Raw genomic sequence first — 66,814 nt, forward strand, 5'->3', positions numbered from 1 at the left:
TTAACCAGCAAAATAAAATTCCTCATTGCTAGTTGATACAGTCCTATTAAAGTTTGGATATATTCCACCAACATGTAATAAACAATGGCATCTGGACTTTTTGCAATCTCCTATAAGTTATTAAACAGATTTTACTGCACAGAGGGTACAGAAATGTATTCCTTCTTTTTGATATAAGCAGAAAATAAAACAGATCCAAATGCCTTGTAAATTTTGATAGAATTCAAACTAACATCTTTAGACCCAACTCCCTCTATAAAATCACAATATACTAAATCTAAAAATAATATTTTCAAATAAATGAACTGTTGTAAGTCGAGACTACCTATATACCTACATTGTACCTATTCAGCCTTGGATGGCCTTCCATAGTCTGCCAATTATAGATGCATTAAATCACAGTTCTTATCAGCTCTGGACAATATAGCCATTGGGAAAAGGAACAAGGGGAGAAGAGAAGAAAGGAGATCAAGTGCCAACATCTGATGCAATATAAGGGGCTGTATAATTTTTTTTCAGTCTGAGTGCTAACTACTGTTTTTCTGTGAGGTTTTTGGGGCTGTACTTTGAATCATGTAAAGGAATAATCAAGGCCAAGGGAAAGAAAATGAAATTCAATGTAGAGAAAAGTAAGGTTTTACATTTAGGCAAGAAAACCAAATGCACAAGTATAGAACTGGGTATGGCTAGTCTAAGAAAGAGAAGGATTAGGGGTGACATGATAGCAGTGTTCCAATGTTTAGAATAGAATAGAATAGAATAGAATAGAATAGAATAGAATAGAATAGAATAGAATAGAATAGAATAGAATAGAATAGAACAGAACAGAACCTTGGAGGTCTTCTAGTCCAGCCCCCTGCTCAAGCAGGAGAATCTATACTATCTCAGACAAGTGACTGTCTAGCCCAGGGGTAAGCAACCTTGGCTCTTTTATGATTCGTGGACTTCAACTCCCAGAATTCCTGAGCCAGCCATGTTGGCTCAGGAATTCTGGGAGTTGAAGTCCACGAGTCATAAAAGAGCCAAGGTTGCCTACCTCTCGTCTAGCCTCCTCTTAAAAATCTCCAGTGATGGAGCACCCATGATTTCTGAGGGCAAACTATTCCACTGGTTAATTGTCCTCACTGTCAGGAACTTTCTCCTTAATTCCAGGTTGCTTCTCTCTTTGATCAGTTTCCAACCACTGTTTCTTGTCCTGCCGTCTGGTGCTTTGGTAAATAACATGACCCCCTTTACTTTGTGGCAGCCCCTCAAATACTGCTATCATGCCTCCCCTATTTCTTATTTTCTTTAGACTAGCCAAACCCAAGTCCTGCAGCCATTCTTCATATGTTTTAATCTCCAGGCCTTTGATCATCTTAATTGCTCTTCTCTGAACTTTTTCCAAACTCTTAACATCTTTTTTGTGATATGGTGACCAAAATTGGCTGCAGTATTCCAGGTTGGTTTTACTAGGGTTTTATAAAGTGGTACCAATACTTCGTGTGATCTTGATTCTTATTCAACCCAGGATTGTATTAGCTTTTTTGGCTGCTGCTGCACATTGCTGGCTCATGGTTAAGTGACCATCCACTAGGACTCTAAGGTCCCTCTCACAGTTCCTATTTTTAAGCCAGATCTTACCCAATCTGTACTTGTACCTTTGATTTTTTCCTGCCTAAATGTAAAACTTTGCTTTTCTCCATACTGAAACTCATTTTGTTGGATAGGGCCCATTGTTCAAGTTTGTCAAGATCTTTTTGGATCCTGAGTTTATCTTTTGGGGTGTTGTCTATTCCTGCTAGTTTGGTGTCATCTGCAAATTTGATGAGTGTCCCTTCAATTCCCTCATCTAAGTCATTGATGAAGATATTGAAGAATACTGGGCCTAAGACGGAACCTTGTGATACTCCACTGCTTACTTCTCTCCATGTGGATGTAGTGCCATTGAGGACTACTTGTTGAGTACATTTTGCCAGCCAGCTATAGATCCATCTGGTGGTGATGTTGTCTATTCCATCTTGTTCTAACTTACCAAGGTTGTGGTCTACTTTATCAAATGCCTTACTGAAATCTAAGTATACTAAGTCCACAGTATTTCACTGGTCTATTAGTTTAGTCACTTTGTTGAAGAATGAAATAAGATTGGTTTGGCATGATTTGTTTTTAACAAACCTGTGCTGGCTACTAATTATAATTTTGTTTGCTTCTAGTTGTTCGCAGATCGGTTTTTTGATTATCTTTTCTAGGATCTTCCCAGATATTGATGTTAAACTGATTGGTCTGTAGTTTCCTGGGTCCATTTTTCCCCCTTTCTTGAAGACTGGAACCACATCAGCCCTTTTCCAATCCTCAGGTACTTCCCCAGTGCTCCAGGATTTTTGAAAGATGTGGTGCAATGGTTCTGAGATAACATCTGCCAGCTCCTTCAGAACTCTGGGATGTAATCTGTCAGGCCCCGGTGATTTATATTCATCCAGGTCAGATAGGTGTTCTCTTACCATTTTCTTGCTTATTTTAATTTTTGTTTCTAATTTGTCTTTTGCAGTGGTTTTTTTTGGTATGTTGGGCTATAGCAGTCGTTCTCAACCTTTTTATACCGGCGACCCCGGTCGTAAGCACACGCCGCGCATGCGCAGTGCCGCCCCCTGCGCCGGCTGAGGCATAGCCGGCAAGGGGCGGCGGCAGGCAGGCCCGGACGCTCCCGGGTGGCCACGGCAGGCAGGGCGACCACCGGCTGGGCCACCAGCTGGCCCAGCCCAAGGCAGGTAAGGCACCCCCATGTGTGCCAGCAACCCTCCCTGCGCCCACCGCTGCCCCAATAGGCTTATCTTGGCCACCGGCCATTCAGGGCGGCGGCAGGTGCTCCCGGGCAGCCGCGGCAGTGGCGGCGCAGAGCGACCACCAGCTGGGCCACCAGCTGGCCCAGCCCAAGGCAGGTAAGGCACCTGCCGGGCCCCACGCGCGCCAGCAACCCTCCCTGCGCCCACCGGCCTCCCACCTCCCACCCCCAGCCCTCTTTTAGTTACTTTTTAGTTGCTCAGCAGGGAGGGAAGCTCTGCAGACTGTTCCCCTTGCAGCACTGTTTGCAGACTGGGGCTTTTGGCGGGCTCAGCAGGGCAGAGACACCCCTGGACAATTCCTATTGGCTTTTGAAAGCCAATAGAATTAGACTCTATTCAAGAGAGTCTATTCTATTGGCTTTTGAAAGCCAATAGAATAAGAGGGAGTACAGAGCTAAGGAAAAGGGGGAAAAAATTGCGGAAAAAATGACGGATCGCGTTGTTTGGTGACCCCCGTGAAATGGTCGTTCGACCCCAAATGGGGTCGCGACCCACAGGTTGAGAACCACTGAGCTATAGTTTCTTTTTCTGTGAAGACTGATGCAAAGTATGAGTTAAGCAGCTCTGCTTTCTCCCTGTTGCCTGTTATTTTCTTGCCATCTTCTCTCTTTAGTGGACCTGCAGTTTCCTTGACTTTTTTCTTGTTGTTAATATGTTGGAAGAAACTTTTTTTATTATCCATCATTTCTGTTGCAAGTCTTTGTTCGTTCTGAGCCTTTGCTTTTCTGACTTCATCTTTGCATGTTCTGGCTGTCTGCTGATAATCAGCCTTAGTTATGTGCCCCTCTTTCCATTTTTTGTATTTGACTTTTTTGTATTTCAGTTTGTCAGAGATCTTTGTGCAGCCATCCTGGTTTCTTCTTGAATTTCTTGGGGTTTTTTTTCAGTGATATTGTGCTGATAATAGTGATTGGGCTTTTATGATTACATTTTTGGGGGTTGCCACATAGAAGAGGAGGTCAACCTATTTTCCAAAGCACTTCAAGGCAGGACTAGAAGCAATGGGTGGAAACTAGTCAGGGAGAGAACCAACCTAGAACTAGAATAAATTTCCTGACAGTTATAACAATTAATCATTGAAACAACTTGCCTCCATAAGTTATGGGTGCTCCAACACTGGGGGTTTTTAAGAAGAAATTGGACAACCATTTGTATGAAATGGTATGGGGTTTCTTGCTTGAGCAAGTGGTTGGACTAGAAGACCTCCAAGGTTCCTTCCAACTCTGTTATTCTGTTAACTCTAAGCAAATTTATTTTATTTAAATTTAAAATGCTAAATTGCTTAATTCTCATGTGCTTAATAGCTGTCATTTATGTTTGGTGCTATTTTTAGTAGGACATTGCCTGCTCTCAAAGCTAAAAGGATCCATTTGTGCTCTGGGACCTTAGATTGTGCACTTCTGCTCTATTATCTCAGGAATATCATTTGATCTGAGCAGTGAGGCCTTCCTTCAATGTATATTCTTGGCATCTGAACTCCCAAGATAAGAAAAAACTGGATTGAAATGTTCTTTCTGGGAAGAAACTGCAACTCTTCCTTAACTAATGAATGATAATAGATTGGTCTTCTGCTGGAAGCCTTCCTCTCAGCAGCTTTGAAGTCATGGAATATGTTATCTCGTAGCACTTCCAGAAAATCCCCTTCCACCACCAAAACTTAAGTGGGCTGTATCTTGACAGTATTTTGAGGGAAGTTAAGCTTTCAAGATGGGGTGACTATATTTAGTTATGTACCTTGAAATCTGCCAATGAGGGCAATGAAACTCGTGACTCTTCTTCACTGGGAGGAGAAGAACCACTTCCCATAAAATATCACATGAAACAGTGGCTTTTTCTAGGAAGCCCAATGAACTCATAGTTCAACAGTTCTGCTGACAGAGCCCTATGCATGCTTCTGCGGTCTCTTCTGTTAAAAGATATAGGAACTTGTGATCATGTAGGATGTACCTTGCTTTGACTCCTAACCCTTTTCTTACATCTCTTACTCTTCTGTTAGAGTCTTTACTTCTTTGTTACAGTTTATGTTAGGGCAAAATAAACACATAAAATTATAATGGTCACCATGAATGTAAATTCCCACCTGCCTGTTCTTGCTATACATCAAAACAGCATTTTAGGACTGTTGCCAGCACAGGGGAAAATATTCTCTGCTTTGAATACTCTGCTGCATTTCATTGTAGGGAAACATGTTTGCTACAATGGGTTCTTGTGTGCTATAGCAGGAATTTGATCTCCTATGATCACTGGTGGGTACCCTCTATAAACCTTTTGTGCCTGGCTGGCTGGCTGCCTGCTTCTGAAGGGACCTCAGCTAACTGATGAACTTCTAAACATTTCTAAACACCATTTTACTGGTGGATAGAAGATTTTTTTGTTTGCTTACCAGTTCACTAGTGGAAGGATGAATGGTAGATTTTTGTTTTAATCAAGTGAAATTAATAAATATTCTGTTTCCCCTTGTATTTCAAATTACTGGATTAATAATAAAACTGTGGTCTGTTTGTTTTTAAACCAATCCACTGTTAGACACATTAGATGTCTAGTACAAGGAGGTGACACCACAGGGGGTTCATGCACAAATTATATCAATGGAAACCACACATCCTCAAGGATCTGCCCACAGGAAGGAAAGCAATTGGTGCTTGCTTTCTCAGCTTGTGTGGGAAGGGCAAAATGCAGGGAATGCACCAATTGGGACCATGGATAATCCCTCCTGTCATACCATGACTAATGCAGAGAAAGGGGTTGAAATTCACAAAGGGCTTCATTGCCAACCAGCCTACACATGGGAATCAGGAAGTTGAAAATGGCAATATTAAAAAAAATACCAAGCTGCAGATTTTTTGAAATGTTCTGAGATTTAAAAAAAAATATTTAGTTATTATCTTGATGTAAAGGGCTGACAATAAAACATTCTCAATATGTGTAGCATTTTAAAGATTTGAGAGGGGAAGATCCCTCACAAGGGAGCACCAAAAAGCTTGCACTCTAAAATTTGAATCTGTAACTGAGTTCTTACATTATGCCAAACCTAAAGTATTTTGATTTTTTTTTATTATCAGGTTGTGCACACAAGTCACTACAAATGAGCAACTATGGATTAAAGCTTAGCATATTGTACACATTCAGCAATTGCGCTTTATTCAATTAATCAATGATTAAGTTATGCTTTGGTGTTATTTGTGAACCCATTCAATGACAGGGACTGAATAGAAAATGGAAGAATATGTAAACAGTGGTATAAAGATTTAATCATAAATTCTGTGAAAGGTTACTATTTTAAAAATATAGCAAGAGTAGCTCTGCATTTCCTAGAATGGCTTGGTTTAGGTGGCACAAGCAATGCCTACATATAACTATAGCTGTCTACTGGTTTGGATGTAACATTTTGCAGTTGATCTGAGTAGGGATAGAAATCCAACGAAATCATTTAACTTTATTCCAAGCATGTGCTTGTAAACTTTCACCTCAAGCCCTCTTGGATACAAGTCCCATCCTACCTCCATTTCCTGCTTTTGTATAGATTGAAGATTTTGTTATTTGGGACAAACATGACTTCTCCTATCTCTGCAGTAAGATAATATGAGAATTTGTTTCTGTGGAAATTCTCCAAATCCCAGAAAGTCTTGTAACCAGGATGAAATTTGGCACTTAAAATCAGAACTCATAAATGTGACTGAAGAGTCAGAATACAGAAAAAAGAACAACAGAGTTGGAAGAACCTTGGAGATCTTCTAGTCCAAACTCCTGCTCAACAAGAGACCCTATACAATTCTAGACAAATAGTTGCCCAATCTCTTCTTAGAAACCTCAGTGATGGAGCACCTGCAACTTCTGGAGGCAAACTTTTTCCACTGATTAATTGCTCTCACTGGATCTCTAGACAATAATCCTATTTTCTTTCTAGTCACCTTTTCCAGAAGTGTGAGCCTTTTACTAGAAAAGTTGAGTAAATGATCATTTCAATCAAAGGGATATTGCCAGAAAGCTTAACCTAATCCATCTTAAATCAGTACATTTATAGGGAAATTATTTTTGCCATAATGTATTTTGCAACCTTGTTCCAATTCAAAACACTTTATAGTTTTTTAATGACATTTTTTAATTCTAAAATATTATAGGACCATCCTCCCAAGTGTACCATCTTCCCTTTTTTGTACAAAGTTTTATTAGTTTATAATATATGATACAGTCAAAATACAAAATAAATAGTGGAAAAGATGGGGAAGGGAAAAGAGAGTAGAGAAGTGAGGTAAGGGAGAAAAAAAAGAAAAAAAGGCATTGACTTCCGACTTCCTTTGGTGCAATAGATCAGGGCTTTTCAACCTTTTCACCCACTGTACCACTTTTAGGATATGGCAACATCCGAGTACCACCAGTCGCCTAGCAAGGTGTCAAAAACTTGATGACCAAAAAAAAAAAAAAAAGGAAAAAAGTGATGAAGTACAGGTAGTCCTTGACTTACAACAGTTCATTTAGTGACTGTTCGAAGTTACAATGGCACTGAAAAAAGTGCCCCCCAAGCCATAGTTGAGCAAGACAGCATCCGACGGTGCTCTTCCTCCTGTCCGAGGTTTCCATTGTTGTGAGCATTTCTGTTGAGGATTGGCAGCAGGGATGGGGTGGGAGGTGTTTGGTTTTTATTCCCCCCATTTGCTGGATGGTTGCAGAAGGTTTTGGTCACTTCACATGACCCTGGGACACTGTGATCGTCATACATATGAATCAATTGCCAAGAATCTGAATGTAAATCACAAGACCTTGGAGATGCTGCAACATTCCAGCTGATCGACGCTTCTTCTGGGCTCAGCAGAAGCACCAGGATCAGTGCCGAGCTCCAGCTGGAGCCTGGTGCTGATCCTGGTGCTTCCAATGAGCCCTGACAGCCCTGAAGAAGTGCCGATCAGCTGGAAAGCAGCACTGATCCTGGTGTTTCCACTGAGCCCTGACAGCCCTGCAGCTCCAGTCATCTCTCGCTCAGGCTTGTGCAGTGCTGCCACCAGTTCAGCTCATTCTCCTCCCCCGCTACTTTTCTAGGATGGTTGCATACCACCTGCCAGGTGCCAATGTACCACAGGTAGTACCCGTACCACTGATTGAAAAGCCCTGCAATAGAGTATCAACTTCAAACCTCAACTTTTTACAAAATAATATAAACTAGCCATTTCAATAACATCAAATCTATCTAATTCAGCGGTGTTGAACCTATGGCACAGGTGCCAGAGGTGGCAGTCAGAGGCCTCTCTGTGGGCACGCGTGCCGTCGCCCAGTCCTAAGTCCTAGGCCTTCAGCTGGGTTTTATAAAACCTTTTCGCTTTAGGCCTCTGCTGTGTGCAAAAAAAAAAAAAAAAGGTTCAATCAATCAGTCAATTTCAATGTCTCACAGAGAAAAAAAAGATCTTGCAAAGTTGGAATTGATTGATTGAACTTTTTAGTCCCACCCAGTCTGCCGTTATCATCACAGCCACACCCAGCCAATGGGCCATACCCACCCAATGGACTACATTCATCTGGCACCCGACGATGCATAAGTGGGTTTTGGGTTGCAGTTGGGCACTCGGTCTCTAAAAGGTTTGCCATCACTGATCTAATTGGTAAAGCCCACAATCAAAATTTCATTTTTTTTCCATCTCAAGCACAAAATCTAGAAGCAATTTCCACGTGGCAATAAAAATATTCATATTTTTTTCTTTAATCAGTACAGTCAGCCATCTCTGCTGGCTCCATCAATTTTTGTAACCATTCCTCTGTTGTAGGAATTAACGTAGTCTTCCATTCTGAGCGTAAAGTAATCTTGCTGTTGTCAAGATATATAACATCAAAGTTCCATACTTTTTTCCAGGTCTTTGTCCATTAGCCCCAAGAGAAAAGTCTCTGGTTTCCTTTCTATATTTGCAGTAGTTTAAGAATTTTCTGTATTAACATATGAATCCTACTCCAATATTTTCTTTCTTTATCACACATCTACTATAAATGATAAAACATCCCCGCTTTGCCTTTACATTTCCAACATTCATTTGAAATACCTTTATACATTTTTGATAACTTGTCTGATGGTAAGTACCAACAATACATCATCTTGTAAAAGTTTTCTTTTAGATTATAATTTAATATAAATTTTAATCCTTTATTCCACATATTTTCCCATTGTTCAAGCATTATATTATATCCAAAATTCCTCGTCCACTGAATCATACAGTGTTTTAGTTATTCATTTTCCAGATATAAATTCAATAATATTTTGTAAACTTTAGCAATATGTTCATCACTACCGCACAGCAGGCTTTCCAATACATTTTTCCCTTTTGTTGGGATAAGCTTGAGGGGGTGACACATACTGGAAACAAAGATTTTGACCGAACTCCATAGATAAAGCCAAGGAGATTTTGAGCAGATATAAATTAATTTCAGAACTAGGTGATAAGATGGTGATGGATAAGTCTTCAAAAGCAAACCAGTTCTGAAAAACAGACATTGAAGAAGAGATGACTGAGGTGTCCATACAAGAATCTGTTTTTTCATTTAAAGATGGAAAGTAAACTTATTACATGGAATATCAACAGGGCTAATGCCCCAACTAAACGTAAAAAAGTATTTCATTATTTGAGAAAACTTAATGCTGATATCATCAGTCTTCAAGAAACACATACTAAAAAACAAGACAACAAATACCTAGCAAATGTACCATCTTCCAAATGGGTAGGAGTATTGGGCATCTGTGCTCCCCAACCGACTTCAACCAAGCCAAGAAATGAGTTTTGTGAGTGCCATGGAAAAAGGAGCCCCAGGCAAGAGTGGTAGCTGAAAGTTGAATATATGGGACTCTTTCCCAAGAAATTTGCTCTTTTCACCAATTTACATAGGCTTAATATAGTGAGATAGATATAGAGAATTGATAGAAGATAGATAGTACATATATGCCTATGTATATACATACATATATACGGTACATACATACATACAATATACATACACAAACATTTATTTTATTACTCCATGAATTATTTTCTTTGCCATTCCTTTGCCACTCCAGATTAGATGTTCCTGAATCGCTGTTGCTTAGGATCTACATTGTAGGAGAATCAACAGCTCCATTTTCTTATGTACACATACAGTATTTCATTTAAAATAAAAATAGAAACAGAAGTAGAGAAGTACACCATTTTCACTTCTCAACATTTTTTTTTCCTTCTCAGCATTTTTTCAGTACTATTTAGTAAGAAATCTAATGAATCTTTCTCAGTGTTCATTTAATGGGAAAACAGACACAATAATAAAAAAAGGTAATGAGCAAGAAAGATAAGGAGAGGCCTCTGTCCCATGCACAGGGACAGGAGAAAAAGCATGAGAATTTTTTAACTTTACTGCAAACTGGTTGTGAAAGACAGAACGTGCAAACCTTGAACAAATCATTCAAGTATGTTATGATATAAAACAGGATCATAATGCCTCTTTTATCCCTACTATTCAGAGATTTTTTTAAAAAATCACATTATTACAATTTTATGGTGACTCATCTGAGGCCTCCAACTGCTGCTGTCATAAACCAATAAATAACAGTTAAACTGACTGGGATGCAGCAATATGAAACTTGCCTGAATCACAAATCAAACCAAGCTTCCATTTAAAGAAGAAGAAAAAGAAACAATTTGAAATGTACACTTTCAGGTTCAATCTCCAGCACCAAAACGGCAAAAACTAGAGAATGGAGACAGGAATAATAAAATGCATTTTAAGAGATATGGAATTGAAGCTCTGACGCATAGACCTGCAGGATAAAGACAACACCTTCATCCCTACTGGGCATATTAATATGCTACTTTCTCATGTTAAGCATACTTGAAGCGCCCCATTTGTCAGCATGATCAAAGGAAGAGGCCCACTTCTGTATAGAAGTGTCAGGTGGGTCACTTGTGAAGCTAATTGTGTGCATAGAGAATGTCAAAACCCAACCTCCTTCAACGCTCCAGGCAGCTCTGAACATTACTAACTGTTCCATAACTGCATTCCAGCTTAAATCTGAAAGCTAACAATAAGCAAATTGGGAACACAAGGTTTCTTAGGAAGATCTATTATTATAATGCTTACTGGGAAATACCATTGCATCAGAATTTTAGGGTCAGGGCCAGGATCCCACTCAGCAGAATGACCAAGAAAGCATCCAACACAACAGGATGACAAATACTGCATTTTGAAGTGAATGAAATAATGTACATCAGCTGAAAATGAACCATTTCTATGTTTACATTAATTCATTTTAGAGCCTAAATTTACCTAGTAGCTCTGCAGGTGAAGTAGAATAGAAAGTTTTACCTGTCCTCTGATTTTTTAAAAATACTATATAACTCTCTCTAGAGCTACAGAGGAGCCAATCTGTCTGCTTTGGTTTTTCTCCAGGTTTCATTATTGTGAAGAGAAAAGACAAGAGACTGCTATGCTGTCTCATCAAGACGAGGGTGGGGTGGGGATGGGGTCCTGGGAGGGATGAGTGAAGAACACCAGAAGTATATGCCAAGAATATATAATCTCAGCATGAAGGCCACTCCTGCTACCCTGTTAAAACAAGCCAGCACCTATATTGGTCAACAGCAATGTAGAAGGATGCTGGAGGCAGAAGATCACTTCACTAAAAATAGCAAAGGCTTCACTTGTACTGTGTGGGAGAAGGCAATGGCAAACCATTCCTGTATTTTTTTATCAAAAAATATTCAGTTTCCCAAACAATTAGCTGTTTGAAAATCCTATAAGAATCAAAAGTACTGAAAGCATTTTCCTTTCCCAGTTTAACTGGGAGGAGGTCTACCAAAGGTCCTTCAACTATCTGTAAAGGACATATATTATCCAGTCTTACATACAATTTCTAGAAAGTAGCTCTACTGTTAATGATCTATAGGTTGTTTTTAAGCTATCCTTACCAAGGACTGTAAAAGGAAGTACAGGCATCTCTGCTTGTTCAGGACATGTCACACGGGTGCAGCAGAGATTCCTGCTTATATATCTCCAGTGCTTTTTTTCTTAAAAAAAAAAAAGGTGCTGGAACTCATACATGTCATACAACCAACCTTGCCTACCCTATAAGGTTTCATCCAAAAAAGGTGCTGGAACTCCGTTCTGGGAGTTCTATGAGAAAAAAAGTCCTGCATATATCCATTGGAGCTTTTCACAAGTGGATTTAATTAACGTAATATCTTCACATTAGTCAAATTAACAGGATATGTGATTGTGGCCTCATTCACCTGGAAATTTAACTTTAAAGGCTTTGCTTTTATTCATTTATCACATTTTTTAACCGCCCCTTCCTTCACAGAGAATGGCTTCTTCTGAATATGCTATTTCCAACATGTATATATGTAATATGATTTGCATGTCACACTAAACTTGGTTGTTTTACTCACTCACAGTAGAATCAACAGTGTGTTCACCCTTAAGCTAACTTTATGGCTTAACATAACATGTGAACTAATTATCATTACTATGGCCCTGCAAACATTTTTTAAAATACTGTTTTCTCAAAAAATAAAGATAATCACTGGGGTTCTTATGTGAGGTTGTTAAAAAGACAGGATCAACTTGGACATATCAATACATCCTGGAAAATTACAGAAGTGGTTTAGTCTGTGTCTCCCAAACTTTTTGAAAAACTCTCTAGGTTTATAGCCTGAGATGTTCTTGTGTTCTCTCACTAACTAGGTTTCTGAGATCAGCCTAGGATGGTTAAATGCTGCCTCCTGCTGCAAATACAACTATTCCCAATCTGGCAACTCCAGATCAGTGATTTGGCAATTTTAAGATGTATGGATTTCAGCATGCTCTCTGAGAATTAGGAGAGTTGAAGTCCACACAGCTTCAAGTTGTCATGTTTGAAAAACTGCTCTGGATGAACTGGGACTGCACCTTCCATAGTTTCAAAAGTCAGGTGGAAAAGATTGATATTCTGTCATGTACGAAGCATACCAGGGTGGAGCTGCATCCCTCAACCAACTTTGGAAAGCTGTGGTAAGAAAAATGAAGAGACCCTGCTCCCATCAAGATTTTTTTGAGGAAAACTGGCTGCAGACACAATGTAAAGAAAGAGCAGATGAAGCAGCTCTTGTTTCTGAATAAATATGTAATATAGGCAAAGCCACCAATCATGCAATTTGACCTTCAAATGCTATCCTTTTTTTTCTTACTCAAAAACATTCATACCATAGAAGTATACAAATAAAAGAATTCTATATAAAGGTGAAGTCTAAAAGTACTGCATATTTTAAAATGTGCCTTCTGTTTCCTTTGTCTAAAATTCTGATCTCAGATATTTTGAAAGAAGTCATTTTTGCTGACAGCCAAGCCTTTTCCAGATTGAACCCATGGCAAAGGCTGGCTCTGTGACATCACTCAACTGTTACTGGTTGCTCTGGAAATGGTGTCCTAAACACAGGATGCAGCCTTCATTTCTGCAGCAATAGAAAGGCAAAGATATCATTCCATAGATCTAAGAGAGCAAAGAGAGATCACCACCTACTGGTCCTCTCACTCAGCAACAGTACTGGTGTCTTCAAGGACATCTTCTGCAAGTACACTGCTAAGTCAACTTTCTCAGCCAATTGATCCTGCCAAATATGCTGGACATGTTTCTCTTAAACTAGCCAGCTTTGCTTTTGGGCTTCAGTTGCAGTTTCTATTTTGCAAATTCTGCAGAAAAGCTAAAACCAGAAACCTATTGAATGTGCAAGGACAAATTTAATGTATTCAGTGGCAATTCAGATCTTAAGCTGGTTAGTTATGTATACATTTCAGATATTCATATGCTTTTGTCAAAGATTTCAAGAGAGTGCATTCTACCTTGTGCACTGATTTTGCAGTTTGTTGTCCTGAAGGTCATCCCTCCAATTCATCCTGTGGCTAGATTAAGACACTGACCTAGATGCACTGTACATTTAAGAAACAAAGTTCCCTCTTGAGGTGAGAAGAAAGCTTATGATGTTTGCTCAATCTCATTTTTGAACTAATGTCATAGACTGAACATTAGGTTATAAAATTAGGCTCAGAGTGCCACATAAACAGAAGCAGTGACTATAATGGTTGAGGAACTGGGCTGGTACAGTGGAGATCCCAGTTCAAGTCCACCATAGTCATGGAAATTCACTGGATGATTCTGAGCCAGTCACATAATTCCAAGAAGTTGGCGTGGGGTAAAATGAGAGGAAAGAGCATTATGTATTCCACCTCTAACTTCTGAAGGAAAAGCAGAATATACACCTAATAAATGATATGGCTTGCAAGGCTCCCTGTTAGTGGGTCAGCTTTTTCATATGTCAATTGCTGGGGATGGGGAGACAGTGCAAAGAGGAAGATACCACAGACACCCCCCCCCAAATTAGCTAGCTGCCCTAAGTTAAGGTGAAAGATTGCACTAATCCTAACAAATGCTTGTTTAAAAAGTTGCTTTATCAAGTATAATTGGAATAAGTCTACCAATGTAGTTTTTTTTTAGGTTTTAAAGATTTAAATACTTAAATTTTATTCATGATTTCCACGTCAAACTGCTTTGTTTCATTTTTCCAACACATCAAGCAATTTTAATTCAAAAGCTCCATTAAATTATTGCTTAGGACTATATCACCCCCAAAACATTCTGACCATGCTACTTCCTTACAGTAGCTTAGCAAATGCAAAACTTCCCTCCCGCAGAAATAAAGTATATTGACTAATTTTAAATGATGATTATGAAATTAATAGATGGGAAATACATTTTAGCATCCACTGTATTTTGTACAGATTGGAGGTGATGCCTATACTGCAAATTCATAATAGTGCTACCCATATTTCAGGGACTTTATGAACACGAATGGATGGATGGATGGATGGATTTTCAATATGATAGTCTGTAGTTTAAGACAGGGGTCCCCAACCCCCGGTCTATGGACCAGCACCAGGCTGCGGTATGCTAGAAACTGGGTCATGCATCAAGCAAAGCCCCATCAGCGGGATGCAGGCAGTACGCAAAACCACACCCACTCCAGTTCACGGAAAAACCTCTCTCCGTGGAACTGGTCCCTGGTGCCCCAAAGGTTGGGGGCCACTGGTTTAAGATATCTTACTCCAGTGCTTTAAAACTGCCATGGAAATCCTGGAAGGTCTCTGGCAGTATATGGCTTAAGATTATTGATGCAATTGTGAGATTTGCATTCACTTCTGCCATCTAAAAACAATGTGATGGATGGTTTTCCAGTGATCAACCTATCTCAATTGTAAACTCGTAGTATAATAAATATTTTTATGAACCTCAATCCCTCCTATATTCCTCTTTTAAGCTGAGGATAGGACTATTAAGATCTGGTCAATAATTGGCAATATAACTATTGAATTTAAGCTGAGGATGATAGGACTATTAAGATCTGGTCAATAATTGGCAATATAACTATTGAATTAAGAGCAGATACTTTTTTTGGCATTTATACATTCACTTGCATATATTCAACCAACTTGTTCTTCTGCATCCCTTCTATAGAAAGGGATGTTTATATCACACCTTTTCAGAATCACTGCATCATGCTGGTGGGAAGTTCCTTTGGTTTATTCATATTTCCCATCCACTGTATATTCCATTATTCCAGCCCTTCAGCATCAGTCTTTCCAATCATAATGAGTACAGTAATCATCATTCAGTGGTGAATGCTTGCTATTTCTTTTAGAATTATCCATGATCCCAGAGAACTGTGATATATATTGTCATCTGAGCAACATCTAAGTCCTGTTAACAGAATAATAGATATAATAATAGATATGAAGATTCTGATTAAACTAAGTGTAGTCTTATATCTACACAGAACATGAGCCAACATTCACTCTCTTTGCTGGAAAAACTATCTGATGCTTTTGACTAATTGATGGTATCTCCTTTAGCAATAAATGACCTAAAACGTACCTGTATCTGTTGATCAATCCTCTATATTGGCCTGAAGGTATTTTGACTTATTTATCTTTACTATTTCACCTTGTTGTTGGACTACCTTGCATGATCTTCAGACATACCATAAAGATTAAATTGGTATGAGGTCAGGGCTTTAATTTAACCAGAGCAAATTTATGGATTACTGTTGTGTTGCAGCTGCACAATTTATTTTAACTTCAGCTCACAAGACACTTTGGCATCCTCCAGTAGAATTTTGCTGGTAGAATCTAGAATTCTTCTCTCAATGATTTATGATCTGAGACTACAAAGCTGCTTTCAAATCACGGTAACAGTATTCTCATCCTCATGCTTCATGGTTGTTGGAACGGATTTCATTTCCTCCAATTTACAAATGCCATAAAGTTTTATTTTAATCTGTCCACAGAATGCTATCTTGAAAGGCTACTGAACCTTTAGGATGGCCGTTAGCAAACATGAGACAGGCAGGACTAATGACAAGCATGTTTTTCGCCTTATTCCTCCCCACCACCCCATTTCATTCTTGTTGACTGTAGAAAATGCAAATATGCCTTGCAGATTCTTTGCTGTTATTCTGGAATACTTTGTGACATCCCATTTTTTGGGGGGTGGGGGGGAATGATTTTTGTTGGACAACCACTCCTGGGAAGAATGTGTAGACTGAGTGACAGCCATTTTTAGTAATTGCTTTATCTCTTTCCAGTGTCATACTGACCTTTTCTGACATCCCTCGAGAACCTAATGCCACATTAATATGCCTGTTAAGGGCAGGCTTGGCAAGTAAGAAAAGACATCTTTGTCATGTCATCTCAATGATTTGGAACACCTACATCCAACCCTAGAGAAAACTGGCTTATCCAACCGCTTCAGTATTATTTTTCTAAACAATGATTTATTGAGCTCAACAAGACAGGACACTGTTTTATGTGCTGTAAGAATTAATAGTTCTCATGGTATAAAGAGGGAGCTCCAATTATCCTATTTTGGACACATTACTCGAAGACCTAGCTCTCTGGAGGCTGTAACACTGGGAAAGATAGGACAATCATTATCAAAGTGGAGGAGTTCCATTACAACAGGGATAAATGCACCCTTGAAAGACCAGAAATACTAAGTTAGAGGCATCTAGTTGCTAAGATGGCACATAATAAATCAAGATAAATAGTAGTCTGGTTATTTTCTCTAAAATGCATATTTTCTACATCTATACTATGCTAGGGATGTGCTGAATGGAAATCGTTTGGTTTCAAGCATAAAACATGCTTTAAGAAATCCATTAGAAACACAAAGTCATGTTTTTCTGAACTTTGGCTTAAAGAAAATCCAGAAGGGTATTGTAGGTATCGAGCATAAAGTGGTCCACTTCATTTTTTCTCCAACTGTACTCCCAGCAGCCTCCCTTTTCCTAATGTGCCCCCTAAAGTGTTCAAATTCCAAGTACAGCCTATTTATTTGTTCATTTGTATCCTGTCTTTATTTTTACGAATGGCTCAAGACAGCAAACCTGTCCAACACATTCTTCCTTCTTTTTTCCCACAACCATCCTGGGCAGAGAATGACTAGCCCAGTCATCCAGCTGGCTTTCATAGCTAAGGTAGGACTTGAACTCATAGTTGTCTGCTTTCTAGCCTGGTGCCTTAACCACTTGACCAAACTGGCTCTCAATTGGCAACCTGTCCCTTCTCACCCAGATCTTCCTATTTTCTTCCTTTGAACTGCCACTCACCCCAAAACAGGTGACCAATATATGCATATTTTGATCTCTTTCATTTCAAATACAGATCCCAATCTACAATCCTGCTGAAGCTAATGATCTCATTGTTTTATTTACTAGTTTATATGTGGAAAATTTCACATTTCCAAGTTGCAGAACTTTTAAGGCTGGAAGGAAAAACCCTCCTTCAACTACAGCCACATTTTAATTTGGCAAGAATGCAATAATTCCTTTTTTTTTTTTTTAACCTTTTCCTGACATGCCATTACTATCCACCCTACAACCTTTGATTTCCTGGTGATCTCCTTTCAAAGCGTCAAGAGCTTTTAGAAATCAAGGCTGCAAAGTGATTTCTAAGTTATCAACTCTAGTTACAGATTCATATCAATCTTTGTAGTTGCTGGATTGTTTTTAAAACTTAAGTTGCCACATGCAAAAATAAGTCATTTCAGGTTTTGGCATCTTTTCAAGGAATCACCAATATTTTGGAACACAAAATGGAGATCAGTACACCTCACTCTAATTTGGGCACTGCTGAAGTATAATGCGTCACCATGAGAATGTCTTGGTTCAATGAGTCACAGCTTCTGCAATCACATTAAGAACAAAATATGCCAGGGGGATTGTCTTTGCTTCCACTGATTCTTTCTGGAGAACTTTACAATATCATACATTAAATATCTGCTTCATATATCTTCCTTAATGAAATGCAATAGATTGTTTCAGGTATAAAAGCTGTCAAAATCAATTGCAAATATTTCCACTCACTTTTCTAAACACTGGAAAGCCAAATAAATTTTAATTAATTTATATCAATGGCTTTCAGAATCAGGTATCAACTACTCTATTATTTTTTATTTAACAGTACAACTATTGAACATATAGATCAATACTCGATATTAAGCAATCTGCTATGAAAGCCTAATTAAACACTGATAAATAGCAACAATTCTATAAGCACAAGGCAAAACAAAGGCTTTGATTTGTAGCTTTATTATAAACTACAGATGAAAATCACAATATGCCAGATATTAAGCAGTCTCCTCTTTGGCAATACGGTCTTTCTTGAGTGGTCCCTGAAAAGAGGAGGAAAAAAAATCTCAATTTACATAGTAAGAACAATACTAGTTAAGGATACTTTAGGTGGGGTTTTTCCTTTTTGGAAGAGACAGAAAATACTCCATTGAACAGCAATTAGTGAGAAACTGTTGCCACCTACTGGACACCTGATGTAGCAATGTTTGAAGTTTAGTCATGTGGCTAAGTGAACTACATTGGGGTCCCCAACCTATGGTCTGCGGCCTGGGAACAGGCTCTTGGCCAGCAGGCCACAAAAATGGCTGGCCGGTGCATACATGTATGGGCCTGCATTCCCGCCCTCCCATGCCTGCAGCCCAGTTTGCACATGCAAACGAGAATGCTAGTTGCGGCAGGTGTCTACAGCCTGTTTGCGCATGCGCCACTAGCCCGGGTGGTTTGCACGGCCTGTTTGCGCATGCATGAACCGGCCACTGTCATGGGGGTGCGCAGCTGTTTGTGCATGCGCACAGTGCCAGCGCATGCACAAATGGGGCTGTGTATGGCCCCTTGCACCAATTTTGAAGCTGCTCTCCTTCCCTCCGGTCCATGAGCCCAGAAAGGTTGGAGACCTCTGAACTACATCTAATGTATTTTGGTTTTGGAGATTTTTAAATATGCTGGATGGAGTCCTGTAAAAACAACTTCAGCAATTATATTTACAAAGCAAAGTTTAATATATTTACACCTCCAATAATTAAAATATTGGAGGTGTAAATGTGTTAAACTTGTCAAGGATGGGAAAGAGAATAAATTTGCTTTGGGAATTGGACCAAATCAATTCCCATTTAAGATCTCAAACTTGTGTAGGTTCCTTTAAATAAATCTGTGGTAAGAGTTTTAAAGACAAACTCTTAAAAATGTAATTAATTTTTAATTTTGCACATAGCCCAGAGAACCTTAATATGAAATGGGCATGCAAAGTATACATACAGCTCTCAATTCTTAAAATTATGAAAACTATGGAAAAAGTTCAAAGAAAAAGTAGCCAACAAATAGGCTTTGTCTCCCCCATAAAGCCTTTGCAAATCCAAAAATGAAAAACCTAAATCAAGTATAACTGTACAGAGTTGAGTTTTCAGGTATGGAACCATTTCCGTCCTCCTGTCAAAATTTAAGTTATGCACTATCATACAGAAATGGTAAGAAATCCATATGGGCATCTATTCCAGATAATCTTCATTAGAGTAACAATATAGCTTCCAATTTATATTAAATCCTTATCAATGATGAAAGCAGAATTTAAGTCACAACTCATCTAGGTAACAAATTTTATACAAGCCTTGATTATTGTCTCAACAGTTACTCTATTGCTTCTGTACACTATGGAATGAATAATGCTGTAGATACAGTAAGAAAAAGGCACAAAAAAGGACAAAGTAAAACTATTATTTAAGGCAACACATTGAAAGGAAATAATTCTTACCATGAAAGCTTTCTTCTCTTCTGCTGTCTGGAAACGGCCATGGCCAAATTTGGAAGTAGTATCAATAAACTTCAGGACAATCTTCTCCAGGGCCCGACGTTTGGTCTGCACAAGCAAGGACTACATAGGAAAGTGGAAAGGATTAGGAAAAAAAACGATTTAACAGTCAATTTGGAAATCTCATTAGCCCTATTCAAAACTTTTACAACAAACCTACAGCTTCCAGCAAACCTACAGATCTTAAAGAGCTCTCCAATTCTTGGCTACAACTTCCAGAATTCTAGATAGCATAGCTCCTGGATGTACATTACAGGAAACACAGGAATCCAGATTAGAAAGAACTGGATAATATGCTACATATGCAAACTGTTTAGAAACTGCTTGATGCTATTTGAGTGCTCCACTGAATCCTAGTTGAAGAGAAATGAATTCAGACAGAAACTTACAAGAAGTGAGCAACCTGACTGCTTTCATACTTAAATCAGGTTTTTTTTTTTGGTTGCAGACATGATTAGAATTAAACTATGTAAGTCGGTTACTATCTGACTAGGTTGTTTCTGCAGATGGTAAATACTTGTTGGAAAAATCTGACTTTCTGGACAGGGAAGCAGAGGAACTTCAGCATCAACCACCAATGTCTTTGAAACACTCACCTTGCGCAGAGTGAGAACTCTCTTCTTGGTCCCAACAACACATCCTTTCAACATAATGAAATCATTGGTAACTTCACCATAATGGACAAATCCACCCTGTGTGGTAAGGAAGCAATATTTTAAGTTAAGCCAGTTTCCCTTATTTTAGAATCTATTCTGTGATTCTAACAAAAACTCAACTGATTAGGTTTTTTTTTTCAAGGCAAAGGTTCCTCCAGAGTAAGCAATGATCAAACAAAAACTACCAAAACACATTCTAAGGAAAAGGAATAAAAACTATTATAGTACAGATCCAACAGTACTGAACACCATTCTGCTTCATTAAAACATGGTTACCCTATCATTACTACTCAAGTTTGCTTAATTTCCAACTTTTAAACACAACTCACCAGAGGGTTAATGCTCTTGTCAGATTGATCATATTCTGTTGAAGCATTGTTTTTTATTAGCTTGCCATCTTTGATCTGGTAACCTTGTCCAATCTTGTAGATCTAAAAGAATACACAGCAAAGAAGGTTCATCAATACTGAAACAGTTTCTGAAAAACAGTACATACTCATTATTTGTTACCCTGCCATGTAGGTAAAAGACTATACTTTTTGTTCCAAGTATTCTGTGTGCCTGTCAGCAAATGCTGAGTGATAACCGCAAACTAAAATGCAGCTGAAAGTTGTACTATCATTTGTGGACTGCTGATAAACATCCATTGGATTTTTTTTCTGCCAATTGCCAGACAAGATTTGACACTAACCAAACATTTTACACACATTCTACAATATGTAGAATTAAATTTCTTCTACAGCAATTTAACAGTGACACTGCACTGCAACTCTTCAATTAACGTCAGCTGTCTTATGCTTTTCAAAATTATGAATCCAAACCCACTCAATAGGCCAGTATTCTCCCCAAACCAAACAGAAGCTTTTAAAGTAGAAGTAATGGTATTTCAAATATTTCAACTCATATTAACAGTGAGTACAGCCAATGCCAAGGGACTGTGGGAATAATGCTTCAACCTGGGGGTGGGTACCAACTGTTAAAGCACACCCACCTTTTTATTGATTTCTGTACGATGATGGTACCCTTTCTGACCAGCACGAGCCACAGAGAAAGCCACACGAGCAGGATGCCATGCACCAATGCAAGCTACTTTACGTAGACCCCTATGAGTTTTGCGGGGCAATTTTTTTGTATGCCATCGGCTAGTGACTCCTAAAAAGAACACAGAACTTGTCAAGTTATTCTGTTATTAGTTCTTTGAAGAGAAATACTAAAAACAAAAGTAAACTACCCAGGAAGCCTCTGCAGTTATCTTCTACTGACCACCCTGTTTCCCTTTTATCCTTCATTATGATGATGCTCTCAGAAGGAAGGCAGCATGGAATAACTCCTCATGGGTCTCAGGCACTGTGCCCAGTGCACATTCCATGTCCTCATCACTGAGCGGTAGTTTATTGCAGATCAATTTGCTCTCCTTGTCACAAAGTCAAAAGTTACCCCCAAACCTACATAATTTGAAAAAACCATCCTTACTATAGTTTTACCTAAACTAAGAGTTACCTTTATATCCCTTGCCCTTAGTGACTCCAATGACATCTATCATTTCATCCTGGCCAAAGACGGTGGACACAGGCACCTGCTGTTCCAGCTTTCCTCGGGCCCATTCCACCTTCTCAGCTACGGTGCCACCATTCACCTGGATCTCCATCAGGTGAGATTTCTTTTGTCGGAGTGGAAGCATGCGCATCTGAGGGACCAACAGAAGTAAATATGATTCAGTTTGTACTAGATGCTTCATTTTATTCATCTGTGAATTTTTCCTGCCATCAGATTAACATCTTCAATGAAATCATCCAAAAATGAACAATGTTTGTTCTAATAAAGCTGTGTGCTAAAAAGCAAAAATAAAAAAGCACCAGCATTACCAACTACTTTTTGTTTCTAAAATTGATGAACAGTTTGATTATAAGCAAAACCCAGATGATTAACAGGCAGAAGAACAAGTAACAAATACACCATGTGAATGAAATACTCAATAAAATTGAAACCCTTCAGGGAAGTCAAATAAAATTTAACAATGAAGTGTCCATTAGGACAATTTAGTTCCTATAGAACAGATGGCAACTCTACTTTACAAAGTGTTTAGTAATATTAGAAGTTAAGCAGTTTATAATTTAAAAATAGCAATAACAGCAGCAATTCCTTGGATAAGACTTCAGTGTCTGTAAATCTATGTGTGGAAGGAACACAGGTTAAGTACTCACCTGAGTATGGGCAATAACCCTGATGACCTGGCAATACTTCTTCATGCTGTTGAAGTCTTTCTCCAGCTGTTTCTTGCCTTCTTCATCCTGCCACTTCTTGCAGTACTTGGTAAAGGCCTTCTTCTTGGACTTATGCCTTCAAGGAGCAGAGCACAGAGGGGGATTGGCACAGTCCTTCATCAGCCCACCCAGGGAGGTGGCCGAGTGGAAGAAACCGCCAGGGGGTTGAATAGGCTCATTGCCATTGCTTCTAAGGAGTCTTCCACTGGCAAGCGGAGCCTGGAGCTCATCAGACAGTGGCCAAACTGCCAATGCTGAGCGGAGCTGCCACAAATGCCAAAGAACATTAGTATGTACAGAAATAATCTTGCCTTACATGCCAGGTTCACTTTAACATGAACTTCTTGTATGTATAAGTGGGAACTGCACTTCATACGCAAGACTCCAAATGTGCTAGTGAAAATAATTTCCTGAATTATCACTCATTTACCAATTATATGTCAGAAATTCTTGAATTACACCACCCCGATGATAGAAACTACACTCAGTACACTCGACAATCAGCAACAAACGCCAAAGGCGATTCCTTATGTCCGCCCGTCGAGAAAATCATCATGTGTAGCGCAGATACTGAATGTTTCATTTCTAAATCTTAAAGGGAACAAATCCTCCAGTATAGCTTTCAGTGCTCTAGTTCCAGACTGAGATTGTGTAATCCCTGCCAGAAGTACCATATAGCCAAATCTAATAAACTTTGTACTTTCCCACATAAGAAAATTCAGTTATCATACCAGTTCTTGTAGAAACGACGCTTGCACTCATCACTGATGTGCTCCGCAAACACAGTCTTGAAGGTGCGAAGGCCACGGGGAGTTTGCACATAGCCAACAATCCCAACGATGACCATAGGTGGGGTTTCCACCACAGTAACTGCTTCCACAACTTCTTTCTTGTTCACCTCTGTGAATCAGATGTTACTTAAGTTTTCCTTAAAGCACCAAGTTTTGTTTTCTTATAATTAATGGAAAATGCAAAAGGTACACCTAGAAATAATCTAATCCTTCAGTTCTGCAAGTTATTTTTTTTATTTATAAAATTTATAGGCTGCCCATTTTAACTCAAATTAAACTCCTTAATGCAAACTACCATGGGGAACCCAGTGGGGATTAAAAGATGTTTTCTTATATCTATACAAAAGCCAAACCATTACACAATCAGAAAGAGAAGATAGAACACATCAGACTTCCCAACTGTACTCCAACTGCAGTCTGACTGGCTAAGCAACTTAACTACAGTCTCCATTAGAAATATGAGTCATTTTGATGCTATGTCTTAATGATATACATCTTAAGCACTAGTGGCAAACACCAGTTTCACTCCCCTCTCCCCAATTTCCCATCCACAGAGTAAAGGAATACTTACTGGACCCAACTCTATCAACTTCTCGGACAATGTGGGTCATGCCTGCCTTGTATCCAAGAAATGCAGTGAGATGGATAGGCTGGCTAGGATTATCTTTAGGAAAGCTCTTCACTTTTCCTCGATGGCGAGAACTACGTTTGCGTGGCAGAAAGCCCAAAGAGCCATGCCTAGGAGCTGAAAATTTGCGATGTGACTAGGAAAAAAAAAATATCTTGAAACAAACCTCCACTGAACAAGAAAGGTTGTATTACACTCATTAAAATCCTTCCCCTAAAATAATTTAAGGTTTAAGATATAAATACAAGCATTATACTCCCAGGACTGTTACTACCCCATACGTTTATACATATTACTTCAAAAGAATCACTTCTATTATTTTTATTAGGTATAATAGTTTACTTTTGGTGGGCAAGAATTGCATAGATCTGTTTTTCTCATCCCTATGAAGAGAGTATGTGGATAGCTTTAGAAAGAATCGTAATCACATTCAAAATCGAGATCCCCCCCATGTGTTACAATTCTATTGTAAGAAAAACAGATAACCCTACAGGGTTTTACATATTTAATCATTCTAAAGGACAGTGAGTTAACTCTTGGGCAAGTAACTGGGGCTTTAGTCAGGCAAACAATATCCCATCACGGTACAGCATTGCCAATAATATTCATACAACTGAAAGAAAACCTTATTCTCCACTAATCCCATCCATTAATGGACGGATTCAGTAAACACAGAAATAACCTTATTTAAAGGCTTTAAGTCCTGCGACTTACTTTCCACGTGGCCCTGGGAAATAAGCTAGGCCCTAATTCGAATAGCTGCATTATATCCTGAATAACTAGGCCAGGTTCTTCATACAACCCAGCCAGCCTCCATAAAGGAATGTCGTAATTTAAATCCTCAAGTCTGTGTGTTTAAAGGGAGAAAGAACTAGTTATTTGACAGTAGGCCAATTCTTAGAACCTTAATAGGCCCGGGTCTGTCATCCAATGATGACATAGGAATTCCCAAAATACTTATCGGGGTACCTTTGATCAAATATGAGTAAGAAAACCCTGGCTTTTTACACTTAAGAGACACCCTCGAAGCGATGGCAGTAGATTACACATCGCAGACCCCACTCAACCACCTACCATTTTCTCTCCGAACCGATGCAGAAGGAAAGACAAAGGACGCGCATGCGCTATTTATCTCCTTTTCGCGGGGAGTTACGCCGCAACGCCTTTCTGGTCTTTTGCGCATGCGCCTTTTAAATCATTCGTAGAAATATCGCGAGGAAGGAAGTGATACCGTTGATTGTGGGGCGGAACTACCGGTGCTGAAAGAGGTTCAATAACGTCAGGAGACGGGCTTGCAAAGCGAAGGACCAATTAGGAATGTAATTCGTATCAAAGCTGACGGAATCAATCTCTTAGAAAATTATGTCTTGGTCTTAATCGTGCGGTGGGGGCCCTCCAAGACAGTCTCAGCTTCTCATGTGGTCCCTTGGGAAAATTAATTGTCCACCCCGATCTAGCTCAACAAAAAGTTCCAAGACCCAGCCCAAACCTGCAAGCTCAGACTTATTTGGAAGGCCCTCTTTGATGGCCTTCTACGTTACTAGCATTTTAGTACTCAAAGATATAGAACTTCTGGACTTGCTTTCATTAGCTATCTAGAAGCAGAGTACAGCCCTCTAAACGTACACAATTTTAAAAATCTAAACATCTAAGCTTGTGTAAGCTCCTGATTATTTCAAAGTCTCCCTCTTATACTAAAGAGCACTCACCAAAATCTGTGTGAAGCGTGCTTTTTAAAAATAAAATGTAGGCAGTTTTATAGCAAGTGTTCTACAGAGATATGGAATCTAATGCATAGGAAAGCTACATGGATTGTATGTGCTCTGTAATATGTTAAAAAAGAATAGCAATGAAAATTAGCATTAACTTTTCTTGGTAACTTCTATAACCAAATAAACTAGAGGTCAAGGTTATTTAAGGCAGTTCCATATGGGTACGCGCGCGCGCGCGCGCACACACACTGGGACATGGAATGTAATTTGTTATGCTTGTTTTTTAAAGTAGTAAATTTTAAAAAATTGGAAACAATCCAAGATTTCTTGAAGGACTGATCACAAATGTTCACAGAGAACAAGACAGGAGAGTGAAAATACTGTTAAGATGAAGAAGGCTGAATAAGAAAAACTGAGGAATCGCCTCTTTCTGATTATGTCTACCTGTCACATTATGTCTGACAAAAGAGGAATGTTCCGGATTCTGCCTGCTAAACAATGTCATCTGGTGCAACCCAGGAAGAGAGCTTTTTCTGTTGTGGTGCCTGCCCTTTGGAATATCGTTCCCCCTGAGTCTAGATTTGCCCTGATCCTGTCTGCCTTTCATAAGACCTTAAAGACTTGGTTTTATCATCAGGCCTGGAGAGTCAGGAGATGGGGTTGAGCCTTTATATTGGGTTATGTTGATCTGTGATTAATGGATCTGTTTCCTAAAGGGGGGGATTTTTCTCCGTTTTTTTATGCTTTTATATTTTCTTTTATATTATTAGTTTCCTAGGATCATGACTTTGAAATGGGTAGCGACTTAACTTGAAATAATACATTTATAAAAAATCAAAATTAAATACTTCCTGTCAATATTCTAGCTGACTATCATATAAGCTAGAGTTCATTTTAACTTTTTATTAGAATAAAATTTCTGAAGTCCCCATTGTACCTTCTAATTATATCTTCTTCATTTTCAGCTTCCTACCCACCCATATCTTCCCCCTTTATAGAGGTGAAGATGCATGCATCTGAATTGTGTTCAATAGTTATTTTTAAGGCTGATGTCATAAAATGCCTGAAGTTCAACCTGGCAAGCCTACTATATCATGCCCATATTTGGCTCTCTTTCTGATGTAATTGCTTGTTGGTGAGATATCTAGTTACGTAGAAGGAATCTCAAAACAGATGCAAAGGGAAGGAAAGAAATTTGTGCTGGAGTGAGTATGGCCTTACATATCAGGTGCCCAATTTAACAACATGTTGGGCAATAAAAGTTATGCAGTTTACCAACCATTTGGAAAGCAAACTATGACTCAGAGAGCAGAACAGACTTTACGGCTTCCCCAAGCCCAGCTCAGGGTACTTTGCTTCTTGATACATTCTTTTTTTGTAAAACTGTACAAAACACTGCTGCATCCTCTAACCACAATAGCAAAGCTAATCTTCTATTGGATCACTGTCCATGTGACTGGGATTGTCATTCTGTGTCACTTCAGCCAAAAGATGTCAAGAACATTGCGTTGCATTCTGCTTAGGAAGCTCTGGAAAGATGTGCTAGCCCCTACAGTTCAGATCATGTGGTGTTTCCAGGCAGTAATAAAGAACTTATGCTTTTATTGGGCCAATGCGTTACAATATTATGCTGCCAAATGGACTCTAGGATTGCTGTTTGTACTCCTGAAACAAAGAATGTTGCCAGATGCTTCATCTACAGAGCAACAACTTTATCACTTTGTGCACAATTGTCCCAAGGAAAACAATGAATTTTATCAGATAATGTTACGGCCAGTCATGAAGCAAATTGTGACCTCTCTCTTCCTGGGATTCTTGGATGGAGTTCAGGAAGCTGCCTGCTTGTCAATAGGAATATTGAAATATGCATTGACCCAACTTTTTAACTACATCAAGCCCATACAGCATTCAGTCCACAAAGAGGACATTTTAGGTGATATTACCTGTGTCCTTCCACGTATCCGTGTTCCCTTGTGTGCCCGTTTTAAGGGCTCTGCTACTTCTATTCTTAAAGACATACCCCAGAATTTTTATGTGCTAAAATTTGTTGTGGCCACAGAGCACATAGTCAGTGGCCCAGGCAAGTATGGTTTAGATACCACCAATATTCCTCTGCATGAAAGATTCCAGAACAATAGAATGAAGAATGACTTTTCATCTGTGCAAAAAACAGATACAACCGTGAAGCGAATGAAGGTGGCTTGCATGGTCTTCATTGCACTCTACCTTTCCATCTTCTCCAGTGTTATAAAGGTTATCAAATAAAAGCAGTCAAGATGTACAGGTTGTTATATGCTGGCATATTTTTTTTAATGCCTTGGCCTTAAAAAAATGTTCCTGGTTATATGGGAATGTATGTATGCTTTTAGCACACAACTGTAAAAATTCCCCATGTATTTTGCTAATATAGCATGGTAGGAACAAATAACTAGATTTTAGACTTCTCCATGTAAAATTTTCAAGAGGGATGTGAGGGCAAAAATGGTGCTTTAAGAATTAAACATAGATATTTCTGTTCTTAATGGCATATTAACATGGAATAATTAAAATTTTAAATAAAAATTGTCTACATGCAAAAGTAGTTCACAAATCACAAATGAATATATAGGATTTTGTGGTTTCAGTTTGCTGTATTGTTCGAACTGTTTTAATTGCTTGATAGGTTTTAAAGCGTAATATATTGGCTGGCATGAAGTGTGAGCACTGTGTTTTGTGGATTGTTAAGCAAACCATAATTTACTGGCTATACAAGCACAGACCTAGACAGGATTTATACACTGCACTAATCTATAATATAGCTTATTTGCAGCTTATGTGAATTCCAGCTTTCTCCCCCTCCAAATCCCAACTGACAGTTCATACTTTTTTGTAAGGTTACTTATGTGATTAATATTCTAACTGGATATTTAACATGTTTTAAGTTTAGAGGAGTATGCAAAATGGGGAAAATCAAGTTTAGAATGAAACATGAATGAAGCAGTCAGAGCAATAGGGTATCCTACATTATAAAATAAAATTGTTCCAACATCATCACATTATCTTCCTTATAATAAAATCCGGTGTACAAAGCTGATGTGGCATTTATCAGCAGTATCTCTAATTGTTATTCAATATAAATGTCACCCATTGATTTAAACAGATTTTTTTTCTATAAGTCATTGCATATTATTCTGCCTAAATAGATCAGTGTAAAACTGAATGTGTATTGAGAACAGAATTGATTAATTAATTCAAGACTATCAGGATTTTCTGTTTCACAACCATTTTTTCCAGCCTAAGTTCACAATTCCACTACTCAGCATTAATTACTTTCTAGGTTGCTTTGTGTCCTGCCTTCAGGTGCTTTGGAGAATAGCTTGACTCCCTCTTCTATGTGGCAACCCCTGAGATATTGGAACACTGCTATCATGTCCCCCCTCGTCCTTCTCTTCATTAAACTAGACATACCCAATTCCAGCAACTGTTCCTTACATGTGTTAGCCTCCAGTCCCCTGATCATCTTTGTTGCTCTTCTCTGTACTCTTTCTAGAGTCTCAACATCTTTTTTACATCGTGGTGTCCAAAGCTGAATGCAGTATTCCAAGCGTGGCTTTACCAAGGCATTGTAAAGTGGTATTAACACTTCACATGATCTTGATTCTATCCTTCTGTTAATGCAGCCTAGCACTGTGTTGGCTTTTTTGGCAGCTGCAGTACACTGCTGGCTCATATTTAAGTGATTGTCCACTAGGATTCCAAAATCCCTCTTACAGTTGCTACTATTGAGCAAGGTACCACCTATACTATACCTGTGCATTTGGTTTTTCTTGCCTAAATATAGAACCTTACTTTTTTCGCCATTGAATTTCATTTTGTTATATCGCGTCCAATGTTCAAGTCTGTCAAGACCCTTCTGTATCTTAAGCCTATCTTCTGGAGTGTTGGCTATTCCTGCCAGCTTGGTGTCGTCTGCAAATTCGATGAGTTCCGCATCTATCCCCTCATCCAAATCATTGATGAAGATGTTGAAGAGCACTGGGCCCAGAACAGAGCCATGGGGCAACCCACTATACACTTCCCTCCAGTAGATGCAGTTCCATTGAGGACCCCACTCTGAGTACAGCCGGTCAGCCAGCTATGAATCCATCTGGTGGTGATGCTGTCTAACCCACATTTTTCTATCTTATCAAATAGTAGGTTGTGGTCTACTTTATCAAATGCCTTACTGAAGTCCAAGTAAATTATATCCACAGCATTCCTCTGGTCCACTAATTTTGTTACCTGGTCAAAGAATGCAATAGGTTTTGTCTGGCATGATCTGTTTGTGACAAACCCATGTTGGCTTTTGGTAATGACTTTCTTTTCCTCTAGGTGTTCGCTGATTTGTTGTTTGATTATCTTTTCCAAGATCTTCCCAGGGTTTGAGGACAGGCTGATAGGTCTGTAGTTTCCTGGATGCATTTTTTCGCTTTTTTGAAGATAGGAACTACATCAGCTCTTTTCCAGTCCTCTGCTAGTTCCCCAGTGCTCCAGGATTTATGGTACAGTACTACAAGTTGGCTGGAAATGCAGGAAAATGTACAATTCATTTGGAGGGTATTAGGCTGAAGAACATTGCTTTATAATGAACACAATTTTGATATCTATGGCAAAGATTAAGGATGCTATTTCCGTTAGTACTTATATACTTGGTGTAATATATTGTTATTTGCCAAATGCAGGTCAACAATCTTTTTAGGTCAGTATCTACAGCATGGATTTAACAAAATTTACATATTGCATAAAGTCATACTAGTGTTTTGGAGGTCTAGCATGTTATGAACCCAGTCAATTGTGACTTTCTGTACAAATAGCAGGGAACTACTTTATGGAGACTCTTAAAAATGATTTATGTGAACAAGTTTTTCTATATAAATGGGCATTATTTCAAAAAAGAGTAGGCTGATCCACAATTGCTAATTTCTATCGTATAAGTCTAACAGCATAGTCCTGAATGTCCTGATCCTGTAATTAAATGTTAAATTCACAGCACAGGTCTACTTCGGAAAAAAATCTTAACTCCTTATTTACTTCTTTGTTATTAATAAGACTTGGATCAGTGCCTTCAGTTGTTAAATAGGAAAATATTTCAGAGTATGGCTCAGCCTTAGTAATGTTGGAGCACATATCATGAATAAGCCTGGGCACCTTCTACTGGTCCAGATAAAGCTTTATCTAGAGTAGATGTGGTTAAAAGCAATTATAATGAAAAATAGAGGGGCAAAGCATGTATAAATTAACAGTCCAATTTGACAGGCCGCAACTGCTTTTTTCCTACAGTTATAGAATACATTTAACAGAGTTCATAATCAAATAAAACTATGCTTAAAAAGCTAATCACAGCTTAGATTGTTCTATATGTTTATTAGTTTTCAGAATGAGATAGGTAAGAGTGATAGACAGTTTTCTGCAAGGTTCTAACTGCTATTGCTTTGTAAATCAAATAGTGACTAAAAGACAAAGGCTATTTTGTTTAGTTTTGCAACTTGACAAGTTTTGTAACTTTCTCAGCATTTTTATCTAGAAAACATTATCTGGTTTTTAATGAAAAATGATTTAGAAAATCTGATATTCCAAAGCCACCAGAGAGTTTCCTAAAGGTGTAACATTTATTTATTTGCATTTCATGGCTGTTCCCAACAATCCTGATGAATGTCTTCAGAGTGTGTAAACGGGACACATATTGTCATCTGCAGTAACTTAAATTATCTGTTCCTTTCCCCTAATACTTAAGATTTGCCCAAAAATGTTTTTCATGCTTGTTCCAGAGCTATTGAAATTCCAGGTATCAAAAGAGTTTTAGCTAAATAAATTCTCATTATTTTAAAGGCTTGTGGAGGGTTGCAAATGAATTATTTACCTCTAATAATAAAAGATAAAACCCATTTCAATTTAATGCTGCATGACCAATTGGCTAACTGGTTTTTCAGGGCCATTCTAATTCCTCAGCAAATAACTGCTGAACTGAATGACGAAAACAAAATTATGCAAAACATTGCTGAGCCAAGTTCAACCTGTTCTGCTGTTACATATGGCTACATATTGGCCGGTCTCTGCCATCACTGATGTTGAAAATGAACAAATATACATACTGGCAGTATATTTCTAGAAATTATTTTACTAGTTTTTTTTGCCATTGTTATTTTAAGTTTGGTAAAAGGTATCTGCTATTTTCCTGACAACTGTTTAGTGACTGCCTTGCCATCTAAAAATTCTGCAAGTAGCAAGAGTTAAAAATCTCTAACACTGCAATTCTGGGGACTTATTGTGAAATAAGCCCCAATGAATTCTGCAGGAGTTATTTTGGATCAAATTATCAGGTAAGGAGATGACAAAAATGAAGAGGCAATTCTTCCCAAAGTTCTCACAGTAAATGTAACCTACAACTGGATATCCCAAAGGTGGTTTTTCAAAAGGCAACTGGAAATGTCTTTTTCTTGAAGACATTTTGCTTCTCATCCAAGAAGGTTCAGTTCAGAACTGAAGAAGCTTCTTGAATGAGAAGAAAACATCTTCAAGGAAAAACAAAGAAATGCCAGTTGCCTTTTGAAAAAGCACCTTTGGGACAACTTTGACCTGGATGACTGAGAAGCTCCATAGACTACAGCTGGAATACCTAAAGTGACACAAAATGCCATGCATCAAGTTCTCCCAAGCTATGGAATAGAATTAGAATTAGAATACAGCTGGAAGGGACCTTGGAGGTCTTCTAGTCCAGCCCCCTGCTCAAGCAGGAGAACCTATACCATTTCAGACAAGAGACTGTCCAGTCTCTTCTTAAAAACTTCCACGATTTCTGAAGCCAAGCTGTTCCACTGGTTAATTGTCCTCACTGTTAGGAAGTTTCTCCTTAATTCCAGGTTGCTTCTCTCTTTGGTCAGTTTCCAACCGTTGTTTCTTGTCCTGCCTTCTGGAGTTTTGGAGAATAATTTGACCTCCTCTTCTTTGTGGCAGCCCCTCAAATACTGGAATATTGCTATCATACCATTTCTTCTTTTCTTTAGACTAGCCAAACCCAATTCCTGCAGCTGTTCTTCATATTTTAGTCTCCAGCCTTTGATCATCTTAGTTGCTCTTCTCTGAATTTTCTTCAAAGTCTCAACATCTTTTTTGTAGTATGGTGACCAAAATTGGTTGCAGTATTCCAGGTATGATCTTACTAGAGTATACATAAATATGGTGAGAAAAACAAATCTTTTTTTTTTTTAACCAGATGGATGGCATAGAAAACAAAGCTGTTACAGAATCTGGTAGCCCTGCTAGAAAACCTCCTCCCGGAAGGGAGCAACAGAAACAGACCCTGAAATGAGTATGTAGGGTCTCTAACAATGCTTCAAGCTCTAAACACATAGCACTTATAAACAGTGTCCTGAATAATGGGAAATGGGCTTCATATAATCTTCTCAGCTGTCCTTACCACTCTCTGTATGGACCTTCTATATGAGGCACTGCTACTGCCAAACCAAACAGAGATGCAGTTTGTTAAGATGCTCTCAATCATGCCTCTGTAAAAAGTGGCCAGGACAGGAGAAAGATGTACTCTTCTCACTAAGGATGATGTGTGGAGAGAGCAAGTCAGATTGTTAGTTATCTGCACCCCCATATACTTAATACAGCTGCAGCCTTCATACAGAGTGGAGCAGGGGTTCCCAACCAGGGTTGCTCGCACCCCCTTGGGTTTTCAAAATTATACTGTATACGCATAATTCATTGCTGTTATTTCAAACTTTTGTAAGGGGTGCAAGAATATATCAGAAGTGTTTTAGGTATAGAAAAGGTTGGGAATCATTGGAGTGGAGTATGGCTAAGCCGGCTTTCTAAAATCTACAATGATCTCCTTTGTTGTATTAACATTCAGAACCAGGTTACTTTTATTGTGCCAGTCCACCAGAGCCTATAAGCATCCTAATTGTCATCCCGGATAAGACCCATAACTACCGTGTCATCTGCATACTTCACAATATGATTCATAGCAGATTTGGCACAGCAGTCATGGGTCATCAAGGTGATCAGTAACAGATTCTAGAATCTAGACACAGCTCTGTGGTGACCCTGTACTCAGAGAACTGGAGATGGGGGTTGGAAACTTTCCTTCCAATTTGCACAACCTGGGGCCTATCAATAAGGAAATCAAGTATCTAGTTACATAAAGGAGTATTAAAACCTAATAGGCCCCATTTGTTCACCCAATTCTGAGGAATGATTGTGTTGAATGCCAAACTAAAATCAACAAACAGCATTCACACATGACTATTCTTTTCTTCTAGGTATGCCAAGCTAAGATGAAGCACACAGGAAAGTGCATCATCTATAGAGCGGTTCTTCCGATAGGCCAGGAGTGTCAAACTCACAACCTCACGTGACATGTCACGACATATGACTTTTTTTCTATTGCTGGCAATGGGGTAAGCGTGGTTTCGCCATGATGCATCTGGCCTGCGGGCTGGCAGTTTGACACTCCTGTGATAGGCAAACTGTAATGAGTCAAATGTAGGGGGAAGACATGAAACAATATAGTCCTTTTCCAATCTCTGAAAACATTTCATCATAATGGAAGCATGTGCAACTGGATGGTAATCATTAAGGCATATGATTATAGATTTTTTAGGGCAGTGGTACAATGATTGCAGTCTTAAAACATGATGGAACCACGGTCTGATTCAACGAAAGATTGAAGATGCCTGTAAGAACAATGGCCAATAAGCTAATTGCTGTGAAAAATGGTACACAAGGAAAGAGTAATAAAGTTCCATTTAACCCAGGAGGTCTATAATCTTGTGTCTTCTGTATCTTGTTTTTGTAAGATATAAGAAGAGCACATGTTTAATTATCACCTTCACGAAGGCCAGCACAGACCTAGTCCTGTCTATCCAAAAGAAAGCCCTTTCGCTCACTGGGTTATGTATCGGAGGACTGCAGTCAATTCCTAAAGTAGGCTCCGGACCCGAATCCGCCTCGTTAAAAGCAGACCGCATTCCCTGGAAAGGCCTTCACGGCCGAGGGAAGCGGAGCTCCGCAGCGTCCTTCCCACCTTTCCCCGCCCTCCAAGTTGCTAGGATGGAGGGTGCACGTAAGCGCGTGCCGTCACTAGGACTCGCGGCCGCCCCTCGGCTGCTGCGAATCGGGAGCGCGCCTGGCTTCCTTCGGCAATCCTGTGTACCTTATACGTGGGCTGCTTTTCCCACCCAGCCTTAGTTGTCGCCCGCGAGTTTCTTGGTTCAGTTAGGCAAGTGAGGCAGGGAGTAAGAAGTGAGGGCGGGGCTGTCAGGCAGAACTAACTCCCAACCAGAACCTCCCGACCTCGCACGCGCTTCACTTCGGCACCGTTCCCTCCGCTGACACCGCCGCCGCCTCTTTCTGCGGGCTGCGCTCTGGTTGCTGGAAGGCGCAGCCCGGTTTCTGCCCTCTCGCTGAGCATCCCTGGTGCAGTAAACTTTTCTCGCCGAGGGAATAGCTCAGAGGGAAGGCAGCTCGGCGGGTCTTGCCAGCGGGCTGCTCCGAGGATGGAACCGGGCGCGTATGGAGCTGGCAAAGCCGGAGGCGCCTTTGACCCCCAGACCTTCATCCGGCAACCTCACACGATCCTCCGGATAGTTTCTTGGGTAAGGAGGCGCTCCTGGAGGCCACCAGGTTGTGAAGGAAGGCTGAGCTTTCCGGATCGAGGGGCTAGCCCAGCGCGTTCAAAGCCTCCCGGACGCTTGAAAATTCTGTCAAATGTGGCGCAGGCGGCTCGTTTGCGGAGAGACGGGCTGGGAGCGGTTGGGGTGCAAATGTAAGCAAACCTGACCGGAAGATTTAAAAGGGAGCCGCTCGAGCAGGAGCCATTGACATTTGGTGGGCTTTAAGCCGTGTGTGCCCTTTTTCATATGGGCGGCGCGAAGCACATTATGGAGGCGATTAGGGCTGCCCGGTGGGGCTGGCTTGGATTGCAAAGGCCCAGGTCTGGCTCGATCACTTTCCTCTTGAAGAGCCTGTAGGGCAAAAGCGAGCTCTGGGGCGAGCGGCAGAATCAGACGGCGTGTGGTGACCTTTAAGATGGGGAGGGAGGTGGGATCACCTTCCAGCTTGGGCCGCTGCCTCCTTTTCTGCTTTCTGTCGTTTCTGCGGTGCAGCCCCTAGCAAGGGTTGTTTTGGCGGGTGCAATGTTTGTAAACTGATACTATGTTATACAGACTCAAAAAGCAAGTGGTAAGAAGGATGAAACATAGTACAAGGATTCGGTCCCCCCTCTTTTTCCGATCACTAGGAAAATGAGGCTTAATGATTTTGTGTTTGGGAAAGAAATGACAAAACTTGTTTTTTTTTTTTTTAATGTTGGGATCTGTCCTTTGCCTTTCTCAAAAACTTTTTTTTAAAAGGTGATTCAACTGGTTTCCCCCACCCTTCATGCTGACACCACTATTAATTTTGATCAAAATAAGGAAAGTTTTACATAAGAAGGAGCTGTCTTATGGATAAAGAAAGTTGGACTGGGGAATTAAAAGAATAATGGTGAATTTTCTGTCCTCTCTGAAGCCCCACTCTCAATGTTTTAGTTTTCTTTTTCAAGATTTGCAAGAAGGGTTGGAGATAAGGAACTGAGGAGGGGGAATATATGAGGGGTGAAAATGTGTGTGATTCTTTAAATCCTCTCTCAATTCCCTTAGCTTCAATTTAAATATTCCTCCCCCTATCTATCTATCTATCTATCTATCTATCTATCTATCTATCTATCTATCTATCTATCTATCTCTACACAAACACATATATTTACATTCAGAGAGCATTTTTTTATGTAAGAGCCTGTAAATGTAATGGGGAAAGTGATGGAGATATAGCCAGCCAATCCAAGGAAAAAAATTCCTTCCTGTACATATTTTTTTTTCTTTTGGAACGGCTGAATCAGGTCATTCCATCTTGTGACACTTTGCCATGGCTGCTGTGCACCTATAGTGTTTGCAAGAAGGTCATTTAGATTAGGAGAGCAAACTGCAAACAGAAATCTAGAAAGAGCTTTTGTCTCCGGTGAGTGTCACAAGGAGAGAAAAGGAGGACAGTGTGACATGGAAGAAATTACAGAAATGGAATGGCTTCCTCCCCCTCCCCCAACCGATCAAGGAAGGCAGACTGAGCTGAGGTTGATGTAGATATGGCTTAGGGCCTGGAAATCTGAGAGACCACTTATCTCCAATTGTTTCTGCCTATGTTCCAGCAGAATGGATATGTTCCAGGTCTCCTCCATTAAACACTGTCATATTGTGGGATCTAGGCGGGTATGATTTCTCTGTGCAGCCCTACCCTCTGGAACAGCACCCCCTAGAGTTGAAGATCTTCTCTCCTAGGGTCCAGAAAGCTTTAAAAATTTGGCTTTAGTCTCAGGTGAGGGGTTGATGTTTTTCATTGTTTAATGGCCCCTGTTTTGTTGATTTTGTTAGTATTCTGTTGATTTAATGTTTTTCTATTTTTTAATGCTTTTTAATTTTGTACACCAACTTGGGGTTGGGCAGCCAATAAATTCAAATAAATATTTAGTGTAGCCTTTTACTTGACATCCATTCAGATCTTTAAGAGGAAGCCAAACAGTAGGATCATATGTGTTTCCTGTCTAATCCATTCCTTTTGGGAGTTTTCCAATTTTTCCTAGAGATAACAAGGACTGGGGCCTCTTGTCTGCAAAACCTCTCCTCTGCTATTATCGTAATTAGCTTAAGAATGCAGCAGCTAAAAAGGCCAGTGCAGTTGGCCTGCATTAATGTTAGCCTTGCATCCACATCACAGAGTTGCTGTACTCTGCAGTGAGTAGATTGCACTTGGAGTATTGTGTCCAATTTTGGCTGCTGCATTTTAAAAGGGCCACAGAGATACTGGAGTAAGTTCAGAGAACTGAGTGGTGTTTAAGCTCCAAATAAGATGACTAGAGGAGAAATGACAATGTTCTACAATATGTAAAACCTGTTTGCACATGAATGTGGAAAATACTGAAAGGGGGGGAGGGTTATGAATGAAATCCTACCAAATTTCTATAGATAATTAATGTGGCTTGTAGGACTGTCTCTATCCAGAGAGAATTTACAGTAAAGCATGTTTACTTTTCTCATTAGAAGGGGGAAGGCAGTTGGCTCCCAGCTACTGCTGAAATTCAACATGAAGTGATAGGAAGAACCTTGTTGCATGAATGCTTGAAACCTGCATGAGGCAAAGTGACAGAAAGCCCAGGTGATAACACAGCTGTGGTCAATTACAATTAACAGAATTGACACCATGCATCCTGTGATGGATGTTTCTGTTCTTGAGAATCTAGGACAGAACATTCTTTGATTTAAAGCTGTAATTTCATTTCATTACTACAGGGCTTCGCTAAGCCAAGGAGAAGAGTTTTTGCAGCACGTTGCTTTCTGTTTCGGAGTGCTACTTGCTGACTTCTTCATGAAATGAACTCCCAGTTGCAGAAAGTTGCTTAGCATCCTTCTTAAATTTTCCCCTTGGATGTGTCCATGTTTCCCCAGAGTCATTAACTGCATATTGTACCTTGACCTTGGAAGTGACTTTGTTAGGTCTTTATTTCTTGTTATAATACTGTTGACTTAATAAACAAAGGATTATAGAATAGCAGTAACATTTCCAGACCATTCTCTGTATCTTTATCTGGGATGAAGTCCTCCTGAGTTTGTGAGCTTATCCAAATTACATGCTTATAGGACAAACATTTCATAAATTGAAACACAAGCTTAAAGGAGCAAATTAAATAATTGGCTACTGAAATACAACTTTTTTCCTTTTTGTTTGGATTTTTTTTATTCCTTTGTGGCAATAGAATTCTTCCCCTATCCACTTCAGCTACCATACACTTTGTCACAAATTTATAATCAGTGCAAATTTAAGCATATTTAGTGATATCTTAATAAGTTTAATACAACTTGCTTCCACCCCTATTTTAGAATTATATCAATGTTATGAAAAATTACTGATGTAAACATTACATGGCCAGAAGAGGTGACAGCTGCCCATTCAGAATTGTTGAACAAATAAAGTGCAAATATTAATCCTATTATATTTTTACAATATTGATGGGGGCTTTATAATAGTGATGGGCTACATAGAATTTGTATCCTGTGTATTGTTTCTAGAGTTTGTAGATTCTTTTATTTATTTCTCTGCATCTCTAGTGTTGTGAACTAAAACATTTAAAACTAATGAATGCTGAGAATGAGTTTATTTATAACAGAGTACAAAAAATGTTGCCTGAAACCATGGGAAATCAGTTAGCATTCCTTTTATGTGGCCAAACCTAACAGAATGATGGGAGCCAAATACTTGGTTCCTTTTTGTGTTGGTGGTAGCTGTGGTAGAGCTGGAAAGGGATTACCTTTTTAATCTTTCAGAAAAATATATCCTAATATTCTGTTAGTAACAGATAGACTTGGACTAAATGCAGGAGGCAGAAGAAGACAGTCTTGGTTAGTACAAAGTAGTCAGTTTTCCAGAGCAATTCACTATCTTGACTGCAGTTATTGTAATAATAAGCAGAAGATAAAAAAATTAAGTTTGATGATGATTAAAAACCAACTTATATGTGGCCTATTAGATGATGGAACTTACAGTTGTATGTATTAAACTGACAGCTAAACTGTACTAAACTGACAACATGTTTGCTTCAACCTTTCACCCTATGGGCATAATCTTCTGCTGCTACAGCATTCTTTCTTCAGCTTTTATTTTTAAATTAGTGGTATACCTGTAAAAAGATGCCATAAGAGACAAAACTCTAGTATTGTTCGTATCTTTAGGGGAAAGCAAAGCCTGTTTCCTATTATTTCAGGTCAATTTGAGTATTGGAATTATATTTAGGCTGAACCACAACTAAAAATTTGAATCATCTGAGCAATTTTTGTTTACAATCACTACTTTGTTCATTTTTAATCCCTGAAATAGGCTAATAGTAGTTATAGTTTTGGAAATTGACAGTCCCATTTTCCAGGCCTTCGATCTATTTAGGTAAGTGTAGAATGTAGTATATGGCTTGGATTCTCTGAGAGATGCATATTAAATGTTTGCTGTAATAAGATATGTCTGTGGCATGTTCAGGTTTCTTAGATTCCCTGGAGAGCTGTTCATCTTACATTTAGAAAGTGAACATAGCACTTGTCTGCAACTTTTTAAAGCACCTTTATCATCCAGTTCTTTTTTTAAAATTTATTTTATTATTTTTTTAACATAATCACCATTAATAATAATTTGTTTTTATAATTCCATACTCCACATAGCTTTCCTTGATTTTTTTCTTCTTCTAATAATATTCTCTTTTATCAACCTTAAATTAGTACATTTCTTAGTATTTTAGTAGATAAAAATTGAATATAATTTTTCTACTATTTCTGCAAGCAACAACCACATCAATATGAAGCTTCTTTTCTAATTAATCATCTTAATCACCTTGTCATAGATCCTATTTTTAAAGTTATTTAAATTTGTTTTCCCTACAATATTCAAAAACATTTTACCTGTTAAGATTTTCTTAGAGTTAATTACACTTAAATATTTAAAAAAATTTCTCATACAAGCCATCCCAACAATTTTACATTTCTCATATCTTAGAACAAAAACAAAAAAAGAAAAAAAGAAGGAAATAATATACTACTTGAAAAACATGTCCCTCTTAAGCTAAAATACATTTATGTCCAAAAAATTTTCTATTCTTTTTAAGCATATTCCAACCAATATTTAATCTTTAAGTATTCTGTCTAATAAATCCACAACTAATCTTTTAGAACTGTTCAAAACATTCTTATTAATTAAATTTTTCTCAAAATCCATTACACTTAATATCTAAAACATTTCCCTCATATAAATCATCCCAACTTTTATATTTCTCATATCATAAATAAAAATACTATGTTACTTGAGGAGCCTATTCCTCTTAAACTAAAATTCATTTATATCCAAAATTCTACTTCTTTAACCATATTCAAACAAGTGCTTAATCTTTAAATATTCCATCTGATAAGTTCCATCATCTAATTTCTTAATTCTAACTTTAGCCTTTTTTTTTTTGCCAAACATCTTTCCTAATCAGTATGCTCTGCTGGACCAAAAGGTCTTCCCATAGTTTTATAGATATTGTTATAGGTACATGTCAAGTAAGGTGTTTTTGTAAGGATGTTTCGTCTCTTCATATTCCTTGAAAATTTTTTTCTTTCTTTCAGCTCTGTAATCCATTTTGTTGAATCTTTTTTCTTATCCTTAAGACTTATTTTGCAATCTTGAAGTATAAGTTGTCTTTTCCATGTCCAATATTTCCTGCAAGTTTTTCTCTGCCTGGGTTAAATCATAGTTCCTTCAATTGTTGAATTCCATCTTTAAATCTCTTTCCTTTGGTTTATGTTCAGTTATCTGTTTTTTTCTGCAGATCTCTGATGTTCCACGATAGCCAAAAATCAAATTTTTTTTCTCTGAAAACAGCTTTAAAGTCACAATTCAATAAATATTTATAATCCAGGAAGGTCAATTTTTTTCCTAAGTTTTATAATTCTTGCTTTGTAGATAGCCCAAAATGTTTTCTTTTCTTTATTATAGCTGTTCTTTGTTTAGTTAAAATGTTGAAGGTCACAATAACAAGTTATCTTTTCCTGGGATTGCCAGTCCCTGTATTTAGATTAGTCATAATTATATATTTTCATCCACCACTAGATATCAGCACCAGTTCATTTTTCAGTTTTCAAAACAGGCAATTGCTTTCTGTTTTCATCAATAATCTTTTGCCAAGAAAATCTTAACTAATTCCACCAATTTCTCACTTATCCAGATTTAAGTCTTATATTCATTTCATTTCAGTATATTTCTGTCCCCCATAAAAATTAATTTGCCACTTCCATCTGTGGGGGGGGGGGGTGGAACAAAAATTCCCCTTCTCTCACTTTTGGAGGATTTTTGCTTCTTGGGGTTTTTTTTTTTTTTGTTTTCAGGAAATCAGTCAAGTAGAAGAGAGAGAATTGGTATTCTTACCCAGTTCCAAACATGTTTACGATCAAGCTTAACTTAGTGCTTTTTGGCTTCAGCTGCTTATAGCTTGGGCTAGACTCTGGAGTGATGCTAGCCTTTCTTCTATTGGTTTCTGGAGGGCTTTCCCTGAACAACTGGATCAAACTCCATCTCTCCACAGTTGGCAGGGATTTCCTCCTTCTTTGCCGCCTCTTCGGGGTGACTTTTGGTCCATTTAGGGTCCCCAAACAGAGAAGAATTGGCTGTAGGGTGCGGAGCCCTGTGATCCCTCCACTACACATGCTACTGTGTAAAACCGGAAGCCATTTATCACCCAGTTCTTGTGTATATTCTCTGCAAATGCCATGTGATCCAGGAAAAGATGTCACTGTTTTCCAGGCAAATGGAAATTCATTCTACTGCATACTTGGAAGTACCTTTTGGGAATCTATTCCAAACTGTTTCATAGCCATACAAAATAATTCTCCTTTGATTAGTATTAAATAACTATTACTTAAATGCAAGATATTGCTTTCACTGTAGTTGGGTAAAAGTGGGTAAAAGTTTCAAATGTTATATCTGTGCGCATTTATTTCTCTGTAGGTTTTCTATTAGAAACCAGCAGTGTTCAAAACCTTCAAAACTGCTAACAAAAATAATTAAAACAATATCACAGCATTCATCCAAATCCAATATTAATATATACATTTAAAACAGTATGTATTTATCAAAGAAGATGCCCATTTTGTGGGAAGAAAGGGAATGTGTTTGTTTCAAAAGGTAAGTTTGTTAGCAATTTTTCCAGTAGAAATTTCTCTTCAGCACCTTGTGGGATGAAGAAATTCAACAGATTATTGACACACTACACAACGAGATTTTTTTTTCTCCTTATTGCCCAAAAACCAGTTTACATGTCAAATGCTGGTCATGCTGCTGTTAAGAGAAAAGAAAGTATTGGGAGGGAAAAGGTTGGCAATATACCTTGACGTGCCACCTGCCATAACCCACCATTCTTACTTTATGTCTTTTTTCTGAGTACTATGTAAACTATATGTCTATCATGCATATACTGTATATTTTATGAAAGCTCTTTCCTTGAGAATTCTTATTCCTACTATCCATTTAAAAGTTCTTAGACAGGAATTGGGGCATGTGAGAGTAGGGAAATGAGTAGCGGGGGAAAAAAGCATGATTACATGATGATTAAAAATGTAAAAGAAAGCTCTGTTTCTCAAAGATTTCCAGAACAGGATTTTAAAGAATCAGGAAGTAGGAAGGGACTCTTTAATCTGCTAATTTCAACCCCCTGCTCAGTTGCAAGAATCCAAATTACAGTAAAGCCTCAACTGATGAAAACATGCAGTAAAGGGGAATTCGTGAATTCTCCTGGTAACTGACTTTTTTTTCTTTTGTTAGGAAGGTTTTTTTCAACATTCAGTTTGAATCTACATTCCTGTCATTTTTACTTTGTGTCCTGACTTCTGGAATAAGAAAAAAACAAGTCCTAATCTCTTAAATTATATCCTTTCAGATATTTGAAGAGGGCTTTCATATGCCCCTCATTCGTCCTTTCTTACAGTTAAACAATCCAGTCCTTTCAATTTCCCTTCAAGGGCCTTTTAGCTTCTAGTTCTTTGATCGTGTACATTGATCTTTTGTGAATCTTTTCCAATTTCTCAGTATATACTTTTAAGAGTGTAGTTCCAAGAATCAGACAAGATAGAACCTGATCAGTGCAGAATAAAATAGAACAAATATTTCTAATTTGGAAATTATACTTCTATTGATGTAAGCTAAAATTGCATTGGTTTGTTTTACATCTTCTTCACGCTGCTGATTTGCAAGCTACTCTTCTAAAGTATTTTTCTTAACTATTGTTACCTAGACATGTATATATCTGTATAGTGACTGCTTTGAGTTTTATCTTCTGGAATAAAAATTATCCTATCCAATTTTGAATAATATGCAGATTTGATAAGTATTCCATCCACTTCTTATCCAAATCATTTATGCTGCTCTGTGACCATATTTAAAGATTGATTGATTGATTGATTGATTGATGTACAAATTGTTGTGTCCTGAGCCTGCAAAAGCAGGCTCTGGACCTGGCTGTGGTCCCAGGGTTGCTGCAAGCTGCCCGGGACCAGACTGAGCGGTGCTAGCTTAGCGCACATGCGCGAGGCGCGAAAGCTTGCCATTAACTGTAACTGTTTTGCCCGGGGATCCAGCTACTAGAAGAGAGGCCTGTGAGCCTCACCATCATTGTTGGAGTAGCAGAGGAGAAATAAAGAGCTGTTGTTTACACAATGCATACTCGTCTTTCGCCATTAACTCGAGGACTTAACACTGGCGACGAAGGTGGGATAGACTGCAAGCTGAAAGAAGAAAAGCTGTAAGACTTATCCAAGAAGTCCTTGAGGACGGGAAGACGGCGTTAAATTTAGCGTCTGGCCTGCCAGTACAACGTCGCTGGAGGTACGCTTGGCTGATAGACCCCTTCCCAGACTCGGATGAAAGGATGGCGAAAATTGGGCAGTTGTCTGAATTCGATGTTGCCCACCCAGAGAGATGGGAGTCGTATGTCGCTAGAGTAGAAAATTACTTTAGAGTGAATCAGAGAAGATGGCTTGAAGGCTGCAACCCTGTTGTCTGTCTGTGGTCAGGACGCATTTGAAATTGCGGAAAATTTGGCGGCCCCTGCGCCTCTAGAGTCTCTAATGTTCACAGACTTAACGAAGTTATTGAAAGATCATTTTCAGCCTAAGATGTCTGTCATTGCGTGGAGACACACGTTTGAACAGAGGGATCAGAGGGCAGGTAAATCAGCCAAGGAATTCATTGCAGCCTTGAGAAGAGCAGCCAAACCCTGCAAATTCAAAGATTTGGAAAAAAGGCTGAGAGACCGTTTCGTATGTGGGTTAAGGAACAGAGACTTACAACAGAGACTCTTTGCAAAAGAAGATATTTCATTCCAAGCTGCTTTGAGAGAGGTGACGGCTGAAGAGGCAGCAGACAGGGCAGTCAAGAACATGCGGCCCACCAGGAACAACCAGAAGCAGTCTCCATGCACCATGAGGGCGTCCAAGAAGGATCGGAGGACAATCCTGAAGAAGAGGTGGATCGCCTTTACCAGTCCAAGGAAAGGAAGCAGAAGGAAGGCCAAGAAAAAGCTCTAGCTGCGTTCAAATGCTTAGGGTGTGGAGGTCGCCATAAGAGAGCCGACTGCAGGTTCCGTTCCACCATCTGCAGAGTGTGTGGAAGGCAAGGCCACATAGCTTCCATCTGTTTGGGTCGCCAGAAGATACAACCCCAAGAAGAATTGCGTCTGAAAGGTACCAGGGTCCCCAGCCAAAACAGGGTGGGTTTCTGTGCATCACGCAGGAGTATTTGTAGAACAGGCACACACAAACCACTTAAAAAAAAGTTGTCACTTAATGTGAGGTTGCAAGAAGTTCCTTTGGTCATGGAGCTGGACACTGGGTCCGCTCTCTCAATTATTTACATTCATACATTCAAGAAGATTTGCAACAGCAGTGGGTTCCAGGCCAAACTTAGGCCATCCAACATAATCTTAACAGATTTTCAAAATTCCAAAGTGTGTGTAAAGGGGGAGGCCACCCTTACAGTGCAGCACAAGGATTTTGAAGGTCCATTGGATGTGTTGGTTGTTGGGGGTGAACGAACGAGTCTTATAGGACTCGATTGGTTTGAGGCCTTGGGAATCCAGGTTACTGGACTACAATATCTGCAAATGCTAGGCTTAGCAGAAGTCCGCGAGGAGTTTGCAGATGTGTTTAGCCCACAGCTTGGGTCCTACAAGGGGCCTCCAGTTTCATTGAGGCTTGACCCTAACATAAGACCCATTAGGGTTAAAGCTAGGAGAGTATCTTTTGCACTAAAGGGTAAAATTGATGCTGAGTTGGATAAATTGATCCAACAAGGCATTTTAGAGCCTGTAGATTCTAGTCCATGGGAGACCCCCATAGTCACGCCTCTTAAGGCTAATGGGGACATACGCATCTGTGCTGATTATAAGTGCACGATAAATAAGGCACTGCAACAGCATGCATATCCAGTGCCAGTTGTCAGCCATATTTTGGCCTCCCTCAAAGGGGGCGGGTTTTTGCAAAACTAGATCTGGCACAGGCATATCAACAGTTACCTGTTGATGAAGCAGCTGCTGAAGCACAAACCATTGCCATGCATAGGGGTGCATTCAAGGTCAAGAGACTGCAATTTGGGGTAAATGTAGCCTCTGGTATATTCCAAAGTGTCATGGAGAGTACACTTAGGGGTATCCCTGGAGTTTGCCCCTATTTTGATGATGTCCTTATTGCTGGAGAATCTACCCAGAATTTAGCAGAAAGGTTAAGGGCTGTTTTGCTTCGTTTCCAAAGAGCAGGCCTAAAACTAAAAAAAGACAAGTGCAAGATTGGAATCACTTCTACAGATTTTTTAGGATTCAGGATAGATGCTTACGGTATTCATCCTGCTGAATCTAAATTAAAGGCTATACAGCAGACTCCTAACCCCAAGTCTAAAAGTGAACTGCAGGCTTTTCTGGGCCTCTTGAATTTTTACAATGCATTTCTTCCTCATAAAGCTGCTGTAGCTGAACCACTACATAGGCTTTTAGACAAGCAGGCAACGTGGCAATGGACAAAGGTCCACAAAAAAGCTTCAATGAGGTCAAGACCTTACTCACAACTAATGCTGTGCTTGCACATTTCAATGAGCAGTTGCCTGTTTGCATCGCCTGCGATGTTTCTCCTCACGGGGTGGGAGCTGTTCTCATCCACTTGAAGGCTGATGGTACCTAGGTTCCTGTTGCATATTACTCTAGGACTCTATCTTCTGCTGAGCGTAATTACGCTCAAATTGACAGGAAAGCGTTGGCCATAGTGGCTGGAATTAAGAAATTCCATGATTTTTTATATGGCCGGCATTTCACGGTCTACACAAACCATAAGCTTCTGCTGGGGTTGTTTACAACCAACAAACAAACCCCTCAAATTATCTTCCCTAGAATGCTGAAGTGGTCTATTTTTTTGTCTGCATATGATTATTCATTAATTCACAAACCTGGTAAGGAAATGGGCCACGCTGATGGTCTAAGCAGATTGCCTCTTAAGCTGGTAGAAGAAGACCCTGCTCGTGCCATTAATATTCTCTCCATTCAGCAGTTACCGGAATCTCCCCTCAATGCCAGGGATGTAGCTGCTGAAACTGCAACAAATCTCACACTCACACGTGTGCTTGCATGGGTTTTGTCTGGATGGCCTGACAGATGTCCAGGTACTGAGTTCCAAAGCTTCTGGCTCAAGAAGCATGAGTTATCCACATTTAAGGGTTGCCTGTTGTGGGGCAGCAGAGTAGTGATTCCTGCCTCTCTGAGAGCGAGACTCTTGGTCTCCCTACATGAGGGCCAGGATGATTGTCAGGATGAAAGCGCTTGCGCGCAGCCATCTGTGGTGGCAGGGCTAGACAAGGCTATAAAGGCTCAAGTGCATGGGTGTCACTTGTGCCAGCATTCATGTCCAGAAATGCCTTAGGCCCCTGTGCATAGGTGGGAGGAAACACAATCACTTGGTCCAGAGTGCATTTAGATTACGCTGGGCCCTTTCAGGGACAATTCTTCTTGGTTCTTGTTGATAGCCATTCAAAGTGACTTGAGGTTGTTCCTGTCTCCTCCACTACTACTGCCAGGACAATCCAGGTGTTGAGAGGCATTTTTGCTGCACACGGCCTTCCAGATGTTCTGGTTTCAGATAACAGTCCTCAATTCACTTGTTCTGAGTTCCAGGCTTTCCTTCAAGCCAACATGATCCGGCACGCGACTTTGGCTCCTTTCCACCCATCCACCAACAGTATGGCTGAGCATATGGTGCGCATCACCAAAGATGCCCTCAAGAAACTGACTTACGGTGACTGGCATCACAGGTTAACTGACTTTCTTCTTGCTCACTGCACCACACCTTGTACTTCCACTGGGAAGAGCCCAGCTGAACTTCGCTGGGGTCATAGACTAACCACTAAGCTTGACAGATTGCACCCTGATCGGGTGGCGTTTCCAGTCTCCCAGCCACAGGCATCTAGGTATTTGCAAGTGGGTGCCCCGGTTTGGACATGGAACTACGGGCCCGGCCATCTTTGGATTCCAGCCGTGGTTTGCAAGGTCTCTGGACCTTTGTCCTATGAGGTGTCCTTGGACGACGGCCGCATTCTTCGGTGGCATATTGATCAGCTGAGTAGGAGACTGGACTCTTCCTCTTCCACTCCTGCTTCTTCTCTGGGGGGGGGGAGGAGGGTTATAGTGTACATATTGAAGGTCGCTGTCAGCAGCCAAGGGCAGTTGGGGAGGCCAGAGAAGGCCCCTCTCAAGGTTCCGTAAGTATGCCTAACAGGGATTCATGGGGACAAGGGACAACGTCCACACTATTGCGTACTCCAGCCAGGGAGTCACACGGGGTACCCACACACTACAGCACTCCAGACAGGGAGATAACCAGGGGTACACAAATCAAAAACTACAAAAGAACTGGCACCCACTCAAGGGATCTATCCAAATTCTGCAATTGGTTCCAGAAGAAAGTCACTGGGAATGGGGGTAGACAGTGAGGCGCATCCTGACTCTGGTACCTCTGGCACAGAACGGAGAGCCCTAGAGTATTGGGGCATCGCAGCTACCCCTGACAACCATTCTGCTGGGCTTGGGAGTAAGGGACCGTGTTCCCAAGGAAGGTCCATTGTGGACCTGGAGAATACCAGAAGTCCACGCCAAATTGAGTGGGACTTAGAAGGTCCAGCCAGCCTGCACTCAGGCGGGTCAACTGGGTACGGGGAGGAGTGAAGTCCTGGTCTGCCAAGCCCGGTGGGTGAGCAAGCAGGCCAGGCAACAGAACCAAGGTCAATAGATCTACTAGGGCAGCACAGTCGGGGCAATTCCACCCTGGGGAGTGAACAAGGAGGCCAAGGGTGTTCCCAAGGTCCGAGGAGGTCGCAACGAGTCAAACACCCACCCAAGTATCTTAGGGAGTTTGTGAAGTTGCTGTCAAGTCATGGGAAAAGCAAGGCAGTAAGGCCATAAGTGACTAATGGAGTCCTAGGTTGCTGTGTGAGTGTTATGGTACTATTATTTCCAAAATAATAGCACGGTATCACACAAGAGTGTGACCAGCGTGTGATATCCATATCCACAGTCCAGGCATTTGAATGATGGAACCGTTTAATCACGTCCCTTCAGAGAGGTCGCATATGTGTGCGGAGAAAGTTTTATCTGGGGGGAAGGGGTGTTGTGTCCTGAGCCTGCAAAAGCAGGCTCGGGACCTGGCTGTGGTCCCGGAGTTGCTGCAAGCTGCCCAGGACCAGACTGAGTGGCGCCAGCCTTGCGCCATTAACTGTAACTGTTTTGCCTGGGGATCCGGCTACTAGAAGAGAGGCCTGCGAGCCTCACCATCATTGTTGGAGTAGCAGAGGAGAAATAAAGAGCTGTTGTTTACATAATGCGTAATCATCTTTTGCCATTAACTCGAGGACTTAACACAAATCATTAAATGAAAATGTGCAATGTAGAGGTAGAGGATCACACAGGACAAAGTCTTCTTCTATCTAAGTCTAAGAAATAGGCGAGCACCTAGAAGTGGGGGGAGGGGAATCTTCAAAAGGGCTGGTAAAGCTGATACCTTAATTAGGCTTTAAGCTGTGTGCAGCAACACCTTAAATTGTGCCAAGTAGACAAATGGCAACTAGTAAAGACCTCTTAGTGCAAACAATGTATGTTTCCTGTATTTTTGGCTGTCATGGTTTGCACCAACTGCAATTTCTGGACACTCTTTGGGGCAGTCCCAGGTTAACTGAATTGCAATAGTCAAGCTATAATATAAGCAAAGCATGGAGAAAACCTATCTCTTATTTAAAAGCACTGAAATATGATATGTATGAGATATCTAAGCTATATGTTAAATTGTGCAGAACTGAATATAAGTGTGTTATAGACAAATAATACAGAGGCATCACTTTTCAAGCAAATAGGCATGCACTGGATTTATTCTCAGGAATGGCAGAGAAAGCATTTCTGTGGAAAAATGAAAATTGCATGTTGCATGAAGCTGAAATGTCAAAGAAGACTGGAGCTGGTAGCAATCCTGTAAAATATAAATACTGTGTATGACAGCAAAGCTACCACCTATTATTTCAAGTTATACACAATATTAAAAGTGAAAAGTGCTATAAACATCTTGACTTTTCTAGGCGGTGGTTCTGTCTATAGTTATCTAGAATTTAGTCCATTGGGAATAGGATTTACTCTTTAATGGGCATGTAGAAAGTTGGTTTTATTAAATTCAGAAGCAGTGTAAGATATTGTAAATATTTATAAGAATAGGTTTTATGCATAGATCTCATATGAAAAAGACTCAGAATAATTTGTGCCCCATTTGAATAACCACTTCTCACAAGAAAGTTGCAAGTCCAAATGGAAAGAGATTCCTTCAGTTATAGGTAATCTTCAACTTACGACAACAATAGGGACCAGAATTTCTGTTGCTAAGCAAGCCAATCGTTAAGCTTATAGCACTCAATTTTATCATCATTTTTGCTACAGTTGTTAAGTAAATCATTGAATTTGTTAAGTGAATCATATCATTATTAAGTGGAAGGCACGAAAGACCAGGACCACACATGAAGTTCCAAATTAAACTGATTTATTGCTCATGCGTATGCACAGGAATCTACTCAACTAATGATTAGCACTAATTTGGGATAATGGAATTCAAGAGGGATTGGACTTAATCCATTTGTGGTTATGTAGAGACTCTAGGCTGATTCCTCTTTTGACTCTGCCCCCTGTTTCTGTCACTTCTTTTCTGTTAAGTGAATCTGGTTTCTCCTATTGATTTGCTTGTTGGATACTGTCTGAGAAGGTTGCAAATGGTGATGATATGACCCCAAGATATTGCAACCATCATAAATACATGCCAGCTGCCAAGCACCCAAATTATGATCACGTGACTATGGGAATGCTACAATGGTTGCAAGAGTAAGAATTCAGTTATGTTTTTCAGTGCTGTTGTGACTTCGTATGATGACTAAATGAATGAGGACTACACATTATCTGTACCGTATAACAACTGGCAACACAGCAGTGGTCTCAATAAGTGTCAAGTACAGTATTCAGAGTATCAGTAAAACATCTGAGGTTTTCCATAACATCTTTGGGGGAAAAAACTAGAACTTTTCAGGTGTACTGTGACTTCTCTCTTTCCCCAATCCTAGAAGTTCTCTTTTTAAGAGAGGTGTGTATGTGTGTGTGTGTGATGGTCATCTTTCTTTGCAATAAATATGATAAATGGTCAAAATGTGGAAGCATTGTGTTAGGTGCAGGTTTCATTCTTCTTCAAGTAGATCCACTGAAACAATGGAAGCTTAAGGCTACTTTAGTCATATCTAAATAATTTCCCTTGAGTTTTAGTTGGTCTGCTTTAAATATAGCTGAACTTGGATTTAGAGAACAATAGATTTGAAAGACTATGTTGTCCAACTTCTTGGGGTTCAGTTCAAGAATCCTAATTATGATGGAGATCTGTTTAGCAAATTCAGCTTGAATCTCATTTCATTTCAACAAGAACACAATAAAACTTGATTAAAAAAAGTCTGCTTTATTCTTTCTGAGATCAGTTCAGTTATAAACCTGGTGAGACATATGATGTGACTAAAGAAGTGAAAGGTGGTTTAGCAGCATTTCTGTGAGGGGAAGGATTCATAATAAGTAAAATGCTAGAAATAAAAAGAATTCAATGCATAGTGGTGGTTTCAAAAATTAAGTAGTACATTGGTCAAGGAGAAAGGCAACTTTCTTTGTCTGGTGCTCAAGAGGGATCTGGGGGCTGAGATGCCAACACATCACATGATAGTTAGGAGAACTTAATAGACCACTGGAAATGGGTATCATGCAGCAGGCATCACATGGCAGTCAAGGGATCTATTGTGTAAGCTATCTGCTCAATTTGCAACATTGGGGATAAGGAAGATGAGGGTAGTTTTTTTTTATTATTACTGACTGACTTTATGGAGAAAATATCCAGTGAAAATAACAAGGTTCAAAATAACAGGAATTCTGAGAAAATATTTTTAGTGATTAATCTAGTGCTGTTCAGGTCTCTGTGCCTTGCCTTTTCTCTCATTCTTTCTTCATTTTCTTGGAAATGCTTTGCCTATGTTTGTCTGTCTGTCCTCTGTGACCTGAAACATTACAAAACAGTTCTTAATTCCGATTTTTCTGCTATGTCTCTATATCTACATGCTATACAGTTTATTTCAGATGGAAATGTAATCAGCTCCTGGATTTAAAGAAATGGTCCTAAATTATGGTACACACTGATAAGTACATGAAATTTGTCAGAAGCTTCCCAAGCTTTAACTGGGATTGTTTTCTTCCACAACTAATATCCCTGCACTATAACATGAATTAGACTTTTTTTTTAGTTTTATTAGTAAGAGTTTAGTATGGAAGTGATTCAAAAGAAAAAGTATATTGATGTTTTTAATGGCTGCTCCATGGTTAGAGGTTGTCTAATGCAGTATTTTTCAACCTTGGCCTGCTTAATAAAATGTGTGACTTCCAGCATGTTTTAAAATCTTTTAAAAATATTGATATCACATTTAAAAAGTGTATTGTCATTTTTAGACCATAACAGTTTATTTTAAAATATTTTAAATAAAAATAATAAAGGAATTATAAATACTCTTGTTTATGCTAAATAGTTCTATAAATTGCCATGGACTATTTCTGAGGTGACCCTTGTTCAAGGTAGTCACTACAGAGCATAAACGTTATGTGGTATGGCCAAGTTGTCTGCAGGCCACCTGTTCTTGTTCATTTTGCCTTTCAGTCTTAGGTCCTTAATAGGTCACGTTTTGCAAATATCAGCACAAATATGTTTAATATCTACAGGAATTTCTGCTTTTTTCTGTGGCAAGTTATACACCGTGAAAATAATTGTCATAGGAACTAAAACTCCTAAATACAATTTAGGAGAAGGCTTAAAATATACTTGTTACAATTTTAAAGGTTTACATTTTTTTTTAGAGCTGCTTTATATTTTAAAATGTAAAATATTTTAAATGTACAGCTTTTAGAATGTATTATTTAGAAAAAATTATGTGGCTACTCATCTTGAATGCATAACTCTGGGTGGTTCAGAACAAACCACAAAAATAGATTTAAAAAAGCTGATGTATAAGTATAATACATCAATAGAAGCATCATAATATACTGCCAATGCAACTATGATTGTATGTTATTGATATATTCCTCGAAGTCACCTTGACCTATTAGAATGGGCAGTATTTTTTTTTTAAAAGCAAATTGATGAATTTGCACATAAGTAAACGTCTGATTAAAGTAGAGATAGATGATTGAGGATGATGATTACTTTTGAACACATTAGATTCCACTTGGAAAGAAAAATTAAGGAAAGCATCATGCAGATTTAACCAAGGTATGATATGTATGTTAGTTTTCCAAAGGGAAATATTTGCAATTCTTGATTAATATAATTCTAGCCCATATAAACAACTACAGGATGTTTGGAAAATGAGCAGGCTTTCAAAACTTGCTGCCCTTCAGATGTGCTGTTTGTTAGGTCTTTGTGCAAGGTTAAATTCTGCAGTGGACTACAGAAGTCTGAATGGAATTATCTTACAGTGTGTCTATGGAGATTCTCAGTCATCCAGGTCATGGTTCTTGAAAAAGCACCTTTGGGATATCTTACAGTGTATTTTGGAAACATGTTTGTTCCTTCCTTAGTGATCTCTGGTTTTCTTTTGATGAAATTTCCTGAATCACTCTGAAGAATACATTTGAAGGTTTCTACTTTTAGCTAGTTCTTATTTTATGACTATCATGATTTTATGTAAATATTATGTAGCTGTAATAAAAATACCAGAAAAACAAGGAAAAAGATAAAGAAGTTTGAACAAATAGAATTAATGAATGGACAATGAAACAAAATTATAATTGAAGAAGTAAATGAAAAGTCAAGAATGCTAATGATTAGATATTATTTTTGAATGTTATTGATGTATTGTTTTCTTGATTTGAAAAAAACAAGGAATTAAAAAATGATATACATATGCAGTATTCTAAGTGTGGTCTTTATAAAGTGTTAGTAAGACCACCCTTAGAATACTGCATTCAGTTTTGGTCATCAAATTGTAAAAAAGATGTTGAGACTATGGAAAGAATGCAGAAAAGAGCAACAAAGATGATTAGAGGGCTGGAGGCTAAAACATGTGAATAACGGTTGTAGGAATTGGGTTTGTCTAGTATAGTGAAAAGAAGGACTAGGGGTGACATGATAGCAGTGTTCTAATATTTGAGGGGCTGCCACAAACAAGAGGAGGTTAACCTATTTTTCAAAGTACTAGAAGGCAAGACAAGAAGCAATGGATGGGAACTACGTAATCAAGGAGTGAAGCAACCTAGAACTAAGGAGAAACAAGTAGTGAAACAGCTTGCCTTCAGAAGTTGTGGATGCTTTATCACTGGAGGCCTACTTAGCTTTTAGTTACATACTGAATTCTCCTTTCACTGATATGAATGGGATTTGGAAATGGTTATATTGTCTGAAACAACAATTACAGCAAGAATGGGTATATTGTTGTAAGACACAAAGGGCCAAGTTGGGGACAGTTTATCCTGCAGTGGTAAAGCTCTGTTGATCTAGTTGCTAAGAATCAACACCAATTTGATGATCTATAATCAGTGTGCCTCATGTGAATTTTGTATATATTTGTATAATAAATTCTTTTAACTCTTTTCTCACCTTTCTATATCCCAGCTTTTTTCCATTGTTGTGTTTGGCTGCATTGTGAATGAAGGCTATATCAATAATCCAAAGTCACCAGAAGAGTTCTGCATCTACAATCACAACCAGAATGCCTGCAACTATGGTATCACTGTGGGAGTCCTTGCATTCCTCACCTGCCTTCTTTACTTAGCCCTAGATGTCTACTTCCCACAGATTAGCAGTGTCAAGGATCGCAAGAAAGCTGTGCTTTCAGACATTGGAGTATCTGGTGAGTTTCTGGTGAATGTATATGGGTTTCTATAGGGACAGTGTGTATTCCTGTTGGTGAATATGGATCCAGGTTTACTTCTGTATACATGATTTAAATGGCTTTTTAATAATCAGAGATGGAGTTGTATTGTTTTGGAATCTGCTTTACTAAATAAACTGATCACCTATTGAAATTAAAAGATTTTTTTTTGTTCTCTTGCAATAATCTTCATTACCCTTTCTCCCATTTATCTGACTTCTTAATTTCACCAGTTTTACTCTTTTGAGTTTTTAAATTAACACATTTTTTTGCCAAATTAATTAACTGTAAATAGAAGGAATTGCCTTTGCTGAAATGGATTGTCATTCAGGGTGTCCTCTGTCTATGGAGAATCTCTATGCAAATGAGAACTCTGGAAAATGAGGGGCCTCTATGGGTGGAGTCACATGACTGCTTTCCTTAACATCATTCAGAAATGCACAAATAAAGTAACCAGAAAGATTTTTGGCACCACTTTTTAAAAAAGAAAAATTATTCCTAGAAATACCCTGTTCAAAGGAGAGCTCTTGAATATAATGGAGAAAAGGAACACCCACTTTCAGAAATGTTATAATATTGTGATATGCTAGCTTTATAGCTAGTAAGTTTTTCTAATTATTAATTTTCCATCAAATAAATATTAATTCTAAAGCAAGCTAATTCCCAATTAAACTAAAAATCTTCAAGATGCCGCTGCCATTTGTTTTGGCTCTAAAGGATACAGTAAGACTTAAAATCTTCTCCTTATGAAACTGAAGACCAAATTAAAAGGAATTGGGGCTGGCTTATGCAGGCTGTAATCGTCTTAGGAGAGTTATCTGCCCATACAGAGAATATTCTGCAAGAGCATCAACCAGGAGCATTGAATCAGCAGCATCCATGGGTGAGTGGGTTTCAAAATGGGCAGGTGAATACAAAATCTAAGGCCCAACAGGTACTGCTGTTCTGAACTATTAGAAATATTTTTGAAAACCCTCTTGATTTAAGCTTTACTTTAATTCGTCTCATTGTTCTATTCAGCTATATCAAGTCTGGTTCCAAAGCAAATTGATATATAAACCTTAATGCAGTCACAACTTATTTAAGTCACATTGATTTCAGTGAATTTCTACAGTTGAATTACACATCTTCCTTAAAAACATACTTTTTCCTGAGATGCTGATTTGTTCTTATGGTTCTTCCAAGCATTATAATTTGCTACCGCTAGTAATTGTCTCTAATTGTTTCTGCCTGTCTGGTTTGCTTGGTCATAGCAGACACACTGGAGATCTGCTCAATTAAATGTTGTTATCTCGTGGGATCAAAGGGGTGTGGAACAGCATTCCTCCACAGACACATAAGCCCCAAAACTTCAAGCCACCTGGAAGCTTCTTAAGACTGTCCTTTTCCCAGGCCTGAAGATAGGATGTTTGTGGAACCCCAACAGTTTTTTAGAAGTGTTATTTATGTGGGTTTTGTCTGGGCAATCATGTTTCATTAAGTGATACATTTTTAAATCTTAAAGTTATCTAGAATATTTTTGGAATCAGAGAGCCTAAAATCCAGTAAATAAACCTGGCAAAGCGATAGTTGTCCAATGGAACAGGGTTATTCAGTGAATTATTTTTCATCATTGTGTTTTCACAAATGTTATTTTTATAGTTGAGAAGTGATTCCATACTAATTCTCCCTTCAAGGAAGCCTTCTCTGAAACTTTTCAAGCATGAGTTAATGCAGCCTAAGATAACATTTGTATGGCCTTCTCTAGCCTCATCTTTTCAGATAATAGTAATAATAATAATAATAATAATAATAATAATAATAATAATAATAATAAAGTTAGAAGGGACCTTGGAGGTCATCTAGGCCAAACCCCCTGCTCAGGCAGGAAACCCTATACCATTTCAGACAAATGGCTGTCCAGTCTCTTCCTAAAAACTTCCAGTGTTGGAGCATTCACCACTTCTGGAGGCAGCTTGTTCCACTGGTTAATTGTTCTCACTGTCAGGAAGTTTCTCCTTAGTTCTAGGTTGCTTCTCTCTTTGATTAATTTCCATCCGTTGCTTCTTGTCCTGCCTTCAGGCGCTTTGGAGAATAGCTTGACTCCCTCTTCTTTGTGGCAGCCCCTGAGATATTGGAATACTGCTATCACGTCCCCCCTCGTCCTTCTCTTCATTAAACTAGACATACCCAATTCCATCAACCTTTCCTTATATGCTTTAGCCTCCAGTCCCCTAATCATCTTTGTTGCTCTTCTCTGTACTCTTTCTAGAGTCTCAACATTTTTTTACATCATGGTGACCAAAACTGGATGCAGTATTCCAAGTGTGGCCTTACCAAGGCATTGTAGAGTGGCATTAACACTTCATGTGATCTTGATTCTATCCCTCTGTTAATGCAGCCCAGCACTGTGTTGGCCTTTTTGGCAGCTGCAGCACACTGCTGGCTCATATTTAAGTGATTATCCACTAGGACTCTGAGATCCCTCTCACAGTTTGACTGATAATCTTGGAAGCCGGCACTCTTACAAATTTGAAAAAAAAAATGCCCTTGTGCTTTCAGAGAAAATAAAGCACATTGCTATACTAGCGCATCAGGCATGCATTCTCTTCCATGGACGGTGCAGATTGTTTCTCTTGCCATCCTTAGAGGAAGCCATCCTTTTCATCCTTACAATAGGGTTTTTTTCTCCTTCCGTTCAATCATGCCCACTTCTTGGAGATTGCCTGCACAAATCCCTGCAGTTTTGTTGACAGGGTTTTTCAGAAGTGATTTGTCATTGCCTCCTTCCTAGGACTGAGAAAAAGTGACTAGTTCAAAGTCACCGAGGAAGCTTTGTACCTAAAGCGGAATTAGAACTCACAGTCTCCTAGTTTCTAGACTGCTGTTTTAACCACTACACCAAACAGCTCTGTAAGATGGTTCAATTTAATTATAAATCCATTAAGGTGTAATATTTATAGTAGATGCATCTGTTAATGATGTCAGGATAGAAAAGAACAGCCAGGGGATATTTGCTTAATGCCTGCTCATTTTTGTCTGTTTTGCTTTGTTTCTTCTATGTTAGCAAATTCTATAGCAGAGCTAGTTAGCTTACTGGCATGGAAATGCTACATAAATAATGGAAGAAAGGAAATACATTTTGGAGTTATTACTCCAGTTCTCTTAGCCATGATTACTTAAAAGCAAAACAGTAATTAAAAAGCTGTGTTTCAAGCTAGTCAGAGTCAGTTTAACTCTTAGTTCTGCTTTGACTCAGAATGAGGCCAAAATCACATTGTTCTCTCCAACCCTCACCCCATTTAAAACTGCAGAAATAATAACTCTGCCTACCATACAGAACCGTTTATAGAAATTCCTTTGGATTATTTAGACTATTGAGACCTTCAACAATCCAGCAACTTAAGGGAGAATTTTTATAAAATGTTTTATAGATGGCACCTTGACCCACAAAAAATGTCTTTCATGTACCCGGACTTACAGCCTAAATGTTGGAGATGTGGTTGCTTGGATGCCACCTATTACCACATTTGGTGGTCGTGCAGAGAGATAAAAGCATTTTGGATTAAGATATGGTGGAATATTCAGAGAATTTTCAGAAGGAGGGTAAAATTTACTCCGCAGTTATTTTTGTTGGGTATAGTTACTGATTGTGATACAAAGGAGGTTATATTGATGTTAAATTTGATTACAGCCGCAAGGCTGTTAGTAGGACAATATTGGAAGAAGGAATCCTTGCCTACACTGCAGGAATGGTTTTTTAAAGTGTCCCATTTGGCGGAAATGGCAAAGATTTCGGCTTTCTTAAAGGAACAAACGCAAGAGAAATTTCTTGCTGTTTGGGATAAATGGATAGAATTTATACAATTTAAATTGGATATAAAAAAATATCATATTGCTTTTTCATAATTTTTATTTCTATATACATATACATATATTTCAGTCTTAATTTTTTTTCTTTTTTATATATAATTTTTTTAAATTCTTTTTTAATTAAGCCTATATTCTGCTCTGGGAAGCTCAGGGGGGGGGAAGGGGGGTGGTTTTTTGGGGGGGGGATGGGGAAGGGGATGTTATGTTTAGTTTCTTGTATATGTTGTTTTCTGTTTTTGTATTGTTGTATTTTTTTCTGTTTTTTTGTAAAAACTTATAAAAATTTTCAATAAAAAAAAAAAACAATCCAGCATTTCCTTCAAGATAGGGCTCTTTCTACATGTGTCCTCCTTCTCAGCTGAGCCTGTGTTCCATTGTATCGTTTTAGTTCTACAGAATTGCTGAAATTCAAGAATAAATGAGCAAATGACTCCACTGTTGTGGGGCCAGGAGATACCATTTGTACAATGGAAATGAACTTATTCTTGATGACTAAGCCTTGCCATTCCACAGCATGTTCCTTACTTAAGGCAGAACTGAGTGTTAACCCAAAAAACTTGATTTGCTGGGTAAATGAATATGTATGCTTTCCCTTCTTCCTCCTTTTCCTAAAACATCCTCGGCAATACAGCTACATTCCTTACAAGTTGAAACGAAAAAGATGCTATTGCTGCTGGCTTGCAAAGCATAAAAGAGGAAAAAGAATACCAGGATAGGAAATTGGTATGTGTTTATGTATATAGAACTTGACAATTGCAACCAGAATTGTTAAGTGAGTCATACCCAACTTTATAATCTTTTTGCCATGGTTCTTAAGTGAATCACATGGTCATTAACTTCCCTATTGATTTTGCTTGTTGGAAGCCCGCCAAAAAGGAAATAAATGGCAATCACATGACCTGGGAGGCTGCAACTGTCATAAAAACATGCTAATTGCCAAGCATCCAAATTTTGATCCTGTGATTATAGGAATGCTGCAATGGTTGTAAGCACAAGGATTGGTCATAAGTCACTTTTTCCAGTGCCATTGTAACTTCAAATGGTTGCTAAATGAATGGTTGTAAATCAAGGACTACCTCTATGGAGAACAAAAAGGACTTATTATATTTTCACAGCTAGAATTGCATCTGAGTGCAGATCCTGGCCAAATGAAAGATGCTAAAATGACTGCTGCCATATTTATCAGGAATGGATAGCAGAAAGGGAAAAGGGCCTTTTAATCACTAGTTCCCTTTTTCAAATTCTTTCAATCCCTCAAATTTGGAACATGTAAGGTTTGAGAATAATAGATTTGGATTTAACTTGCAATTCCATGCTATAAAGAACTGGAATTTATCCCAATCTGCAAATCACTTTGAGATATTATAGGGAAAAATTTCTGAACAAGTGTGAGAATTAAAATTCATGGGTGTGTATTCCTTCATCCTTCCCTTTCCCTCTTGTTTTGATGGTGATCTCTTATAGGCTTTTGGGCATTTCTCTGGTTTGTCGGGTTTTGTTTCTTGGCTGACCAATGGCGTGTTTCGAAGGAAGAGGATAGTCTACTGAATGAAGGATCAGATGCTGCCCGAGCAGCCATTGCCTTCTCTTTTTTCTCCATCTTCACCTGGGTAAGTTATACAGGCTTGGGCCTTGTCTAGTAACGAGGGGAGTCATTTATAAGCATCTTATTGCTCCAGTTTCCATTTGTATAAGGGAGAGCTCCTCTGTCTTTAGTCTTAAAAAATCTGCTTATATGATCTGAATAATCAATGGCTTGACTATAGAGAAAAAAAAAGAGTTAGTTTATCAAAAACATTGTTGCTTACATACTGTATCTGTTGTCAGTCCAACCTTTACTTCCCTATTGGAGATGATGTTGCAGCAAAGGAAACATCTTAACCCAACTCAGTTGACTTTTACAGCTCTATATCTCAACAAACTAGAATTTGTTTTTCAAATTAAGCTTTGTAATGCAAAATGGTTCCACGATAGCCTCCTCCAACAAGGTGCTCTCCACATAAGCTGGATTTCCTTTCATGATTTTAACTGTCAGTTTCAAAACATTTTAAAGGTTCTCAATAGCTACTTAAGAAAACCCCTAAAAAAGAATGCTTATTTCATTTGACACTGGCATCTTTTAAAAAAGAAAATCACCAAATTTGATGATAGAGTAGCTAATTTGTTGATTTATCACTACATTTTTATCTATAAATATGAGAAGCAATCTAGAATTTTTTAGATAATTAAAATCATTGCTGGAATAGTTAGGTATAATAACTAAAGCAAACTAGACTTGTCATTTCTACAGTGTGAATCATATTTTGTCCATCTATAAATATTCATTTAATGTCTTTAAATTTAAAAATACCCACTGTTTGACTGATATATTATAAAAAAGAATATTCTGCTTCTGATAATGGAAGGAACAAAAAGTGCAGGATGGATTACAATTAACACTTATTACTAGCCTGACACATATTACATTTTAGAGATATAATGTCATATGGCTTATTTGCCTTATATATTGTCACATGGTGAGAATTTGGAAGAGCTGCAAGACAGCTATTGCCATACATGATTATTGCTTTTCATAGAGAAGAATTCTTTACCGCTTATTTTTATCTATATTTAAATATAACCAAATTTTAAATATTCCTTTGGAAGAGAACTCCAAAAGAAAAACAAGAAATGAAAGGCTGAGAACAACCCAGATTAATACAGAGTATGATTTTATCTAAAAGAAATTCCTATATTTGTTGATATAGTTGATTTATATTTTAGTTAGGAACAAAGCTTCAGGAGTTCTTTGGCATTTTAAGAAATCTTTTTCCCTTTCCCCTGGGTTTTGGTATTATTTGTTTTCTTCCAGCTGCTGTTTAAATGTTAAACTGCCTATCTTAAATTAGGGGCTATGGCTTTTCTTCCCAGCCTTTTGGAGGGTGTTGGAGGCTGCACAGTGACTCTGTCGTCTAATTTCCATCAATTTTTTTTTTTTTTTTTTTTTTGTGGGGATTAGGGTGGGAATGGAAAGCCCGGGAGAACAAACTTCTCCCTTCTTCCTCACTAATCTTCCCAAGCATTCTGAAATTCTGCTACTTAAATCTGGCCATTTTGTTGGCAAATCTCAATGGTTTTATCTGGAGATGCTGTCCCGGAGGGACGAGGTTATCCCTCCCAGTGTTGCTTATTGTTTTTATCATTGGCAGCATTGACAGAAGAGAATATTTGTACCTCAGGAGTTGAACTGTGGGGCCCTTGGTGCTTGGTGGCTCAGAGTACAGCTTTTATTCTTGGGATGGATTGAGTCCTTTTCTGATCCAAATAGAAAAAAAATCTGCTATCTACTGAAGAAATTTACTGTCACATGAAGTCTTTTATTATAAACACGGCCCATCTAGATTTCTCTTCTACTAAATGGAAGTTAGACATCCAGCTATTTTCCCATGTTATCTTTAATTTCAATAAGGCCTTGAATTCACATTGTGTCTAATGCCCTTTGTCCATCCTATTCTTTCTCTACAGAGTTTCCTGACTTTTCTGGCCTTTCGCAGACTTGGAGAAATTACTTTTCAGGAAGAATACAATACACTGTTTCCTAATTCTTCACCAATTCTCCCCTAGCCTTGGGTGCATAAAAATTAGCTTATCAGAGAGAAAATGTTTAAAGCAAATATTTCTGATGCTTAAAGGAAGGAAGGAAGAAAACAGGATGAAAGAGGGCAGGTCCAGCAAATAAAATGGGATGTTTTGGGAAAGAAGGAGAATTCTAGAAACATTGAGCTATTAAAGGAAATATTTGAGGTTGTCTTCTTTTGAAGCTGCAAATAGTTGAAAGTAGAGTATGTCCTATTCAATTTCTTTTCTTCTGCTTCTTTCTTCACCCTCAATGCTAGGTAACACCATTGTGCCTTTTTTGTTGACATGGTTAACAACTTTAACACTAATAACAACAGGTTCATAGTCAAAATGTATTTTCTACTCCTGCTCACCCTCATATTGCCACAACTTGTTCTTCTGTTGAATAACCTACATGTTGATGGTATCAGAAGGCAGTTTAGAAACTGCCATGGTTTCCCACACTGTTTCTTCAGCACTGTTACTAAAGACTATTTCACAAATAAGAGATTTATGATGGGGCTGGACCTCTTATAGCCACTACTTTGATTAATCTTAAAAGTATGGTTTGCCTTTATTCCTACCTGCCAGCTTCCATAGTTCTCCAGAACTAATAGAGGTGGAGTTGCATGAGTATGAGATGTCCCTGGAAAGCTAATGTTGTTTCAGACTCTTACCTCCAGCCCAGTCAGCATTGAAAAGCTTGGCTGCACAACTTTCTGTGATCCTTCTGTTACCTGTCCCAGGTATATGAATATGAAGTATTGAATATGAAAGAGGTCTGACTAAAGCCTTCAACATACTTGACCTGGCCTTGTTGGGTTTCGATATGCTAAAAAAAATCTCCACTCCAGAACCATATCTTCTACTGTAACTTTATTTCCGCCAGCCTTTTATCCAAGTAAATAAGCCATAGGATCTCTCCTGAAAGTTTGCTCTTCCCTTGCTTACTCTGTAGCTTCTTTGTTGAACTTGCTATCTTGGTGAACTGTGCCAGTTCATCTGATCTTTAGAATGTATATTTACACGCAGTTAAGTAATTGCAACATGTCACATTCCCTAATTTATGTCTTAATGCACTAACCATTATTAACACAGCTTCTATTTGTTTCTTCCTGGTATGTTTCTCTCTTTTTCCTTCCCATGTTTTTTTTTTCATCCCATTTTCCAAAATCTCCCCCATGCTGCCATATCTTCCCTTAAAGGTGGGCCAGTCTTTTCTGGCATTCCAGCGATACCAACTTGGAGCAGATTCAGCACTCTTCTCCCAGGACTACACAGATCCAAGCCAGGAGGCCGGCATGCCTTTTGCACCCTACACAAATGAGGATACCACAGATAGCATGGGGACCTACCAGCAGCCCCCTTCCGCAGATGCTTTTGATGCTGGTACACAGGGATACCAAACACAAGACTACTGAAAACTGTTGGAGACCTCCTATTTCCCCTTCCCTCTGCCCACTCTCTTCTGCCCCAAGAAGTCAGCGTGCAAAGCAGACCAGAGCAACAGGTGACTCTTGGCCAGTTCTGGCCTTCTAGGTTCTCTTTTTTTAATTTCTTCTTTACAGAAAACCTAATGCCTCCTCGTCCTCTGGAATTCTCCATCAAAACTAGATTGTTCATTGAAAGACACTTTATTGTTTGTGTTGCAGTGATAGATTCTTTGTTTGGGAAGCTCAAGCTGTCTTTCAGAGGGAAAAAAATCTCAAAATGGTGTTGGTGGAAAGCATAAGCACTGGATATATGGATGAATACTAGTTAAGATGCCAGTGCGTAAATGTAAGTGCTGAGAAATGAGAATAAGAACTGGACAAATGAGTAGACCATCCTATAAATGAGTAGTGAAAGTGGACAAGCAAAGGTGAACGATGTACATAGCAGCAAGGAAAAATATAGAAATGGCAAACAGAAAAAGATCTCAGGTAGATGAGAATGGAATCATAAAGTGTTGGATGCAGAATCTACAATAAGCCAGATTGGATTTGATAATAGGAAGCTTTAAAAATATCCTGGCCTTGATTTTGATAAAATTACTAAAATGTTTTGTTTTGTGCACTCTATTATTTTTTTATTTACATTTTACTTGCTTCAGGTTGATAATATGTGGTTCCAATGTTTGATCATTTGTGATTGGCTTTTTGGAGAATTGAGAAGTATTACATGATTCTCTGATCAAGTTCAAAATGCAAAATGTTAAATACAGGCTGAAAAATGAGACACATAATGATTACATTTGTTTCTGAATATGAGGCAGCTCTTTACAACAGAATCACATCTGTTCATTCTATAGTAGGCTAAACCAAATCTGATGAACTGACTTTAGTTGACAAAAACCGTATATGAGAAGAGGCCCAGTCACAATCCACAAAATTTAAACTAACTAAATGACTGATAATTTCATTCAATTATTTTTTTTCCTCCAAAAATGGTTTATGGAGACAAGTGTGCAAATTATGAATTGTAAAGAAATGATATAGTATTTTAAATCCAGGATAATGGCCATGAAATCTCCCTCAAATTCAGACACATAGTTAATAGATTATCATCAGGATTATATTGTGCAAATCACAATTCAGATGGAAAAAATGAGTGCCAATAATGGTTTGGAAAATCCTATGAACATATTGAGATGTAATTCAAGTACCACTGAACAAAATTATCTGTATCAGTGCACAATCTTTTCCAGTTTTTTTTTAAATAAAGCTGATTTCCAGTTGAAGAAATGTCAGTGCTGATAAAATTATAGTGAGCAGAGGAACTCTAATGAGGAATGGATATAAAAATAAGCAAAAATAGCTCTGAATAAGATGATACTTCTGTCCACTATATGGAACACAGTGTTGGAGATGTCAGGAGAAACATAAAAGTAACTTCAATGCAATGGAAATGAATTACTTAAGAAATGTTTGAGGTAAAGCATGGCCAAGAGTGAACAGGTAGAAAATGAATGTGGACTGAATATAAAAGTGAATCATCAGTACTGTACAAAAGAAGTATATTGAAATGGTTTGGTCATATAAAAAGAATGAATGAAGATTGATTTGCAGACTAAGTACATGAAGAAAGAGTGTATTGAGAGGAAGGGGAAGACCAAGGAAGTCATGTTGAATGAAACTCAAATTCTCCTAAGGAGAGAAGTTTCTTTTTCTTATCTCATGCCTTAACTTTCTTCAGTATAGTGTATCTTGCTTCTTTACTGTACTGTTCATTATGTTGATTAACCCAAGAGGGAATAATGTGATGGATACATAATATATGTATACTATTCATGTATTCATTATTCGAACAATTAATAGGATAAATAAGGAATAAGATACAAGTCTAATCAGACAAAGCATTATTCAGAAGTAAACTCCATCTAGTTCAGTGGTTCTCAACCTTTTTAATGTCGCGACCCCAACCGGGCGTAAGTCGAGGACTATCCAACCAGTCGTAAGTCGAGGACTACCCAACCGGTCGTAAGTCGAGGACTTTCCCTGCCTGGGAGCACCGCGCATGCGTGGTGCCGCCCCCTGCGCCGGCTGAGGCGTAGCTGGCAAGCGGCAGAGATGGCGCAGGCCGACCACCGGCTGGGCCACCAGCTGGCCCAACCCAAGGAGGTAAGGCACCCGCCAGGCCCCACACGCGCCAGCAATCCTCCCTGCGGCCGCCGGCCTCCCACCTCCCACCCCTGGCCCTCTTTTACTTACATTTTTAGTAGTTGCTCAGCAGGGAGCGATGGAAACTTCCAGACAGCTCACCTTCGCTGCAGACAACTTGCAGCACCATTTGCAGAATGGGACTTTTGACTTTTGACTCTCTATTCAAGAGAGTCTATTCTATTGGCTTTCAAAAGCCAATAGAATAAAAGGGAGTAGCACAGCTAAGGAAAAGGGGGAAAAAATGGCGGACTGCGTTGTTTGGCGACCCCCGTGAAATGGTCGTTCGACCCCAAATGGGGTCCCGACCCACAGGTTGAGAACCACTGATCCAGTTCAGTGGGACTTGCTCCGGAGAATTGTGTCTAGAAGACTGTAAGTTTAAAAATATTTATTCATGAATTTCTAAAGTAAAGTGCTAGGACCAAATGTCATCTGGCAACCACATTTATTGTATTAAATGATAATGTCTTAACATTAACCTTTTGTATAGAGTGTAGCAAAACAGAATTCTTCTCTCTTTTAAACTCATGTACAGTGGTCAGATTTAAGAAAACACCATTAAATTGTATACCAAAAACATTTGTAAAA

At 38.9% G+C, this 66,814-nt stretch overlaps 2 protein-coding genes and 2 non-coding genes across 5 annotated transcripts; 1 reads left to right on the plus strand and 3 right to left on the minus strand.

The window, feature by feature from the left end:
• Positions 1-18,426: 18,426 nt before the first annotated feature.
• On the minus strand, positions 18,427-25,568 carry RPL3 (ribosomal protein L3). Its single transcript, XM_039335495.1, has 10 exons — positions 25,426-25,568; positions 24,295-24,487; positions 23,664-23,832; positions 22,873-23,008; positions 22,169-22,355; positions 21,660-21,820; positions 20,998-21,099; positions 20,609-20,704; positions 19,956-20,075; positions 18,427-18,528 (listed from the first exon to the last, which is right to left on the minus strand). The coding sequence occupies exons 1-10, from the start codon at positions 25,426-25,428 to the stop codon at positions 18,484-18,486; spliced, it is 1,212 nt and encodes a 403-aa protein (XP_039191429.1). The 5' UTR covers positions 25,429-25,568; the 3' UTR covers positions 18,427-18,483.
• Positions 21,964-22,056, minus strand: LOC120304732. Its single transcript, XR_005555811.1, has one exon. It is a non-coding gene; the product is annotated as a small nucleolar RNA U83B (small nucleolar RNA).
• Positions 23,009-23,058, minus strand: LOC120304733. The gene has a single exon (XR_005555812.1). It is a non-coding gene; the product is annotated as a small nucleolar RNA U82P (small nucleolar RNA).
• A 9,604-nt stretch (positions 25,569-35,172) lies between the features above and the next one.
• On the plus strand, positions 35,173-65,951 carry SYNGR1 (synaptogyrin 1). 2 transcript variants are annotated; one of them, XM_039335499.1, is made up of 4 exons: positions 35,173-35,683; positions 54,878-55,115; positions 60,453-60,598; positions 62,493-63,934. In XM_039335499.1, exons 1-4 carry the CDS (start codon positions 35,585-35,587, stop codon positions 62,589-62,591), a joined length of 582 nt encoding a protein of 193 aa, XP_039191433.1. In that variant the 5' UTR covers positions 35,173-35,584; the 3' UTR covers positions 62,592-63,934. The 2 variants fall into 2 exon arrangements, with proteins under 2 accessions (XP_039191433.1, XP_039191432.1); XM_039335498.1 differs by having other exon boundaries at positions 35,179-35,683; positions 63,791-65,951.
• Positions 65,952-66,814: the final 863 nt, after the last annotated feature.

This window comes from Crotalus tigris, unplaced genomic scaffold (assembly GCF_016545835.1).
Source record: "Crotalus tigris isolate CLP2741 ecotype Arizona unplaced genomic scaffold, ASM1654583v1 scf7180000017644.4837335, whole genome shotgun sequence".
Taxonomy (NCBI): Eukaryota; Metazoa; Chordata; class Lepidosauria; order Squamata; family Viperidae; genus Crotalus; species Crotalus tigris.

Coding starts and splice junctions, on each gene's coding strand:
- RPL3 (XM_039335495.1), bottom strand. Junction 20,705..20,997: donor ACAAGAGCATTAACCCTCTG/GTGAGTTGTGTT, acceptor CTTACCACACAG/GGTGGATTTGTCCATTATGG. Junction 18,529..19,955: donor AAGAGAAGAAAGCTTTCATG/GTAAGAATTATT, acceptor TCCTCTTTTCAG/GGACCACTCAAGAAAGACCG.
- SYNGR1 (XM_039335498.1), top strand. CDS start 35,585: ATGGAACCGGGCGCGTATGGAGCTGGCAAAGCCGGAGGCGCCTTTGAC. Junction 35,684..54,877: donor TCCTCCGGATAGTTTCTTGG/GTAAGGAGGCGC, acceptor TCTATATCCCAG/CTTTTTTCCATTGTTGTGTT. Junction 60,599..63,790: donor TTTTCTCCATCTTCACCTGG/GTAAGTTATACA, acceptor CTTCCCTTAAAG/GTGGGCCAGTCTTTTCTGGC.